Source organism: Procambarus clarkii, chromosome 84 (assembly GCF_040958095.1).
Source record: "Procambarus clarkii isolate CNS0578487 chromosome 84, FALCON_Pclarkii_2.0, whole genome shotgun sequence".
Lineage (NCBI taxonomy): Eukaryota > Metazoa > Arthropoda > Malacostraca > Decapoda > Cambaridae > Procambarus > Procambarus clarkii.
The window spans coordinates 11,930,789-12,002,877 of record NC_091233.1 but is presented as its reverse complement, the minus strand read 5'-3'; the positions used below and the strand labels follow the sequence as shown (position 1 = coordinate 12,002,877).

At 43.4% G+C, this 72,089-nt stretch overlaps 3 protein-coding genes across 3 annotated transcripts; all 3 read right to left on the bottom strand.

Moving 5' to 3' along the window:
- Window positions 1-37,327: 37,327 nt before the first annotated feature.
- LOC138358573 (elastin-like) lies at window positions 37,328-38,629 on the bottom strand. The gene is made up of 2 exons (XM_069316637.1): window positions 38,119-38,629; window positions 37,328-37,524 (listed from the first exon to the last, which is right to left on the bottom strand). The coding sequence occupies exons 1-2, from the start codon at window positions 38,627-38,629 to the stop codon at window positions 37,328-37,330; spliced, it is 708 nt and encodes a 235-aa protein (XP_069172738.1).
- A 127-nt stretch (window positions 38,630-38,756) lies between these two features.
- LOC138358572 (elastin-like) lies at window positions 38,757-39,599 on the bottom strand. The gene has a single exon (XM_069316636.1). The coding sequence runs from the start codon at window positions 39,597-39,599 to the stop codon at window positions 38,757-38,759; it is 843 nt and encodes a 280-aa protein (XP_069172737.1).
- A 317-nt stretch (window positions 39,600-39,916) lies between these two features.
- LOC138358571 (collagen alpha-2(I) chain-like) lies at window positions 39,917-50,913 on the bottom strand. The gene is made up of 4 exons (XM_069316635.1): window positions 50,866-50,913; window positions 43,757-43,852; window positions 43,081-43,229; window positions 39,917-40,796 (listed from the first exon to the last, which is right to left on the bottom strand). The coding sequence occupies exons 1-4, from the start codon at window positions 50,911-50,913 to the stop codon at window positions 39,917-39,919; spliced, it is 1,173 nt and encodes a 390-aa protein (XP_069172736.1).
- Window positions 50,914-72,089: the final 21,176 nt, after the last annotated feature.

The window sequence follows — 72,089 nt, the reverse complement described above, 5'->3', positions numbered from 1 at the left end:
TTGTTTATAATATCACCAATGCCAGCTCCGGGATAGCAAACCCTTAACCTGTTCCCCCTATCTCTAGCACAAAACGCTCTATCCAAATACCCAACAATGTATTTGCAATGTACAACTCTATCATCATTACCTAACCTCAGAACTTTACATTTATCAGCATTAAACTGCATCTGCCAATCCTTTGACCATTTCAAAACCCTATCTAGATCAACTTGAAGTGATAGTGAGTCCTCCTCCGAATTAATTTCCCTACCGATTTTCGTATCATCGGCAAATTTGCAAATGTTGCTACTCAAACCTGAATCTAAATCATTTATATATATTATAAACAACAGAGGTCCCAGGACAGAGCCTTGAGGCACTCCACTTACAACATTTTCCCACTCTGACTTGATTCCATTTATACTAACTCTCTGTTTCCTTTGGTATAGCCATGCCCTAATCCAGCTTAATATAGCACCCCCAATACCATGAGACTCTATTTTTTTAATCAGTCTTTCATGTGGCACTGTATCAAAAGCTTTGCTAAAGTCAAGGTATACAACATCGCAATCCTTACCACTATCAACTGCCTCAACAATGCTAGAATAAAAAGATAACAAATTTGTTAAACATGAACGGCCATTTATAAAACCATGTTGCGACTCAATTATTAATTTATGTTTTTCAAGATGAAGACGAATTTTATTTGCTATTATAGATTCGAGTAACTTTCCCACAATAGACGTTAGGCTAATTGGTCGATAGTTAGACGCAAGTGATCTATCTCCTTTCTTAAAAACTGGTATCACATTAGCAACTTTCCAAAACTCTGGCACTCTGCCTGACTCTATTGATTTATTAAATATGGTTGACAGTGGGTCACAAAGCTCCTCTTTGCATTCTTTAAGCACCCTAGCAAACACTTCATCCGGCCCTGGGGATTTGTTTGGTTTGAGTTTTACTATTTGTTTAAGAACATCCTCCCTGGTAACTGCTAAACTCGTCAACCTGTCCTCGTCCCCACCCACATAGACTTGTTCGGCTGAAGGCATATTGTTAAGTTCCTCTTTAGTAAATACAGATACAAAATATTTATTAAAAATACTACTCATCTCTTCATCACTATCTGTTATTTGACCTGTCTCAGTTTTTAATGGACCTATCCTTTCCCTAGTCTTAGTACGATATAACTGAAAAAACCCTTTAGGATTTGTCTTTGCTTGCCCTGCTATGCGAACTTCATAGTTTCTTTTTGCTTTCCTTATCTCTTTTTTAACATTTCTAACCAGTTGTACGAATTCCTGTTCTAAAGTGACCTCCCCATTTTTAATCCTTTTGTACCAAGCTCTCTTTTTACCTATAAGGTTCTTCAAATTCTTTGTTATCCACTTTGGGTCATTAGTATACGATCTATTCAATTTGTATGGTATACTACGTTCCTGTGCTTTGTTTAGAATATTCTTAAATAAGTTATATATTGAATCCACATCGAAATCCCCATTTAAGTCACCTATCGCTGGGTTCATGTCTCGCTCCAAGACCGGCCCACACCCCATACCCAAGCCATTCCAATCAATTTGACCCAAAAAATTTCTTAGGCTATTAAAATCAGCTTTTCGAAAATCTGGCACTTTAACAGAATTTTCTCCTACTGGTCTATTCCATTCTATGCTAAATCTGATTTCTTTGTGATCACTGCTCCCTAGCTCACTCCCTATTTCGATGTCATTAATTTGCGTTTCCCTGTTAGTTAACACTAAATCTAAAATATTATTTTCCCGTGTTGGTTCCTTAATGTGTTGCGTAAGAAAGCAATCGTCAATTAATTCTAGAAAATCTTCTGCTTCACTATTCCCTGTTTTGTTCAACCAGTTTATTCCGCTAAAATTAAAGTCACCCATGACATAAATACTGTTAGATCTAGATGCTCTAGATATTTCATCCCATAGATGCTTTGCTTCCATTCTGTCTAAATTTGGTGGCCTATATATTACTCCTATTATAATATTATTAGCTTTTTCGTTTAATTCAATCCAAATAGTTTCTGTGTGTGGCTCTGTTTTGATTCCCTCTTTGAGACTACATTTCAAATTGTCCCTAACATATATGGCTACTCCACCTCCTCGTCTAATATATCTATCTGTGTGAAATAGTTTAAATCCATATATTTGATATTTAGCTAATAGTTCTCTATTTTCTACATTCATCCACGTTTCGGTAAGTGCAATAATATCTATTTTTTCTGTGCAGACAAGAGCATTTAATTCGTTAATTTTATTTCTTAGACTTCTACTGTTAGTGTAATATACCCTAAGTGAATTGTTATTTTGCGGACCTTCTCTTTCCCTGATCGTTTTGCCAATTCCTTTCTCCCACAAACACATACTTTTATTACCTCCTTCCTCCAAATCAATTCCCATACCTCTAACTACTAACAGTTTAAACCCAAACAAACACCTCTAACCACTTCTTCTAGCGAGTTCGCAACAGCAACAACCCCAGCTCTCGATAGATGCACCCCATCACGAGCATACATTTCATTTCTTCCATAGAAGTGTTCCCAGTTGTCTATGAAAGATATTGCATTTGATTTGCAATATCTTTCCAGCCGGCAATTGACACCAAGTGCCCTCGATATCCATTCATTTCCCACTCCCTTTCTTGGAAGAATGCCACATATGATCGGGATTCCTCCCTTGCTCCTAACTAACTCTATGGCTGTTTTATACCTCTGAATCAGTTCCTCACTCCTGACTCGACCAACATCATTTCCTCCCACGCTAATGCAAATAATGGGATTGTTCCCATTACCAGCCATAATATCATTCATGTTGTTTATAATATCACCAATGCCAGCTCCGGGATAGCAAACCCTTAACCTGTTCCCCCTATCTCTAGCACAAAACGTTCTATCCAAATACCTTATCTGGGAATCTCCCACAACTAATGTTTGCTTAGGTACTTCCTTTACTTTCTGAGGGGCCTGCGCTTCCTTTCTCTTCGTTGCTTTCCCTTTTGCGCGATCCACAGTCTCTCCACAGCACTCGTCCTCCAAAACGTCAAATGAATTTGAAGTTGCTATGGCGTTTGAAGGCGGCTTTATCAAAGTCTTCTTAAGGCCCCTGTCTTTCGCAACTCTCCAAGACGAGGTCCCTTTACTGCTGGTCTCCTCCTTCGTTACTTCTCGTAGTTTTTTAAGCTGACGCACCTCCTCCCGCAGAGAGTCCAACTCTGTCCTCAGGGCTCCCACTAGAGTCACCAGGTCCTTCACTACAACTTCCATATTGCTATAACAACACTCAGGAGCTCCGGTTAACACAACCTCTCACTGTGACTTCACCTGACCGACTGTCTGAAATAAAGAGGCTGAGCATCAGATTATCATCCAAAGGGAAGGTGGGAATGTTGCATTGGAAGGAAATGCCTCTGTACCTGAAACATTTGCGGAAAGACTGAGAAAGAGCTCAGAAGCAATGGGCACAGTGAGAGAGGTAGCCATGCAAGCTGCTACCTCACAGGAAGCAGCAAGGTGCACCAGGCAGCTGCTGGAGAGAAAACGATCAGTGGTAGTTGTAGGCATCAAAGAACAGGAAGGATCCAATAGGCAGGAATGGAATAGCAAGGATAGAAAGGCAGTACATGGACTACTGAAGGGGTTACAGATAGAAGGGGCTGAACAAAACATTGAGAAGGTTTTCAGGTTGGGCTGGTACAACAAGGAGAGAAACCGACTGGTAAAGGTGGTGTTTACAAACGAGGCCACCAAAGAGGTTATTTTAGAAAGGAACAGTCGTCTACAGTATGAGAAGGAATACAAGAAACTATTCCTGCAGAGGGACAGAAGGAAGGAGGAGAGAGCCAGGGCAGCAGAGGTGAGGAAGAAGCTAAGGGAGAGAGGAGTAAACCAGGAAATTGCAACCCTCAACACAACAGTTCCAGAGACGAGCGGAACCCACAACCAACAACCCAGCAACACCAGAGGGGAGGGCAACACCACCACCCCCCTATGCATAGAAACCCTCCCTTCCCCTCACCCTTCCTGCCCTCACCCAAATGCTCACCCAACCATCCCTCCCCCCCACCCAATTCTGAACCTATCACCCCTCCCCCATTCCCACCATGTCCCCCCTCCCACCTTTCCCCCCCTGTCCCCCCTCCCCCCTTCATACCATACCCTCCCTATCCCTCCTCCCCCTCATCCCATATACTCCATGTCCCCCCTATCTCCTTAACCCACACCCTACCTGTTCTCCCTTCCCATGCACACCCACCAGCCACCCCAAAATCCTCTGGGACCCTGCAAACCACTTCACAGATCTTCTCACCCAGGGAACAGCTTTCCCCACCAGCAGAATGCTCACCAAGAAGGGGGCTAGAAAATAAACAGAAGAAAGTGAGCTTCAAGGCAATGTACACTAACATAGATGGGATTACAAATAAAGCAAATGAGCTTGGAGAATGGGTAATAGAGGAAAACCCAGACATAATAGCCCTCACAGAAACAAAGTCAACGAAAACGATAACAAATGCAGTATTCTCACAGGACTATTATGTTATGAGGAAAGAGAGGGAAGGAGGAGGTGGTGGTGGTGTAGCTCTGCTGGTAAGAAATGGCTGGGATTTTGAGGAGATGGTTATTCAGGGCTGTGAAGGTTTCAGTGACTACATATCAGGCACCATAGCAACTGGAGGACAGAAAATTATAGTAGTAGTCATATACAACCCCCCACCGAACGACAGAAGACCCAGACAGGAATATGACAGAAACAACATGGCCACCATCAATATAATAGAGAGCAGCTTCTGTGGCTAACAGGAACGGATCCAGACTACTAATCATGGGAGACTTCAACCATGGGAAGATAGATTGGGTAAACAGAGACCCACATGGAGGACCAGACACATGGAGAGCTAAGCTATTGGACGTGGCAACAAGTAACTTTCTAAGTGAACACGTCAGGGGACCGACAAGAATGAGAGGAGAAGACGAACCAGCCTTGCTTGATCTGATATTTACCCTAAATGAGTCGGATATAAGGGAAGTTAGGTTGGAAGCCCCTCTAGGAATGAGTGATCATAGTGAATTGTGCTTTGAGTACCTGGTTGAGCTAGAAATTATCTCCCCCAAAAAAGAACTGTGAAACAAAGGGCTGGCGTACTGAAAAGGAAACTATGAGATGAATAAATTCCTTAGGGATATACAATGGGACACAGAACTCAGAACCAAGTCCGTACAAGACATGATGGACTATGTCAACCAAAAGTGTCAGGAGGCTGTAAGTAGGTTTGTCCCAGCCCGACAGAAAAAAACAGAGAAGCAAAAGAAGAATCCATGGTTTATTAGGGAATGTATGAAAGGAAAGGAGCTGAACAAAAAAGCATGGAGGAACTTCCGTAATAACAGAACACCTGAAAGTAGAGAGAGATACCAGAGAACCAGGAACGAGTATGTTAGTGTGAGAAGACCAGCTGAGAAAAGGTATGAAAATGATATAGCTAATAAAGCCAAGACCAAACCAAAGCTACTACACAGTCACATCAGGAGGAAGACAACAGTGAAGGAACAGGTGATGAAACTTAGGATGGGTGAGGACAGGTACACAGAGAATGACAAAGAGTTGTATGAGGAACTAAACAAAAGGTTCCAGAAGGTCTTTACAATAGAACAAGGAGAAGTCACGGCGCTAGGAGAGGTGGCAGCAAACCAGGCGACCTTGGAAAAGTTCGAAATTACAAGAGATGAGGTCAAGAAGCACCTATTGGAGCTGGACGTGAGAAAAGCTGTTGGGCCGGACGGAATCTCACCATGGGTATTGAAAGAGTGTGCAGGAGCACTTTGTTTGCCACTCTCCATAGTGAACAGTAGGTCACTGGAAACGGGAAACCTACCAGAAATATGGAAGACAGCTAATGTAGTCCCAATATACAAAAAGGGTGACAGACAAGAGGCGCTGAACTACAGGCCAGTGTCCTTGACTTGTATACCATGCATGGTTATGGAGAAGATTGTGAGAAAAAACCTAGTAACACATCTGGAGAGACGAGACTTCGTGACAACCCATCAACATTGGTTCAGGGAGGGTAAATCTTGCCTTACAGGCTTAATAGAATTTTACGAGGATCAGATGACAAAGATTAAGCAAGAAAGAGAAGGATGGGCAGACTGCATTTTTTTGGACTGCCGGAAAGCCTTTGACACAATACCCGATAAAAGATTGATGCATAAGCTGGAGAAACAAGCATGAGTAACTGGTAGGAACCAACGCGGGAAAATAATATTTTAGATTTAGTGTTAACTAACAGGGAAACACAAATTAATGACATCGAAATAGGGAGTGACCTAGGGAACAGTAATCACAAGATAATCAGATTTAGCATAGAATGGAATAGACCTGTAGGAGAAAATTCTGTTAAAGTGCCAGATTTTCGAAAAGCTGATTTTAATAGCCTAAGAAATTTTTTGGATCAAATAGATTGGAAAGACTTGGGTATGGGGTGTGGGCCGGTCTTGGAGCGAGACATGAACCCAGCGATAGGTGACATAAAAGGGGATTTCGACGTGGATTTAATATATAACTTAATTAAGAATATTCTAAACAAAGCACAGGAACGTAGAATACCATACAAATTGAATAAATCGAATACTAATGACCCAAAGTGGATAACAAATAATTTAAAGAACCTTATAGGTAAAAAGAGTGCTTGGTACAAAAGGATTAAGAATGGGGAAGTCAGTTTAGAACAGGAATTCATACAACTTGTTAGAAATGTTAAAAAAGAGATTAGGAAAGCAAAAAGAAACTATGAAGTTCGCATAGCAGAGCAAGCAAAGTCAAATCCTAAAGGGTTTTTTCAGTTATATCGAACTAAGGCTAGGGAAAGGATAGGTCCATTAAAATCTGAGACAGGTCAAATAACGGATAATGACAAGGAGATGAGTAGTATTTTTAACAAATATTTTATATCTGTATTTACTAAAGAAGAACTTAACAATATGCCTTCAGCCGAACAAGTCTATGTGGGTGGGGATGATGACAAGTTGACTAGTTTAGCAGTTACCAGGGAGGATGTAATTAAACAATTAGAAAAACTAAAACCAAACAAATCCCCAGGGCCGGATGAAGTGTTTGCCAGGGTGCTTTTAAAGAATGCAAAGAGGAGCTTTCCGAGCCACTGTCTACCATATTTAATAAATCAATAGAGTCAGGCAGAGTGCCAGAGTCATGGAAGGTAGCTAATGTGGTACCAATTTTTAAGAAAGGAGATAGATCACTTGCGTCAAACTATCGGCCAATTAGCCTAACGTCTATTGTGGGAAAGTTACTTGAATCAATAACTGCAAATACAATTCGTCTCCATCTTGAAAAACATAAATTAATAAATGAGTCGCAACATGGTTTTACAAATGGCCGTTCATGTTTAACAAATTTGCTAACTTTTTATTCCAGCATAGTTGAGGCAGTAGATAGTGGTAAGGATTGTGATGTTGTGTATCTTGACTTAGGCAAAGCTTTTGATACAGTGCCACATGAAAGACTAATTAAAAAAATAGAAGCTCATGGTATTGGGGGTGCTATATTAAGTTGGATTAGGGCATGGCTATTCCAAAGGAAACAGAGAGTTAGTATAAATGGGGTTAAGTCAGAGTGGGATAATGTTGTTAGTGGAGTACCTCAGGGCTCTGTCCTGGGCCCTCTGTTGTTTATAATATATATAAATGATTTAGATTCAGGTTTGAGTAGCATCATTTGCAAATTTGCCGATGATACGAAAATCGATAGGGAAATTAATTCGGAGGAGGACTCACTATCACTTCAAGTTGATCTTGATAGGGTTTTGAAATGGTCAAAGGATTGGCAAATGCAGTTTACTGCTGATAAATGTAAAGTTCTGAGGTTAGGTAATGATGATAGAGTTACAAGATACGAGCTAGATGGTGTTGAGATTGCGAAGTCGGATTGCGAAAGGGATCTGGGAGTTATGATTAGTAAGAATTTAAAACAAAAGGATCAATGCATAAATGTTCATAATAAGGCGAATAGGACACTGGGATTTATTAATCGAAGCGTTAGTAACAAGACTCCTGGTGTGGTTCTCAAGCTATATCTTGCTCTGGTTAGGCCCCATTTAGATTATTCAGTTCAGTTTTGGTCGCCGTATTATAGAATGGATATAAATTCCCTTGAACGTGTCCAACGTAGGATGACTAAGGTAATTCCCCAAATTAGAAATCTTTCATATGAAGAAAGATTAACAAAGCTTAAGTTGCATTCACTGGAAAGGCGAAGAGTTAGGGGTGACATGATAGAGGTTTACAAGTGGGTGAATGGACATAACAAAGGGGATATTAATAGGGTATTAAAAGTATCAAAGGATTGGCAAATGCAGTTTACTGCTGATAAATGTAAAGTTCTGAGGTTAGGTAATGATGATAGAGTTACAAGATACGAGCTAGATGGTGTTGAGATTGCGAAGTCGGATTGCGAAAGGGATCTGGGAGTTATGATTAGTAAGAATTTAAAACAAAAGGATCAATGCATAAATGTTCATAATAAGGCGAATAGGACACTGGGATTTATTAATCGAAGCGTTAGTAACAAGACTCCTGGTGTGGTTCTCAAGCTATATCTTGCTCTGGTTAGGCCCCATTTAGATTATTCAGTTCAGTTTTGGTCGCCGTATTATAGAATGGATATAAATTCCCTTGAACGTGTCCAACGTAGGATGACTAAGGTAATTCCCCAAATTAGAAATCTTTCATATGAAGAAAGATTAACAAAGCTTAAGTTGCATTCACTGGAAAGGCGAAGAGTTAGGGGTGACATGATAGAGGTTTACAAGTGGGTGAATGGACATAACAAAGGGGATATTAATAGGGTATTAAAAGTATCAACACAAGACAGAACACGAAACAATGAGTATAAATTGGATAAGTTTAGATTTAGGAAAGACTTGGGTAAATACTGGTTCAGTAACAGGGTTGTTGATTTGTGGAACCAATTACCGCGTAACGTGCTGGAGGTGGGGTCCCTCGATTCTTTCAAGCGCGGGTTGGACAAGTATATGAGTGGGATTGGGTGGTTATAGATAGGAGCTGCCTCGTATGGGCCAATAGGCCTTCTGCAGTTGCCTTTGTTCTTATGTTCTTATATGATAAAGCCCAATTGGCTCAGGAATCTCCACACCAGTTCATGGAAAATTATGAGGTTGAATCCGTTATTTGAATTATGAGGTTGTTAAAGCCGAAGCTCAATCCTCCTCAAGCACAACTAGGTGAGCACACACACTTCATTATATGAAAATAAAATTTCAACCAATATATATGTAACTATACTCTCTATTTCTTTTTATTTGTAAGTATTAAATAATAATAATATTATAATATTTACTTAATAAAAAAATAAGAACGAATAAGAGTTTAGTTTATATATACTGTATACAGTTACGCAGGCCGCAAAGCTAGATTAGACACGTGAGGCCAATTTTAGGCATCCTAGAAAATATTAAGTTTTGAGTTGTTGTCATTATTATATTTTTTCTTGACTCAGTTGTAGGAAAGAGAGAGATACCCCAGATAAGATATTTCATGAAATCTGAAATTTGAACGGAATCGTTTTGTTGCTCAGTGATTGGCGAGGATTTGGAAAACTTGTGGGTAGAAAGAGAAGTGCCAAAGTACCTAACAGGCGGAATACTTTACGCAGTGATGAGATTCAGGCAGACTCCATACACAGTTTCAAATGTAGATGTGATAAAGCCCAATTGAATCAGGAATCTGCACACCAGTTCATTGAAAATTAAGAGGTTGAATCTAAGATTAAAAAAAAAGCAAAGCATCTAAGGGATGAAATATCTAGAGCATCTAGATCTAACAGTATTTATGTCATGGGTGACTTAAATTTTAGTGGAATAAACAGGTTGAACAAAACAGGGAATAGTGAAGCAGAAGATTTTCTAGAATTAATTGACGATTGCTTTCTGACGCAACACATTAAGGAACCAACACGTAAAAATAATATTTTAGATTTAGTGTTAACTAACAGGGAAACACAAATTAATGACATCGAAATAGGGAGTGAGCTAGGGAACAGTGATCACAAAGAAATCAGATTTAGCATAGAATGGAATAGACCTGAATATATTTATATATATATAACTGAAAACTCAAACCCCAGAAGTGACTCGAACCCATACTCCCAGGAGCAACGCAACTGGTATGTACAAGATGCCTTAATCCACTTGACCATCACGACCGGACAAAATGAGGTGATAGCCGAGGCTATTTGAACCACCCCACCGCCGGCACTCGGATAGTAATCTTGGGCATAGCATTTTACCAAATCACCTCATTCTTTGGGGCACACGTGAGGAACACAAATGCGAACAAGCCTGAATGGTCCCCAGGACAATATGCAACTGAAAACTCACACCCCAGAATTGACTCGAACCCATACTCCCAGGAGCAACGCAACTGGTATGTACAAGATGCCTTAATCCACTTGACCATCACGACCGGACAAAATGAGGTGATAGCCGAGGCTATTTGAACCACCCCACCGCCGGCACTCGGATAGTAATCTAGGGCATAGCATTTTACCAAATCACCTCATTCTTTGGGGCACACGTGAGGAACACAAATGCGAACAAGCCTGAATATCTCACGGCTAGAGATAGGGGGAACAGGTTAAGGGTTTGCTATCCCGGAGCTGGCATTGGTGATATTATAAACAACATGAATGATATTATGGCTGGAAATGGGAACAATCCCATTATTTGCATTAGCGTGGGAGGAAATGATGTTGGTCGAGTTAGGAGTGAGGAACTGATTCAGAGGTATAAAACAGCCATAGAGTTAGTTAGGAGCAAGGGAGGAATCCCGATCATATGTGGCATTCTTCCAAGAAAGGGAGTGGGAAATGAATGGATATCGAGGGCACTTGGTGTCAATTGCCGGCTGGAAAGATATTGCAAATCAAATGCAATATCTTTCATAGACAACTGGGAACACTTCTATGGAAGAAATGAAATGTATGCTCGTGATGGGGTGCATCTATCGAGAGCTGGGGTTGTTGCTGTTGCGAACTCGTTAGAAGAAGTGGTTAGAGGTGTTTGTTTGGGTTTAAACTGTTAGTAGATAGAGGTATGGGAATTGATTTGGAGGAAGGAGGTAATAAAAGTATGTGTTTGTGGGAGAAAGGAATTGGCAAAACGATCAGGGAAAGAGAAGGTCCGCAAAATAACAATTCACTTAGGGTATATTACACTAACAGTAGAAGTCTAAGAAATAAAATTAACGAATTAAATGCTCTTGTCTGCACAGAAAAAATAGATATTATTGCACTTACCGAAACGTGGATGAATGTAGAAAATAGAGAACTATTAGCTGAATATCAAATATATGGATTTAAACTATTTCACACAGATAGATATATTAGACGAGGAGGTGGAGTAGCCATATATGTTAGGGACAATTTGAAATGTAGTCTCAAAGAGGGAATCAAAACAGAGCCACACACAGAAACTATTTGGATTGAATTAAACGAAAAAGCTAATAATATTATAATAGGAGTAATATATAGGCCACCAAATTTAGACAGAATGGAAGCAAAGCATCTATGGGATGAAATATCTAGAGCATCTAGATCTAACAGTATTTATGTCATGGGTGACTTTAATTTTAGCGGAATAAACTGGTTGAACAAAACAGGGAATAGTGAAGCAGAAGATTTTCTAGAATTAATTGACGATTGCTTTCTTACGCAACACATTAAGGAACCAACACGGGAAAATAATATTTTAGATTTAGTTTATTTATTTGTTTATAATATTTAGTTTAGAGTCGGTCAGGTGAAGTCACAGTGAGAGGTTGTGTTAACCGGAGCTCCTGAGTGTTGTTATAGCAATATGGAAGTTGTAGTGAAGGACCTGGTGACTCTAGTGGGAGCCCTGAGGACAGAGTTGGACTCTGCGGGAGGAGGTGCGTCAGCTTAAAAAACTACGAGAAGTAACGAAGGAGGAGACCAGCCGTAAAGGGACCTCGTCTTGGAGAGTTGCGAAAGACAGGGGCCTTAAGAAGACTTTGATAAAGCCGCCTTCAAACGCCATAGCAACTTCAAATTCATTTGACGTTTTGGAGGACGAGTGCTGTGGAGAGACTGTGGATCGCGCAAAAGGGAAAGCAACGAAGAGAAAGGAAGCGCAGGCCCCTCAGAAAGTAAAGGAAGTACCTAAGCAAACATTAGTTGTGGGAGATTCCCAGATAAGGTATTTGGATAGAACGTTTTGTGCTAGAGATAGGGGGAACAGGTTAAGGGTTTGCTATCCCGGAGCTGGCATTGGTGATATTATAAACAACATGAATGATATTATGGCTGGTAATGGGAACAATCCCATTATTTGCATTAGCGTGGGAGGAAATGATGTTGGTCGAGTCAGGAGTGAGGAACTGATTCAGAGGTATAAAACAGCCATAGAGTTAGTTAGGAGCAAGGGAGGAATCCCGATCATATGTGGCATTCTTCCAAGAAAGGGAGTGGGAAATGAATGGATATCGAGGGCACTTGGTGTCAATTGCCGGCTGGAAAGATATTGCAAATCAAATGCAATATCTTTCATAGACAACTGGGAACACTTCTATGGAAGAAATGAAATGTATGCTCGTGATGGGGTGCATCTATCAAGAGCTGGGGTTGTTGCTGTTGCGAACTCGCTAGAAGAAGTGGTTAGAGGTGTTTGTTTGGGTTTAAACTGTTAGTAGATAGAGGTATGGGAATTGATTTGGAGGAAGGAGGTAATAAAAGTATGTGTTTGTGGGAGAAAGGAATTGGCAAAACGATCAGGGAAAGAGAAGGTCCGCAAAATAACAATTCACTTAGGGTATATTACACTAACAGTAGAAGTCTAAGAAATAAAATTAACGAATTAAATGCTCTTGTCTGCACAGAAAAAATAGATATTATTGCACTTACCGAAACGTGGATGAATGTAGAAAATAGAGAACTATTAGCTGAATATCAAATATATGGATTTAAACTATTTCACACAGATAGATATATTAGACGAGGAGGTGGAGTAGCCATATATGTTAGGGACAATTTGAAATGTAGTCTCAAAGAGGGAATCAAAACAGAGCCACACACAGAAACTATTTGGATTGAATTAAACGAAAAAGCTAATAATATTATAATAGGAGTAATATATAGGCCACCAAATTTAGACAGAATGGAAGCAAAGCATCTATGGGATGAAATATCTAGAGCATCTAGATCTAACAGTATTTATGTCATGGGTGACTTTAATTTTAGCGGAATAAACTGGTTGAACAAAACAGGGAATAGTGAAGCAGAAGATTTTCTAGAATTAATTGACGATTGCTTTCTTACGCAACACATTAAGGAACCAACACGGGAAAATAATATTTTAGATTTAGTTTATTTATTTGTTTATAATATTTAGTTTAGAGTCGGTCAGGTGAAGTCACAGTGAGAGGTTGTGTTAACCGGAGCTCCTGAGTGTTGTTATAGCAATATGGAAGTTGTAGTGAAGGACCTGGTGACTCTAGTGGGAGCCCTGAGGACAGAGTTGGACTCTGCGGGAGGAGGTGCGTCAGCTTAAAAAACTACGAGAAGTAACGAAGGAGGAGACCAGCCGTAAAGGGACCTCGTCTTGGAGAGTTGCGAAAGACAGGGGCCTTAAGAAGACTTTGATAAAGCCGCCTTCAAACGCCATAGCAACTTCAAATTCATTTGACGTTTTGGAGGACGAGTGCTGTGGAGAGACTGTGGATCGCGCAAAAGGGAAAGCAACGAAGAGAAAGGAAGCGCAGGCCCCTCAGAAAGTAAAGGAAGTACCTAAGCAAACATTAGTTGTGGGAGATTCCCAGATAAGGTATTTGGATAGAACGTTTTGTGCTAGAGATAGGGGGAACAGGTTAAGGGTTTGCTATCCCGGAGCTGGCATTGGTGATATTATAAACAACATGAATGATATTATGGCTGGTAATGGGAACAATCCCATTATTTGCATTAGCGTGGGAGGAAATGATGTTGGTCGAGTCAGGAGTGAGGAACTGATTCAGAGGTATAAAACAGCCATAGAGTTAGTTAGGAGCAAGGGAGGAATCCCGATCATATGTGGCATTCTTCCAAGAAAGGGAGTGGGAAATGAATGGATATCGAGGGCACTTGGTGTCAATTGCCGGCTGGAAAGATATTGCAAATCAAATGCAATATCTTTCATAGACAACTGGGAACACTTCTATGGAAGAAATGAAATGTATGCTCGTGATGGGGTGCATCTATCAAGAGCTGGGGTTGTTGCTGTTGCGAACTCGCTAGAAGAAGTGGTTAGAGGTGTTTGTTTGGGTTTAAACTGTTAGTAGATAGAGGTATGGGAATTGATTTGGAGGAAGGAGGTAATAAAAGTATGTGTTTGTGGGAGAAAGGAATTGGCAAAACGATCAGGGAAAGAGAAGGTCCGCAAAATAACAATTCACTTAGGGTATATTACACTAACAGTAGAAGTCTAAGAAATAAAATTAACGAATTAAATGCTCTTGTCTGCACAGAAAAAATAGATATTATTGCACTTACCGAAACGTGGATGAATGTAGAAAATAGAGAACTATTAGCTGAATATCAAATATATGGATTTAAACTATTTCACACAGATAGATATATTAGACGAGGAGGTGGAGTAGCCATATATGTTAGGGACAATTTGAAATGTAGTCTCAAAGAGGGAATCAAAACAGAGCCACACACAGAAACTATTTGGATTGAATTAAACGAAAAAGCTAATAATATTATAATAGGAGTAATATATAGGCCACCAAATTTAGACAGAATGGAAGCAAAGCATCTATGGGATGAAATATCTAGAGCATCTAGATCTAACAGTATTTATGTCATGGGTGACTTTAATTTTAGCGGAATAAACTGGTTGAACAAAACAGGGAATAGTGAAGCAGAAGATTTTCTAGAATTAATTGACGATTGCTTTCTTACGCAACACATTAAGGAACCAACACGGGAAAATAATATTTTAGATTTAGTTTATTTATTTGTTTATAATATTTAGTTTAGAGTCGGTCAGGTGAAGTCACAGTGAGAGGTTGTGTTAACCGGAGCTCCTGAGTGTTGTTATAGCAATATGGAAGTTGTAGTGAAGGACCTGGTGACTCTAGTGGGAGCCCTGAGGACAGAGTTGGACTCTGCGGGAGGAGGTGCGTCAGCTTAAAAAACTACGAGAAGTAACGAAGGAGGAGACCAGCCGTAAAGGGACCTCGTCTTGGAGAGTTGCGAAAGACAGGGGCCTTAAGAAGACTTTGATAAAGCCGCCTTCAAACGCCATAGCAACTTCAAATTCATTTGACGTTTTGGAGGACGAGTGCTGTGGAGAGACTGTGGATCGCGCAAAAGGGAAAGCAACGAAGAGAAAGGAAGCGCAGGCCCCTCAGAAAGTAAAGGAAGTACCTAAGCAAACATTAGTTGTGGGAGATTCCCAGATAAGGTATTTGGATAGAACGTTTTGTGCTAGAGATAGGGGGAACAGGTTAAGGGTTTGCTATCCCGGAGCTGGCATTGGTGATATTATAAACAACATGAATGATATTATGGCTGGTAATGGGAACAATCCCATTATTTGCATTAGCGTGGGAGGAAATGATGTTGGTCGAGTCAGGAGTGAGGAACTGATTCAGAGGTATAAAACAGCCATAGAGTTAGTTAGGAGCAAGGGAGGAATCCCGATCATATGTGGCATTCTTCCAAGAAAGGGAGTGGGAAATGAATGGATATCGAGGGCACTTGGTGTCAATTGCCGGCTGGAAAGATATTGCAAATCAAATGCAATATCTTTCATAGACAACTGGGAACACTTCTATGGAAGAAATGAAATGTATGCTCGTGATGGGGTGCATCTATCAAGAGCTGGGGTTGTTGCTGTTGCGAACTCGCTAGAAGAAGTGGTTAGAGGTGTTTGTTTGGGTTTAAACTGTTAGTAGATAGAGGTATGGGAATTGATTTGGAGGAAGGAGGTAATAAAAGTATGTGTTTGTGGGAGAAAGGAATTGGCAAAACGATCAGGGAAAGAGAAGGTCCGCAAAATAACAATTCACTTAGGGTATATTACACTAACAGTAGAAGTCTAAGAAATAAAATTAACGAATTAAATGCTCTTGTCTGCACAGAAAAAATAGATATTATTGCACTTACCGAAACGTGGATGAATGTAGAAAATAGAGAACTATTAGCTGAATATCAAATATATGGATTTAAACTATTTCACACAGATAGATATATTAGACGAGGAGGTGGAGTAGCCATATATGTTAGGGACAATTTGAAATGTAGTCTCAAAGAGGGAATCAAAACAGAGCCACACACAGAAACTATTTGGATTGAATTAAACGAAAAAGCTAATAATATTATAATAGGAGTAATATATAGGCCACCAAATTTAGACAGAATGGAAGCAAAGCATCTATGGGATGAAATATCTAGAGCATCTAGATCTAACAGTATTTATGTCATGGGTGACTTTAATTTTAGCGGAATAAACTGGTTGAACAAAACAGGGAATAGTGAAGCAGAAGATTTTCTAGAATTAATTGACGATTGCTTTCTTACGCAACACATTAAGGAACCAACACGGGAAAATAATATTTTAGATTTAGTGTTAACTAACAGGGAAACGCAAATTAATGACATCGAAATAGGGAGTGAGCTAGGGAGCAGTGATCACAAAGAAATCAGATTTAGCATAGAATGGAATAGACCAGTAGGAGAAAATTCTGTTAAAGTGCCAGATTTTCGAAAAGCTGATTTTAATAGCCTAAGAAATTTTTTGGGTCAAATTGATTGGAATGGCTTGGGTATGGGGTGTGGGCCGGTCTTGGAGCGAGACATGAACCCAGCGATAGGTGACTTAAATGGGGATTTCGATGTGGATTCAATATATAACTTATTTAAGAATATTCTAAACAAAGCACAGGAACGTAGTATACCATACAAATTGAATAGATCGTATACTAATGACCCAAAGTGGATAACAAAGAATTTGAAGAACCTTATAGGTAAAAAGAGAGCTTGGTACAAAAGGATTAAAAATGGGGAGGTCACTTTAGAACAGGAATTCGTACAACTGGTTAGAAATGTTAAAAAAGAGATAAGGAAAGCAAAAAGAAACTATGAAGTTCGCATAGCAGGGCAAGCAAAGACAAATCCTAAAGGGTTTTTTCAGTTATATCGTACTAAGACTAGGGAAAGGATAGGTCCATTAAAAACTGAGACAGGTCAAATAACAGATAGTGATGAAGAGATGAGTAGTATTTTTAATAAATATTTTGTATCTGTATTTACTAAAGAGGAACTTAACAATATGCCTTCAGCCGAACAAGTCTATGTGGGTGGGGACGAGGACAGGTTGACGAGTTTAGCAGTTACCAGGGAGGATGTTCTTAAACAAATAGTAAAACTCAAACCAAACAAATCCCCAGGGCCGGATGAAGTGTTTGCTAGGGTGCTTAAAGAATGCAAAGAGGAGCTTTGTGACCCACTGTCAACCATATTTAATAAATCAATAGAGTCAGGCAGAGTGCCAGAGTTTTGGAAAGTTGCTAATGTGATACCAGTTTTTAAGAAAGGAGATAGATCACTTGCGTCTAACTATCGACCAATTAGCCTAACGTCTATTGTGGGAAAGTTACTCGAATCTATAATAGCAAATAAAATTCGTCTTCATCTTGAAAAACATAAATTAATAATTGAGTCGCAACATGGTTTTATAAATGGCCGTTCATGTTTAACAAATTTGTTATCTTTTTATTCTAGCATTGTTGAGGCAGTTGATAGTGGTAAGGATTGCGATGTTGTATACCTTGACTTTAGCAAAGCTTTTGATACAGTGCCACATGAAAGACTGATTAAAAAAATAGAGTCTCATGGTATTGGGGGTGCTATATTAAGCTGGATTAGGGCATGGCTATACCAAAGGAAACAGAGAGTTAGTATAAATGGAATCAAGTCAGAGTGGGAAAATGTTGTAAGTGGAGTGCCTCAAGGCTCTGTCCTGGGACCTCTGTTGTTTATAATATATATAAATGATTTAGATTCAGGTTTGAGTAGCAACATTTGCAAATTTGCCGATGATACGAAAATCGGTAGGGAAATTAATTCGGAGGAGGACTCACTATCACTTCAAGTTGATTTAGATAGGGTTTTGAAATGGTCAAAGGATTGGCAGATGCAGTTTAATGCTGATAAATGTAAAGTTCTGAGGTTAGGTAATGATGATAGAGTTACAAGATACGAGCTAGATGGTGTTGTGATTGTGAAGTCGGATTGCGAAAGGGATCTGGGAGTTATGATTAGTAAGAATTTAAAACAAAAGGATCAATGCATAAATGTTCGTAATAAGGCAAATCGGACACTTGGATTTATTAATCGCAGCGTTAGTAACAAGACACCTGGTGTGGTTCTCAAGCTATATCTTGCTCTAGTTAGGCCCCATTTAGATTATGCAGTTCAGTTTTGGTCGCCATATTATAGAATGGATATAAATTCACTTGAACGTGTCCAGCGTAGGATGACTAAGTTAATTCCCCAAATTAGAAATCTTTCATATGAAGAAAGATTAACAAAGCTTAAGTTGCATTCACTGGAAAGGCGAAGAGTTAGGGGTGACATGATAGAGGTTTACAAGTGGATGAATGGACATAACCGGGGGGATATTAATAGGGTATTAAAAGTATCAACACAGGACAGAACACGAAACAATGGATATAAATTGGATAAGTTTAGATTTAGGAAAGACTTGGGTAAATACTGGTTCAGTAACAGGGTTGTTGATTTGTGGAACCAATTGCCGCGTAACATTGTGGAGGTGGGGTCCCTCGATTGTTTCAAGCAGGGGTTGGACAAGTATATGAGTGGGATTGGGTGGTTATAGAATAGGAGCTGCCTCGTATGGGCCAATAGGCCTTCTGCAGTTACCTTTGTTCTTATGTTCTTATGAATTCAGGCTTGTTCCGATTTGCCTAATAAGCCAAGTTTTCCTGAAATATTATATTTTCTCTATTTTTTTTCTTATGAAATGATAAAGCTACCCATTTCATTATGTATGAGGTCAATTTTTTTTTAATGGAGTTAAAATTAACGTAGATATATGACCGAACCTAACCAACCCTACCTAACCTAACCTAACCTATCTTTATAGGTTAGTTTAGGTTAGGTAGCAGAAAACGTTAGGTTAGGTTAGGTAGGTTAGGTAAACGAAAAACCATTATTTCATGAAAACTTGGCTTATTAGGCAAATCGGGCCTTGCATAGTAGGCTGAGAAGTGCGTTCTGGCTACTAGGTACGACATATATATATATATATATATATATATATATATATATATATATATATATATATATATATATATATATATATATATATATATATATATATATATTGTGACGTTAATCTCCTTCAAGAGATTGAGCCTGCTCTTCCTCCACAATTACGTCGTTGAAATTATATAAAACTACTATGGAAGGAATGTCCAACAACGACAACAACACCAGCAAGGTTTGCCAGAGCGCAAAACGTTGCAGCCAGAGACACCTGTTCAGACTCAAACCGCCAAACTACCTGTTGATCGTTACCGGCTCCGCTGATTGGTCGCCGGTCTGGCTGCACCTGCACTCGCCCCCCCATACTACTTGATGTCTGGGGTCGCCACGACCTCAGACCTCAGAATGTTCAGTGCTTTCGTGGTTACCACTCCTCCCGGCTAGACGTTAGCGTGTACTGAGAGAGGTGGTAGCTTAAAGCCAATATTCCAGCACCTTCCCTTTATTTTGTGTTGCACTTCTTGTTATTTTGCCTTAACGTAACTTTTCATTGTGTCATTTAATTATTCTTATTATTTTGATTGATTGATTTTATTATAAGAATTTGTTTGTCCATTTTTTCATGTTTTGATTTATTTAACGTAATTAAAATTTCATTGTTAAAATTTACTTGTGTTTTGTGTGTCTTCTCCTTACCTTACCACAGACGAAGTTCCAGTTTTTCTATTTTTTTTTATAACTATGTGACAAGGCCATACCCCTAGCCTTAAACAGCCGAACACCAACGCGTTACCGTCACAATATATATATATATATATATATATATATATATATATATATATATATATATATATATATATATATATATATATAAATATATATATATATATATATATATATATATATATATATATATATATATATATACAACTTTAGAACACTTTCCCACCAGGAGACTCGAACCCTAGCCAGCACAGAAGCCTTCCAGCAACTGGCATAACAGGTACGCCTTAACCCTCTGCACCACCGCTCAGACCCTTAAAAGAGATGGTAATTTCGGAGTATTTAAATCCCCCAAAGATCAACACCTCCCAAGAGCACCAGAGCAAGTGAGGGGTCATTTAGACGTTAATTTCATCAAGTCCCTGTTAATATGGGAAGACACAGTGTCTCTGCTTAAGGCACAACTCTCCTAAACACGAGAGTTAAGTATACAACTTTAGAACACTTTCCCACCAGGAGACTCGAACCCTAGCCAGCACAGAAGCCTTCCAGCAACTGGCATAACAGGTACGCCTTAACCCTCTGCACCACCGCTCAGACCCTTAAAAGAGATGGTAATTTCGGAGTATTTAAATCCCCCAAAGATCAACACCTCCCAAGAGCACCAGAGCAAGTGAGGGGTCATTTAGACGTTAATTTCATCAAGTCCCTGTTAATATGGGAAGACACAGTGTCTCTGCTTAAGGCACAACTCTCCTAAACACGAGAGTTAAGTATACAACTTTAGAACACTTTCCCACCAGGAGACTCGAACCCTAGCCAGCACAGAAGCCTTCCAGCAACTGGCATAACAGGTACGCCTTAACCCTCTGCACCACCGCTCAGACCCTTAAAAGAGATGGTAATTTCGGAGTATTTAAATCCCCCAAAGATCAACACCTCCCAAGAGCACCAGAGCAAGTGAGGGGTCATTTAGACGTTAATTTCATCAAGTCCCTGTTAATATGGGAAGACACAGTGTCTCTGCTTAAGGCACAACTCTCCTAAACACGAGAGTTAAGTATACAACTTTAGAACACTTTCCCACCAGGAGACTCGAACCCTAGCCAGCACAGAAGCCTTCCAGCAACTGGCATAACAGGTACGCCTTAACCCTCTGCACCACCGCTCAGACCCTTAAAAGAGATGGTAATTTCGGAGTATTTAAATCCCCCAAAGATCAACACCTCCCAAGAGCACCAGAGCAAGTGAGGGGTCATTTAGACGTTAATTTCATCAAGTCCCTGTTAATATGGGAAGACACAGTGTCTCTGCTTAAGGCACAACTCTCCTAAACACGAGAGTTAAGTATACAACTTTAGAACACTTTCCCACCAGGAGACTCGAACCCTAGCCAGCACAGAAGCCTTCCAGCAACTGGCATAACAGGTACGCCTTAACCCTCTGCACCACCGCTCAGACCCTTAAAAGAGATGGTAATTTCGGAGTATTTAAATCCCCCAAAGATCAACACCTCCCAAGAGCACCAGAGCAAGTGAGGGGTCATTTAGACGTTAATTTCATCAAGTCACTGTTAATATGGGAAGACACAGTGTCTCTGCTTAAGGCACAACTCTCCTAAACACGAGAGTTAAGTATACAACTTTAGAACACTTTCCCACCAGGAGACTCGAACCCTAGCCAGCACAGAAGCCTTCCAGCAACTGGCATAACAGGTACGCCTTAACCCTCTGCACCACCGCTCAGACCCTTAAAAGAGATGGTAATTTCGGAGTATTTAAATCCCCCAAAGATCAACACCTCCCAAGAGCACCAGAGCAAGTGAGGGGTCATTTAGACGTTAATTTCATCAAGTCCCTGTTAATATGGGAAGACACAGTGTCTCTGCTTAAGGCACAACTCTCCTAAACACGGGAGTTAAGTATACAACTTTAGAACACTTTCCCACCAGGAGACTCGAACCCTAGCCAGCACAGAAGCCTTCCAGCAACTGGCATAACAGGTATGCCTTAACCCTCTGCACCACCGCTCAGACCCTTAAAAGAGATGGTAATTTCGGAGTATTTAAATCCCCCAAAGATCAACACCTCCCAAGAGCACCAGAGCAAGTGAGGGGTCATTTAGACGTAATTTCATCAAGTCCCTGTTAATTAACAGGGACTTGATGAAATTAACGACCTCCAACGGCTCATAACCCGCTTTAGCGAGGCCTCTCAGGCTTTCGGACTCACCATCAGTCTGAAGAAAACACAAGTCATGGGACAAGGAGTGGACTCCCCACCTGACATCGGCATCTCTGATTCCAAACTGGAAGTTGTTCACGACTTCGTGTACCTGGGCTCCACAATCTCTGACTCCCTCTCTCTTGATACGGAGCTAAACAAACGCATCGGTAAGGCATCTACTACCATGTCCAAACTGACAAAGAGAGTGTGGGCCAACAATAGGCTAACTGAGTATACTAAGATTCAGGTTTACAGATCCTGTGTCCTGAGCACTCTCCTTTATGGCAGTGAGTCTTGGACACTCCGCGCCCGTCAGGAAAGACGGCTGAGTGCCTACCACATGCGCTGCCTTAGACACATCTTGGACATCACCTGGCAGGACAAGGTGACAAACAACAACGTCTTGGGGAGAGCAAGAATCACCAGCATGTACACAATGCTGAAACAGAGACGAATGCGCTGGCTCGGGCACGTTGTGCGAATGGGCGACGGCAGGATCCCCAAGGATCTCCTGTATGGAGAGCTGAGGCAGGGAAAGCGTCCAGTAGGCAAGCCCCAGCTACGGTACAAAGACGTATGCAAAAGGGACCTGAAAGCCATGGACGTCGATCTCGCTATATGGGAGACACTGGCTGCAGACCGTTCAGCCTGGAGGCAGTCTGTTCAACGAGGTCTCTCCAAGTTCGAGGAGTCACTTGCCAAGGAATCGGAGGCAAAGAGACAGAGAAGGAAAGCCGGTAACCAGGAAGACAGACCAGAATCGGACTTCGTTTGTGCTCGGTGTGGGATGGACTGCCACTCTCGGATTGGCCTCATCAGTCACACCAGACGCTGCACCAGGATTGACAACTAGGGCGCAACTCCATAGTCTCCCGAGACTGAAGGATGCCTACTACTATATATATATATATATATATATATATATATATATATATATATATATATATATATATATATATATATATATATATATATATATATATATATATATATATATATATATATATATATATATATATATATATATATATATATATATATATATATATATATATATATATATATATATATATATATATATATATATATATATATATATATATATATATATATATATATATATATATATATATATATATATATATATATATATATATATATATATATATATATATATATATATATATATATATATATATATATATATATATATATATATATATATATATATATATATATATATATATATATATATATATATATATATATATATATATATATATATATATATATATATATATATATATATATATATATATATATATATATATATATATATATATATATATATATATATATATATATATATATATATATATATATATATATATATATATATATATATATATATATATATATATATATATATATATATATATATATATATATATATATATATATATATATATATATATATATATATATATATATATATATATATATATATATATATATATATATATATATATATATATATATATATATATATATATATATATATATATATATATATATATATATATATATATATATATATATATATATATATATATATATATATATATATATATATATATATATATATATATATATATATATATATATATATATATATATATATATATATATATATATATATATATATATATATATATAGGGGGGTACCACCACTGGTGTAATTATAGGGACCCACAGCCTCAGAGAAGGGAACACAGAGCACTCAGGGAAAAACTTGACATTTAACTCTGAATGCGAAAGAGTGTTCACTTCTCCTACCACCCCCTTTTTTTTTTATTATGATGTACACTTTATTATGCAAGGTTATACAGTTACATATCTGATTTCATACAAAAAATGAACATTAAGAGGACACAAGAAAAAGTTCGCTTCCTAGAGGCTGTAGATTTCCTCGAACTCCTCCGACGCCGGGCAGGAACCGAGGATGCAGCGGGCATTTCCCCTCTGGATCGCGACACTGAGGCGCTGAAAGAGAAAACTTGCTGCTCTAGGGTCTCTTGTGGTGTCAATGAGCTTGGAACCAAGATCCTTAAGAAACCTTCTTGCACTCTCACCCCATGGGCCTAGGGTCTCAGACCCTATTGGAACGAAATTGTACCTTTGATCTAATTGCCTGTACTTGACTGACTTTTGTTTTTCTCTGTGTGTCGCTGCGGCTCCTGCCGTGCCGGCAGAGAGGGTGATGTATGTCGTTGCCAGGGTGGATACGCAAGTATAGTCCCATGCTAACTGCCTGCCACCCTTCCACGGACGCAGTGTGATTCCGTCTGGTCGGCCGGCAAAGCTAACAGAGTCACGGTTCAGTAGGTTGCGGGGCTCTCTCTCCGCTGGACACTGAGCAGAGGCAAGGCTTCTTTTAATGATGTCGTTGACTTCGTCGTGTCTAGTGTGCCAACCACCCGATTTTCCACAGTGCAGGCCATGCAATCCATATTCGTCAGCATCTGCCTCGCCGCAAATACACCTGTGAACAGTGTGGATAGGGGCAGCAAGGCGGAGAGCGACTGCAATACGGAGCTCCTGCGGATCAAGACGTGTGCCTGTCGCAGACATAGGGACTGCCAGAAGGAAGTCCCCTGCATGGGGAGCCTGCACAGCTGTGAGGCGTGCACGATCACTGGGGGTTGTTGCTGCCTCCAGCAAAGCTGTGGCTTCTTTGTCTACAATGGGGCTGTCCCAACTAGATTGTTTCTTGGCTTTCGGCATGGCTGGTCTGAGTGCTGGGTCTGTCATGGCACCCCATTTCGTGTCACATTCCGTGTAGTGGGGGTCCTGTATCCCCGCTACATCACTCAGGGTGTCAGGTAGAATTTCCTTAACCAGGTCATCTGATGCTGAGGAGGAAGACAGGAAGGCTGGGACTGCAATTTGGGTGGCGGTGCGGACACCCAAGCCACCGAGCCTGACAGGAAGAGTGGCTTGTTTCCACTGGCATTCGTTGAGAGAGAGGTTAACAACTTTTTCCAGCATGGTCTTCAGTAGGAGGTCATACTCGTCAAGCTTTGGGTTGTTGTAAGATGGGGCGCACCTCAGAAAGTAGGTTAGCCTCGGAAGGGATAGGCATTTGGTGAGGAGATAAAAAGCATCGTGGGCATCGATGTCACCTATTCTGTCTTCCATCCTCCTAAGGTCTGCGATTTTCTTGTCGAGGATCTCCTCAATGGCGTTAGACCCGAGGGGAGCTCCAAGGAGGGTGCTGTTCTCGGCCCTAATGACATGGGCTCCAGGCAAGGCAGACCTTATTCTAGCTACGATGTCTGGGTTGGAGGAGACTACTTCACACTTGGAAGGGTTCAGGACGAGACCCAGGCTTACTTCTTGCTCCCTTATTTTCCTGATATCTGACAAGAGGTGGTCTACGGTGCCAGCTATAGTGCCATCATCCAAAAACCAGATGTTGAACTCGCTGGACAAGCTTTCGGTGATTTCTTTTAAGACTAAGCAGAAAAGAAGGGGAGCAAGAGGATCACCTTGCTGAACACCTTCACATGATCTGATTTCATGTTCACCAAAGAGCAGTTTTGACTCGCCACTGTAGCACGATAGTATGAACGGGTAGAGGGGCCGGAAATGGCGATGTACGGCACAAAGTACTGCATCTCTTCTTACCATGTTGAAGGCATTCTTAAAGTCCAGTTTGAGCAGGGCCTTTTCATCAGAAATGTTTGTGATGTATGCTCGTGCTGCATGGGCAGCCGCTTCACAGCCTTGGGGGATTCCAAATCCTAGCTGGATTGGTTTCAGCAATTCAGCCGCTTGCTGGCTGACAACCCTCGTAGCAGCCTTGGCAATCAGGCGTCGGAGAGTGTTGCCAACAGCGATTGGCCTGATTCCTTCGTCCTTCTTTTTGAGAGCACAGAGGGAGGCACCAAAAAAGAGAGGCCTGATGACCTCAGGTATCTCACCAGCCAGACACATGTTGACGAACCTTGTGAGTTCCATAAGAAGATCTTGTGCAGCATCACCAACCGCAGGATTTAACATTTGCTTGATATGTTGAGGTTTTAACCCTGTAAAGCCGCCTGCTGACCCAGGTGGAAAAGAAAGGGCTGCTTTGTAGACCTCAGATTCACCAACTGTTAATGGGTCTGAAATGGTGTCGGCTGATGGCGGAACGATGTTGTCGCCTTGAGGGGCTCTGGGTGGGTGCTTGCTTTGCAGGGCCCGTGCTGTGGCTGAGTTTCGAGGAGCAATTTTCTCGTCACTGGTGAGGACTCTAATAGCACTTGCGGTATTTCCCTCTTCAATTTTCTTGGTGATTTGTGCTCTGATTTTGTACGTTTCCGGTATGTTGTTGTTACCATTTCTGCGGTGGGTGTGTTTTGCTCGGAGAGGCAGGCGAACTAGGTTGTCCCCCCTTGGGTATTCATTTATCGCCCTCAGGACCGAGGAAGCAAGTGATTTGTCCCTCCTTGGAGGGACGGTGAGGCATACATTGCCAAACAGAAGGACATTATGCCACGCTTGAATGTTTTCCGGTGCATCATTGACCCTTTTCAGAAGATTACAAAGTTTGGCTGCTGCATTTGGGCGGGCTGCTTTTGGGATGTGTGGTAATGTTCTAGCAGACGTCGCTATGATCGCTTGGGTGAGGTTCTCAGATGAGATTAGGTTAATGGGAGTCTCTTCCCTAACTGTTAATGGCAGCTGGCCATTGCTTCCCTTCGGAAGCTGGTGGGAACCACTGCATCTTTCCTCGTTGAAGGTGTGAAAGCGGATAACACCACCGATGGAGTTTATGGCGGTGTTTTTGTTGCATACTCGGCAAAAACCTCTTTTAGGAGCAGTTGTTGGCACCTCAAGGCTTGTGGAGTCCTGCCCGACCGCTGAGACCCCTTCCATTTCAACTCGGTTGGCCGAGTTAAACTGTGCATTATTCTATAGATTATGCATTATTCTATTCTATATATATATATATATATATATATATATATATATATATATATATATATATATATATATATATATATATATATATATATATATATATATATATATATATATATATATATATATATATATATATATATATATGCCACACTGGCCAGTACCTACCTCCACTACAGCACACGTGAAAGCGGTGGTGCTGCTTCTTTCAGGGAATCGCAGAAAATTATTAAATACAGAGGTCTAGCACACTGCTACAGCTTTGTTCCGATCGGCTCGGAGACCCTCGGTTCGTGGGGAAAATGTGCATTGAAGTTCCTGAAGGAATTGGGGGACAAATTGATCAGCGCTACAAAAGACCAGAGAGCAAAAAGTTTCTTGTTCCAGCGCCTCAGTGTTGCGATTCAGAGGGGAAATGCCTGTTGCGTCTCGGGCACTAGTCCAACTTCAGAGGAATTCGAAGAAGTGTTTGACTTGCAACAATGATCGAACCCGTCTGTGACATTCATCAATGTTTCCCATTGTTGTGTTCTTCAAGAGATCCATAACCTTTAAGCACCTTTTTGCATTATTATTTTTGTATCAACCCATGTATATCTTGTAACCATCAAATGCATAATAAAGCACAAAAAATATTCAAGGAAGGGGGTGGTAGGAGAAAAGCACACAGAAACTGTATTGGAGGGGATCTAAACATTCCCTCTAATGCGTTATGCGTGGTTTCCTCCGAGGCTATGGGTCCCCCTTCTTCCAGCTAGAGGTGGTACTCCCTTCCTATATATTTATATATATATATATATATATATATATATATATATATATATATATATATATATATATATATATATATATATATATATTAAATATGACTGAAAAAGTAAGATTAATAATTCTAACACGAATTTTCTCGATCTTTCGTACATTCTTTTTCACTGTTGGTGGTAATTCAAAAATCAATTCTCCAAAATTCATTTTTATTTCTAGTGTGACGAGACACTTGAGCGCGTTACGTAAAACTTATTACATTTTCAAAGACTTTAGTTTACACATACACAACTGAATAGAACTTACACATCTCCGATTTGTTTATATCTACATTTGAGTGAGGTGGATGGGGTGAGGTGGTATTTAATAGGGTATTAATTTCATCAACACAAGACAGAACACGAAACAATGGGTATTGAATAGTAGTGATTGTAGAAAGCCTATTGGTCCATATTTCTTGATGCTTCTATATTGGAGCGGAGTCTTGAGGTGGGTTGAATATAGTTGTGCATTAATTGGCTGTTGATTGCTGGTGTTGACTTCTTAATGTGTAGTGCCTCGCAAACGTCAAGCCGCCTGCTATCGCTGTATCTATCGATGATTTCTGTGTTGTTTACTAGGATTTCTCTGGCAATGGTTTGGTTGTGGGAAGAGATTATATGTTCCTTAATGGAGCCCTGTTGCTTATGCATCGTTAAACGCCTAGAAAGAGATGTTGTTGTTTTGACTATATACTGGGTTTTTTGGAGCTTACAGTCCCCAAGAGGGCATTTGCAGGCATAGACGACGTTGGTCTCTTTTAAAGCGTTCTGCTTTGTGTCTGGAGAGTTTCTCATGAGTAGGCTGGCCGTTTTTCTGGTTTTATAGTAAATCGTCAGTTGTATCCTCTGATTTTTGTCTGTAGGGATAACGTTTCTATTAACAATATCTTTCAGGACCCTTTCCTCCGTTTTATGAGCTGTGGAAAAGAAGTTCCTGTAAAATAGTCTAATAGGGGGTATAGGTATTGTGTTAGTTGTCTCTTCAGAGGTTGCATGGCGTTTCACTTTCCTTCTTATGATGTCTTCGACGAAACCATTGGAGAAGCTGCTGTTGACTAGGACCTGCCTTACCCTACAGAGTTTTTCGTCGACTTGCTTCCATTCTGAGCTGTGGCTGAGAGCACGGTCGACATATGCGTTAACAACACTCCTCTTGTACCTGTCTGGGCAGTCGCTGTTGGCATTTAGGCACATTCCTATGTTCGGTTCCTTAGTGTAGACTGCAGTGTGGAAACCTCCGCTCTTTTCCATGACTGTTACATCTAGAAAGGGCAGCTTCCCATCCTTTTCCATCTCGTAAGTGAAACGCAGCACGGAACTCTGCTCAAATGCCTCCTTCAGCTCCTGCAGATGTCTGACATCAGGTACCTGTGTAAAAATGTCGTCAACATACCTGCAGTATATGGCCGGTTTCAAGTTCATGTCGACTAAGACTTTTTGCTCGATGGTACTCATGTAGAAGTTTGCAAACAGGACACCTAGGGGAGAACCCATGGCGACCCCATCTACTTGCTTATACATGTGCCCATCCGGGCTCAAGAAGGGTGCCTCTTTAGTACAAGCTTGGAGTAGTTTCCTTAGGATATTTTCTGGTATGTCAAGAGGAGTACAGGCTGGATCGCGATACACTCTGTCGGCTATCATCCCGATTGTCTCGTCCACAGGTACGTTGGTGAACAGTGATTCTACGTCCAACGAGGCTCTTATCCCTGTGGCCCGTGTGCCCCGCAGTAAGTCACGATATTTTATCGTGAAGGCTTGATTCCTTGCTGCTGGGAATCAAGCCTTCACGATAAAATATCGCCAGGATCTGATTCGTGATCAGATATACAAGTCAGAAAATGAAATCAAAGACAACAAAGCGCAACTACTTCATGCTACAAACGAATGGAGAAATAACAACATCGACGAAAGTCTCCGTACCCGCATTGAACAACACCTCGACATCCTCACAGACCGACATCACCTCAGCACTGAAACAAGGATAATCAAGAAACTAACAACGTTATATGGAGGACCTATGGCAATTCCACGACCAAGAGATGGCTTCCTGAACCTTGCAGGAATTAACCTCACTGAGGACCAAGTCACTCTCCTAAATCTGGGCATAAACTGTCACGTTATGTCCAGACCGAGTGAGATGGCCCGGAAAGTGGAGTTGGAAATTCTGTTGGACGACATATTCGACCTCGAGACACAAAAGAAGGTCACTACCAAAGATACCTTACAAGCAGAACTTATTGCGGAAGGAGGAAAGAATCGAGGCAATTACAGAAGCACCATACTGTCCCCCGAGCTCAAAAAAGCTAAAAGCCTTCGTGAGAACAAGGAGAACTCTCCTGGCGAACAGTGGCGCCGCGAGGATTGAGTCAAGACCCGCAGGGCTACGGTGGGTAACATTTATCGCTAATAATACTGAGTGGTGTCTATGTAGAGAGAGAGACACCCCGAAGTTGGAGACCGTTGACCGGATATCAAGAACGGTTATTTATACTTATATTTACAAGTAAGGTAAACCCCGACATTGGCGATCTTGCCAGGTGTCCGGGATAAAGAACTTGTGTACACTGTTACCCACCCTTATCAGACATATATAGCTGTTCCCCGAAAGCTGTGATCCCAAGGCGGTGCAACGAGCACGGAGTGAGTGGATCTGATGAGGCTGAAGAAGAGACGTCTGACAGCCTGGAGGTCGATGACCTCTTCGTGGAACTCGGAGAACAGGTGGAGGGCGAAGGCAACCCGGATGGTGGGATACAGGTGACCCTCGCCAGTTCTCTTGGGGTGGACTGCACTCATCTGGGGGAGTTACAGCAGGTGGAGTTCCCAGAGTTGATTTGGGAGGCCAAAGGAGGACGTGCTGGTCCTGAGAGTGCCACACATTTTTATCTGCAAGATGGGATGCTGATGAGACAATGGAGGCCTGTGAGAATGGAGGCCAGAGAGGAATCACTAGGTATGAGGCACCACTCCCAACACCACCACCACTCCCAACACCACCACCACTCCCAACACCACCACCACTCCCAACACCACCACCACTCCCAACACCACCACCACTCCCAACACCACCACCACTCCCAACACCACCACCACTCCCAACACCACCACCACTCCCAACACCACCACCACTCTCAACACCACCACCACTCCCAACACCACCACCACTCCCAACACCACCACCACTCTCAACACCACCACCACTCCCAACACCACCACCACTCCAAACACCACTCCCAACACCACCACCACTCCCAACACCACCACCACTCCCAACACCACCACCACTCCCAACACCACTCCCAACACCACTACCACTCCCAACACCACCACCACTCCCCACACCACCACCACCACCACTCCCAACACCACCACCACTCCCAACACCACTACCACTCCCAACACCACCACCACTCCCAACACCACTCCCAACACCACCACCACTCCCAACACCACCACCACTCTCAACACCACCACCACTCCCAACACCACCACCACTCCCAGCACCAACACCACTCCCAACACCACCACCACTCCCAACACCACCACCACTCCCAACACCACCACCACTCCCAACACCACCACCACTCCCAACACCACCACCACTCCCAGCACCAACACCACTCCCAACACCACCAACACTCTCAACACCACCACCACTCCCAACACCACCACCACTCCCAGCACCAACACCACTCCCAACACCACCACCACTCCCAACACCACCACCACTCCCAACACCACCACCACTCCCAACACCACCACCACTCCCATCACCACCACCACTCCCAACACCACTCCCAACACCACTACCACTCCCAACACCACCACCACTCCCAACACCACCACCACTCCCAACACCACCACCACTCCCAACACCACCACCACTCCCAACACCACCACCACTCCCAACACCACCACCACTCCCAACACCACCACCACTCCCAACACCACCACCACTCCCAACACCACCACCACTCCCAACACCACTACCACTCCCAACACCACCACCACTCCCAACACCACCACCACTCCCAACACCACTCCCAACACCACAACCACTCCCAACACCACCACCACTCCCAACACCACCACCACTCCCAACACCACCACCACTCCCAACACCACCACCACTCCCAACACCACTACCACTCTCAACACCACCACCACTCCCAACACCACCACCACTCCCAACACCACCACCACTCCCAACACCACCACCACTCCCAACACCACCACCACTCCCAACACCACCACCACTCCCAACACCACTACCACTCTCAACACCACTACCACTCCCAATACCACCACCACTCCCAACACCACCACCACTCCCAACACCACCACCACTCCCAACACCACCACCACTCCCAACACCACCACCACTCCCAACACCACCACCACTCCCAACACCACCACCACTCCCAACACCACCACCACTCCCAACACCACTCCCAACACCACTACCACTCCCAACACCACCACCACTCCCAACACCACCACCACTCCCAACACCACTCCCAACACCACCACCACTCCCAACACCACCACCACTCCCAACACCACCACCACTCCCAACACCACCACCACTCCCAACACCACCACCACTCCCAACACCACTACCACTCTCAACACCACCACCACTCCCAACACCACCACCACTCCCAACACCACCACCACTCCCAACACCACCACCACTCCCAACACCACCACCACTCCCAACACCACCACCACTCCCAACACCACTACCACTCTCAACACCACTACCACTCCCAATACCACCACCACTCCCAACACCACCACCACTCCCAACACCACCACCACTCCCAACACCACCACCACTCCCAACACCACCACCACTCCCAACACCACCACCACTCCCAACACCACTCCCAACACCACCACCACTCTCAACACCACAACCACTCCCAACACCACCACCACTCCCAACACCACCACCACTCCCAACACCACCACCACTCTCAACACCACCACCACTCTCAACACCACCTCCCCGTGGGAACAAGTGGAATTTATATCTATCCTTGGGCTGTAGTTGACCCCATACCCCAGCCAGTGAGCGATAGTGGACCCCCATACCCATCCTGTGGGAGGTAATGTACCCCATACCTATCCTATGGTCGGTACATGATCCAATACCCACCCTGTGGGCGGTAGTGGATCCCATACGCGTCCTATGGATGGTAGTTGAGCGGTAGTTGAGCTCACCTATGGGTGAGCGCTTTGTCATGGGTTCGTATCCTGGCCGGGGAGGATTTACTGGGCGCAAATCCTTAACGGTAGCCTCTGTTTAACTCAACAGTAAAATGTGTACTTGGTTGTAAAAACGATTCTTCGCGGCGGGGATCGTATTCCAGGGACCTGCCCGAAACGCTACGTGTACTAGTGGCTGTACAAGAATGTAATAACTCTTGAATATAAATATATATATATAAAAAAGGGGATCCCATACCCATCCTGTGGGCGGTAGTAGACGATATACCCATCCTGTCGGTGGTAGTTAGCCATATACCCATTCCGTGGACGGAACTGGACCATATACTCACGCTGTGGGCGGCAATGGAGGCCATACAGATCCTGTGGGCGGTAGTAGACACAATTTTCATCTTGTGGGTAATTGTGGACCACACACCCATCCTGTGGACGGTATAGTGGACTCCTAACACATCCTTTGGGCGAAAGTGGAACATATACCCATCCAGTGGGAAGTAGTGGCCACCAAACCCATCCTGTGGGCAGTAGTTTTTTTTTTTTTTTTTGAGATATATACAAGAGTTGTTACATTCTTGTACAGCCACTAGTACGCGTAGCGTTTCGGGCAAGTCCTTAATCCTATGGTCCCTGGAATACGATCCCCTGCCGCGAAGAATCGTTTTTTCATCCAAGTACACATTTTACTGTTGCGTTAAACAGAGGCTACAGTTAAGGAATTGCGCCCAGTAAATCCTCCCCGGCCAGGATACGAACCCATGACATAGCGCTCTAGTAGTGAGCCCCATACCCATCCTGCAGGCGGTAGTAGACCCCATGCCTATACTGTGGGTAGTTATTGGGCCCAGACCCATCCTACAAGTGGTATGGACCCCTTACCCACCTAACAGGTGGTAGTGGACCCTATATCCATCCTACAGTAGGTAGTGGACGCTATACCATCCTGTTTGCAGTAGTTTACCCCATAGACATTCCAACGTAATATCGTTTTCTGTGGTGTGGTTTCTCACCAAGCCTACCAGGTACTCTCACACTACCCAGACTACCAGGTACTCCTACACCTCCCAGACTACCAGGTACTCCTACACCTCCCAGACTACCAGGTACTCCCACCCCTCCCAAACTACCAGGTACTCCCACACCTCACAGACTTCCAGGTACTCCCACACCTCCCAGACTACCAGGTACTCCCAAACCCTACAGAATACCAGGTACTCCCACACCAACCAGACTACCAGGTACTCCCACACCACCAAGACTACCAGGTACTCCCACACCACCCAGACTACCAGGTACTCCCACACTATCAGGTACTCCAACGCCTCCAAGACTACCAGGTATTCCCACACCACCCAGACTACCAGGTACTCCCACACCACCCAGACTACCCGGTACTCCCACACTATCAGATACTCCAACGACTCCCAGACTACCAGGTACTCTCACACCTCCGAGACTTCAGGTACTCTCGCACCACCCAGACTACCAGGTACTCCCACACCACGCAGACTACCAGGTACTCCCACACCACCCAGACTATCAGGTACTCCCACACCTCCCACCTTCCCGACCAACCATACCTGAATGTGTTTATCACCGATCCCCCAGGAAGGCAAGGAATCAGTAATCATGGAACTCCCGGGTAATAGGAACTTCAGTAATAAATTTTGGGAATTAGTTTGTTTAATTTACTTTGCTTATTTAAATCCAAGGGCAATTTTAATATCTATTAAATGGAGGAGAACATGGGGGTTTCCAAATACCACACATATATATACCACAATAGAAACTGCAAACTTTAATAACAGAAGGGACCGAGATTAATAACCAATCAAAACCGATTTAATACTTTATTTAAATTAAATAAATTTAACACATATATTGAAATCAAATTAACATATACCCTACTCTATGACCTACAGAGACACAGGGGATATCTACCGGTGACATGAATATTCAAGTGCACAATACATTAAAACCGCACTGAGGCCAAGATGTCGATGGCTGCCCTCAGCCCCTTGGATGCGGGCCCGAGTCCCTATTCCCACACACTACCGAAATTTTGTTTTACCAGCTTACCAGTGGAAAGGATTGCTCCTCCCACCATCTAATGCAGCCCCAGGGTTCCACCCCTTATTTTGGCAATGGCCAACCATTTACACTAGGCCTGAGGTCTGGCTCTCTAGGGCCAACAAGGACTTGGCACTTATCTACCGCCAATCACCTTCCATGATCTGCCGTGGAAGGATACATGAAATTCTTGAAGATTGAGTCAGCTCTCTCCAGCTATTCGAAGGGAGCAAGGCACTTCTATAGTGGGCCACCGGAACCTAGTGCACCTCCGAGCAATATTTACCAAACTGATAAATTATGTTCCAGCCTGTCTCCTCCAAGATAAAGAGTAGGGACATTTGACTCGCCTGGTATGGGGAAGGAACCGGTGAGAGGGGGAAGACAGGGAATTGAGAGGTGGATGGAGAGGGAAATCTGAGTGGGGAAGAAAAGGTACCACGAGGGCCAGCTAGCAAGACCACCTTCAGGTCAACCTCTTGGCACTTGACAAATGGCCGAATGAAGGGGTGTGAAGAGGGGGAGACGAATGACGGGCCAGAGAAGGGGAGAAAGGGAGAAGGAAGGAGGGGAGAGGGGAGAAACCATGATCTGAGCACCAGATCATTACACTCCCACACCTCCCCGACTACCAGGTACAACCACACCTCCCCGACTACCAGGTTCTCCCACACCTCCCAGACTTCAAGGTACTCCCACACCTATCAGACTACCAGGTACTCCCACACATTCCAGACTATCAGGTACTAACACACCTCCCAGACTTCAAGGTACTCCCACACCTTCCAGACAACCAGGTACTCCCACACCTACCAGACTACCAGGTACTATCACACCTTCCAGACAACCAGGTAATCCCACACCTACCAGACTACCAGGTACTCCCACACCTTCCAGACAACCAGGTACTCCCACACCTACCAGACTACCAGGTACTCCCACACCTTCCAGACTACCAGGTACTAACACACCTCCCAGACTACCAGGCACTCCCACACCCCCCAGACTACCAGGTACTTCCACACCACCCAGACTACCAGGTACTCCCACACCACCTAGACTACCAGGTACTCCCACACCACCTAGACTACCAGGTACTCCCACACCACCTAGACTACCAGGTACTCCCACACCAACTAGACTACCAGGTACTCCCACACCACCCAGACCATCAGGAACTCCCACACCTACCAGACTACCAGGTACTCCCACACCTTCCAGACAACCAGGTACTCCCACACCTATCAGACTACCAGGTACTCCCACACCTACCAGACTACCAGGTACTCCCACACCTTCCAGACAACCAGGTACTCCCACACCTACCAGACTACCAGGTACTCCCACACCTTCCAGACAACCAGGTACTCCCACACCTACCAGACTACCAGGTACTCCCACACCTTCCAGACTACCAGGTACTAACACACCTCCCAGACTACCAGGTACTCCCACACCTTCCAGATTACCAGGTACTACCACACCTTCCAGACTACCAGGTACTCCCACACCTTCCAGACTACCAGGTACTAACACACCTCCCAGACTACCAGGTACTCCCACACCACCTAGACTACCAGGTACTCCCACACCACCTAGACTACCAGGTACTCCCACACCACCTAGACTACCAGGTACTCCCACAACACCCAGACCATCAGGAACTCCTACACCTACCAGACTACCAGGTACTCCCACACCACCCAGACTACTAGGTACTCCCAAACCTCGCAGACTACCAAGTACTCCCACACCTCCCAGACTACCAGGTACTCCCACACCCCTCAGACTACCAGGTACTCCCACACATCCCAGATTACCAGGTATTCCAACACCTCCCAGTCTACCAGGTACTATCATACCTCCCAGACTACCAGGTACTCCACACCTCCAAGACTACCAGGTACTCCCACACCTTCCAGACAACCAGGTACTCCCACACCTACCAGACTACCAGGTACTCCCACACCTTCCAGACTACCAGGTACTAACACACCTCCCAGACTACCAGGTACTCCCACACCCCCAGACTACCAGGTACTTCCACACCTCCCAGACTACCAGGTACTCCCACACCACCTAGACTACCAGGTACTCCCACACCACCTAGACTACCTGGTACTCCCACACCACCTAGACTACCAGGTACTCCCACACCTACCAGACTACCAGGTACTCCCACACCTTCCAGACAACCAGGTACTCCCACACCTATCAGACTACCAGGTACTCCCACACCTTCCAGACTACCAGGTACTCCCACACCTTCCAGACAACCAGGTACTCCCACACCTACCAGACTACCAGGTACTTCCACACCTTCCAGAAAACCAGGTACTCCCACACCTACCAGACTACCAGGTACTCCCACACCTTCCAGACTACCAGGTACTAACACACCTCCCAGACTACCAGGCACTCCCACACCCCCCAGACTACCAGGTACTTCCACACCACCCAGACTACCAGGTAATCCCACACCACCTAGACTACCAGGTACTCCCACACCACCTAGACTACCAGGTACTCCCACACCACCTAGACTACCAGGTACTCCCACACCAACTAGACTACCAGGTACTCCCACACCACCCAGACCATCAGGAACTCCCACACCTACCAGACTACCAGGTACTCCCACACCTTCCAGACAACCAGGTACTCCCACACCTATCAGACTACCAGGTACTCCCACACCTACCAGACTACCAGGTACTCCCACACCTTCCAGACAACCAGGTACTCCCACACCTACCAAACTACCAGGTACTCCCACACCTTCCAGACAACCAGGTACTCCCACACCTACCAGACTACCAGGTACTCCCACACCTTCCAGACTACCAGGTACTAACACACCTCCCAGACTACCAGGTACTCCCACACCTTCCAGATTACCAGGTACTACCACACCTTCCAGACTACCAGGTACTCCCACACCTTCCAGGCTACCAGGTACTAACACACCTCCCAGACTACCAGGTACTCCCACACCACCTAGACTACCAGGTACTCCCACACCACCTAGACTACCAGGTACTCCCACACCACCTAGACTACCAGGTACTCCCACACCACCCAGACCATCAGGAACTCCTACACCTACCAGACTACCAGGTACTCCCACACCACCCAGACTACTAGGTACTCCCAAACCTCGCAGACTACCAAGTACTCCCACACCTCCCAGACTACCAGGTACTCCCACACCCCTCAGACTACCAGGTACTCCCACACATCCCAGATTACCAGGTATTCCAACACCTCCCAGTCTACCAGGTACTATCATACCTCCCAGACTACCAGGTACTCCACACCTCCAAGACTACCAGGTACTCCCACACCTTCCAGACAACCAGGTACTCCCACACCTACCAGACTACCAGGTACTCCCACACCTTCCAGACTACCAGGTACTAACACACCTCCCAGACTACCAGGTACTCCCACACCCCCAGACTACCCGGTACTTCCACACCTCCCAGACTACCAGGTACTCCCACACCACCTAGACTACCAGGTACTCCCACACCACCTAGACTACCTGGTACTCCCACACCACCTAGACTACCAGGTACTCCCACACCACCTAGACTACCAGGTACTCCCACACCTACCAGACTACCAGGTACTCCCACACCTTCCAGACAACCAGGTACTCCCACACCTACCAGACTACCAGGTACTTCCACACCTTCCAGAAAACCAGGTACTCCTACACCTACCAGACTACCAGGTACTCCCACACCTTCCAGACAACCAGGTACTCCCACACCTACCAGACTACCAGGTACTCCCACACCTTCTAGACTACCAGGTACTAACACACCTCCCAGACTACCAGGTACTCCCACACCTTCCAGATTACCAGGTACTCCCACACCTTCCAGACTACCAGGTACTCCCACACCTTCCAGACTACCAGGTACTAACACACCTCCCAGACTACCAGGTACTCCCACACCACCTAGACTACCAGGTACTCCCACACCACCTAGACTACCAGGTACTCCCACACCACCTAGACTACCAGGTACTCCCACACCACCTAGACTACCAGGTACTCCCACACCCCCCAGACCATCAGGAACTCCTACACCTACCAGACTACCAGGTACTCCCAAACCTCGCAGACTACCAGGTACTCCCACACCTCCCAGACTACCAGGTACTCCCACACCTCCCAGACTACCAGGTACTCCCAAACATCCCAGATTACCAGGTATTCCAACACCTCCCAGTCTACCAGGTACTATCATACCTCCCAGACTACCAGGTACTCCACACCTCCAAGACTACCAGGTACTCCCACACCTGCCATACTACCAGGTACCCCCACACCTCCCAGACTATGAGGTACTCCCACACCTGCTAGACTACCAGGTACTCTTACACTTCCTAGACTTCCAGGTACTCCCACACCACCCAGACTACCAGGTACTCTCACACCTCCCAGACTACCAGGTACTCCCACACCTCCCAGACTACCAGGTACTCCCACACCTCCCAGACTAGCAGGTACTCTCACACATCCCAGACTACCAGATACTCCCACACCACCCAGACTACCAGGTACTCACACACCACCCAGGCTACCAGGTACTCCCACACCTCCCAGACTACCAGGTACTCCCACACCACCCAGGCTACCAGGTACTCCCACACCACCCAGGCTACCAGGTACTCCCACACCTCCTAGACTACAAGGTACACCCGCACCAACTAGACTACCAGGTACTCCCACACCACCCAGGCTACCAGGTACTCCCACACCTCCCAGACTACCAGGTACTCTCACACCTCCCAGACTACCCGGTACTCCCACACCTCCCAGACTACCAGGTACTCCCACACCACCCAGACTACCAGGTACTCCCACACCACCCAGGCTACCAGGTACTCCCATACCACCCAGACTACCAGGTACTCCCACACCTGCCAGACTACCAGGTACTCTCACACCTCCCAGACTACCAGGTACTCTCACACCTCCCAGACTGCCAGGTACTCCCACACCACCCAGAATACCAGGTACTTCCACACCACCCAGACTACCAGGTACTCTCACACCTCCCAGACTGCCCGGTACTCCCACACCACCCAGACTACCAGGTACTCCCACACCACCCAGACTACCAGGTACTCCCACACCTGCCAGACTACCAGGTACTCTCACACCTCCCAGACTGCCAGGTACTCCCACACCACCCAGACTACCAGGTACTCTCACACCACCCAGACTGCCAGGTACTCCCACACCTCCCAGACTACCAGGTACTCCCTCAGCTCCCAGACTACCAGGTACTCCCACACCACGCAGACTACCAGGTACTCCCACACCTCCCAGACTACCAGGTACTGCTACACCACCCAGACTACCAGGTACTCCCTCAGCTCCCAGACTGCCAGGTACTCCCACACCACCCAGAATACCAGGTACTCCCACACCACCCAGACTACCAGGTACACCCACACCACCCAGACTACCAGGAACACCCACACCACCCAGACTACCAGGTACTCCCACACCACCCAGACTACCAGGTACACCCACACCACCCAGACTACCAGGTACTCCCACACCACCCAGACTACCAGGTACTCCCACACCACCCAGACTACCAGGTACTCCCACACCACCCAGACTACCAGGTACTCCCACACCACCCAGACTACCAGGTACACCCACACCACCCAGACTACCAGGTACACCCACACCACCCAGACTACCAGGTACACCCACACCACCCAGACTACCAGGTACACCCACACCACCCAGACTACCAGGTACTCCCACACCACCCAGACTACCAGGTACACCCACACCACCCAGACTGCCAGGTACTCCTACACCACCCAGACTACCAGGTACTCCCACACCACCCAGACTGCCAGGTACTCCCACACCACCCAGACTACCAGGTACACCCACACCACCCAGACTACCAGGTACTCCTACACCACCCAGACTACCAGGTACTCCTACACCACCTAGACTACCAGGTACTGCACATCTGCACATAGATAATCATAGCATAAAATAGTAAATATTTACAATGAATTAGTGAGACAAATGTGTTCCAATGATCCTACTTAAATCGTCCTTTAATTGATCTATTAAAAATGGATCTAAGTTATATAGACATCATAAGAAGGAAGGTGAAACGCCATGCAACCTCTGAAGAGACAACTAACACTACACCTGTACCCCCTATTAGACAATTTTACAGTAACTTCTTTCCACAGCTCATAAAACGGAGGAAAGGGTCCTGAAAGATATTGTTAATAGGATCGTTATCCCTACAGACAAAAATCAGAAGATACAATTGACGATTTACTATAAAACCAAAAAAACGGCTAACCTACTCATGAGAAACTCTCCAGATACAAAGCAGAACGCTTTAAAAGAGACCAACGTCGTCTATTCCTTCAAATGCCCACTTGGGGACCGTAAGCCTCAAAGAACTCAGTATATAGGCAAGACAACAACATCTCTTTCCAGGCGATTAACGATGCATAAGCAACAGGGCTCCATTAAGGAACATATAATCTCTTCCCACAACCAGACTATCACCAGAGATAGTCTTCACAAACAACACAGAAATCATCGATAGATACAGCGATAGCAGGCGGCTTGACATCTGCGAGGCACTACACATCAAGAAGTCAATACCAGCAATCAACAGCCAATTAATGCACAACTATATTCCACCCACTTCAAGACTCCGCACCAATATAGAAGCATCAAGAAATATGGGCCAATAGGCCCTTTGCAGTTACTTCCATTCTTCCCCTTTAACTTTACCCAATACTACCCAATATTTCGTGTTCTATCTTGTGTTGAAAATTTGCTCTGTCTTGTGTTGAAAGTTTTGTTCATGTCATCCAAAACTGTTATAACATATCACTTCACCCAAATGCGAGTATATAAGATAAAAGCTGTTTAAATGATAGCATAGTAAAACTCTGTTTAGTGTTTGCAGGTTATAGTTGTGTGTGTGTGTGTAAACTAAAGTCTTTGAAAATGTAATAAGTTATTACGAAACGCGTTCAAGTGTCGCGTCGAACTAGAAATAAAAATGATTATATATATATATATATATATATATATATATATATATATATATATATATATATATATATATATATATATATATATATATATATATATATATATATAATATGAGTTTTTACAAAGCAACTAGCATGCATAGCGTTCCGGGCAAGTCCTTAATCGTAATTTACCCTGGAATACAATCCGCCAAATCGTTTAACAACCAAGTACCCATTCTCTGTTGGGTGACCAATGGCTACAGTTAAGGATTGGCGCCAAGACAATCCTCACCAGCCAGGATACGAACCCTGGGAGGGGAGGATCGCCAAACTGCTCCCGTAGCGCTGGGCGAGTGTCTTACCACTGCGCCATCGGGGAATATATTATATGAATTAGTATGGCCTGAATGTTGTGACGTCATCGATGACGGTTTACAGCAACACACTAAGTGTCCAGGTTCGAAACCTCTTTAGTCATAGTACCTGGTAGTACCTATGAACTATGTACATAGCACATAGTTTAGTACCTGGTAGGGATAATATCCAAGATCAGAGCCAATTTAACCCTAACTCTGGACTATAAATGAGGATTAAAAGTTAAAATAGCGTTGATAACGTAGATTCAATGAAGAACCAACGTTATTCTTGGATATTGTCCTACTAGGAGGCTTCCAGTTGCCTCCACACCATCCAGACCTAGTGCTAAAAGTTGCCGCCACACCATCCAGACCAAGGGTTAAAGTTGCCGCCACACCATCCAGACCAAGGGTTAAAGTTGCCGCCACACCATCCAGACCAAGGGTTAAAGTTGCCGCCACACCATCCACACCAAGAGTCTAAAGTTGCCGCCACACCATCCAGACCAAGAGTCTAAAGTTGCCGCCACACCATCCAGACCAAGAGTCTAAAGTTGCCTCCACACCATCCAGACCAAGAGTCTAAAGTTGCCTCCACACCATCCAGACCAAGAGTCTAAAGTTGCCTCCACACCATCCAGACTAAGAGTCTAAAGTTGCCTCCACACCATCCAGACCAAGAGTCTAAAGTTGCCTCCACACCATCCAGACCAAGAGTCTAAAGTTGCCTCCACACCATCCAGACCAAGAGTCTAAAGTTGCCTCCACACCATCCAGACCAAGGGTTAAAGTTGCTTCCACACCATCCAGACCAAGAGTCTAAAGTTGCCTCCACACCATCCAGACCAAGAGTCTAAAGTTGCCTCCACACCATCCAGACCAAGAGTCTAAAGTTGCCTCCACACCATCCAGACCAAGAGTCTAAAGTTGCCTCCACACCATCCAGACCAAGAGTCTAAAGTTGCCTCCACACCATCCAGACCAAGAGTCTAAAGTTGCCTCCACACCATCCAGACCAAAAGTCTAAAGTTGCCTCCACACCATCCAGACCAAGAGTCTAAAGTTGCCTCCACACCATCCAGACCAAGGGTGTGGGAACCGACCTGTGAGATTTATATTTATTTAATTTATATGAATTTATATAGAATTTATATTTACATTAATTTATATACTTTGATAGCAAATGGTATGATGTTACAACCCGTTCTCACACAAGACAGCACATATATGACTTAATGCTTAAAGTCAATATGTTGAATATGAATTAGTAAATATGTGATATATTCCCAGTTACTTTTTTTACCAGGGCCCAAACTCTTCCTCACGTACCAATTTACGTGTCACAGTACCCGTCCGTCAACATAGATAGCAGAATATTCGTGATTGGTTCAATTATAAGGAAAATTGTAGTTTTCAGGTCCCACATGGGTTGTGAAATTTACCTACTGTTGTCCATGCTCTTATAATATTACAGATCAGGTATATCCTATTGAAGGCTCGTAGTTTTGTTTTGAGAAATATTAGTTGTTCTTAGTAAATTATAATAAGCACTATAAATTATTACATAGAATAACAGTGCTTCACCAATCAATATTATATACCATAGTTTGGCTTTAAAAATCTTTAAAGAATGTTTTGTAGGAACGCTAACAGAAAACGATGTTACATTTGAATGTCTATGGGGTAAACTACTGCAAACAGGACGGTATTGTGTCTACTATACCAACTATAGCTAGGATGGGTATATTGTCACCTACCGCCTGTTAGGTGGGAAAGGGGTCCAATACCACCCACAGGATGGGTATGAGGGTCACATCCACCCACAGGATGAGTATGGGGATCACATCCACCCACAGGAAGGGTATGGGGTCCAATACCACCCACAGGATGAGTATGGCGTCCACTACAACCCACAGGATGGGTATGGGGCTCCAACCACCCATAGAATGGGTATGGGGCTCCAACCACAAATAAAATGGGTATAGGGTCCAATAACACCCACTGGATGTTTAAGGCGTCCATTGCCGCGCGTCGAGCTCGAAAACCGCAGCATTCATCTCAGAACCATGCCTATTTCACACAGATTCCTTAATAAACGTAAGAGTTTTATATGTCACAAGAAAGATAGAAATATAAGCTTCATTCTAAATACCTTACCATGGGCATATTTAAATTTAAAGCGAAGATACGTGTACTTTTATAATAGCCGAGCTTTAACCCCGGACAGATTGATCGACCGAGCAACTCTCTCTCAGAACAATGTTTATTTCACGTGAATTCGTTAATAAACATATATGTTTTATATGTCTCAAGAAAGGCAGACATATAAGCTTCACTTTAAACACTTTACCATAGACATATTTAAAGTTCTAATGAAGATACATGTATTTTAAAAATTACGGAGCTCCCACCCCGTACAGACTGAACGACAGAGCAACTCTCTCTCAGATCAATGTTTATTTCACGTAAATTCGTTAATAAACACAAGTGTTTTATATGTCTTAAGCAAGATAGAAATAAGAGCTTCATTTTCAATACATTACAATAGACATATTTATAGCTCAAGTGAAGATACATATGTTTTTATAGTAGCGCTCAGTAGCTTGTCGGGCATGGAGTGCAGACGCCTACGCACTTGCCGATATATTGTATAATTATCAAAGATACGCTAATAAAGCCTAAAATCTTATATGCCTCCAGAAAGACCGAGATATGAACATTATTATGATTTCACCAAATGAAATATATCATGTTCGAGAACAAAGATATATCAATTTTAAATTAAGTTTCGACAATGCTCGGGCGAGAGAGAGGGAGCGACTCTCGCCCCATCTATTGGAGATTCTGTCCACTAAAGACCCAAAGCTACTCAAACCCTCCTAGCATTATTTAAGTAATGAAGTAATATGGTATATTTACTATAATGTGGGTGCTGAATGCAGAACATGAGAAAACATATATTTACTCCAAACTAATATAATTTCATTATGAAATAAGTAAATAAGTAGCATCAAAGGAAGTCAACGGTCCAAGCGTCAATGTTGTGGAACGACTTATCCAAGATATATCGTTGTTTGGAAAGTGTTTGTTGGCATATCCAGTTGTCGCACTTCTCTGCACAAATTATCACAATTTTTATTTATTTTTATTTATGCATATACAAGAATGTACATAAGGAATGTGAGGATACAATTATGGTAATTACAGTCTTGTAAAGCCACTAGCACGCGCAGCGTTTCGGGCAGGTCCTTAATCTAAGAAAATTTTAAGGAGGTAAATACTTGCAAAATTTATAGACAAAAAAATGATAACAGATTACATGGAATGAAAAAAAAAAAAGATGAGAGAAAATTATAGGTACAGTATATTAAAGCACATAGGTAGCTATGATTGATTGCAATGACAGCTTAAAATGGTAGTTGACAACAAATTGGTAGGCACAATACAGCAGAAACAATATAAGATTGATTGCAATGACAGCTTGAATGGTAGTTGACAAAAATTGGTAGTCACAATACAGCATATGGCTAGCACATAAAAGAAGACAGCAATGAACACAATGATAAGGTTGTTTGATATTACATAAAAATTAGGAGATTGGGTACCATTAGGTACAGAGCAAATTAAAGCTCAGTGTAGGAAACTAAATAGATGAAGTTAGGTACTTTTTGGTTTTGCTTTTAAATAAGGCAAAAGTTTTACAGTTTTTCAATTCACTAGGGAGTGAGTTCCATAGACTAGGTCCCTTAATTTGCATAGAGTGTTTACACAGATTAAGTTTGACCCTGGGGATATCAAAGAGATATTTATTTCTGGTGTGGTGATAATGGGTCCTATTACATCTGTCCAGGGAGAGTTTCAGAGCATGGTTTGCATTTAAGAACAGGGTTTTGTAAATGTAGTTGACACAAGAGAATGTGTGGAGGGAGTTAATATTTAGCAAGTTTAGAGATTTAAACAAGGGAGCTGAGTGTTGTCTGAAAGCAGAGTTAGTTATTATTCTGATAGCAGATTTTTGCTGTGTGATGATGGGCTTAAGGTGGTTTGCAGTGGTAGACCCCCATGCACAGATACCATAATTAAGATAGGGGTAGATTAGTGCATAATATAGTGAGAGGAGAGCAGAGTTAGGAACATAATATCTGATTTTGGAGAGTATACCAACTGTCTTAGAGACTTTCTTAGTTATGTGTTGAATGTGGGTGCTGAAGTTGAGTCTCTTGTCTAGGAATAGGCCAAGAAACTTGCCATCATTTTTATTACTGATGTTAATGTTTTCTATCTGTAGCTGAATTGCATTTGATGATTTGTTTCCAAATAAGATGTAGTAAGTCTTTTCGATGTTTAATGTTAGTTTGTTCGTTGACATCCATAAGTGGACTTTTTTTAATTCATTATTCACAACATTATTTAGTGTATGTGGGTTGAGGTTTGAGTAGATAAGGGTAGTATCGTCAGCAAACATTATAGGTTTGAGAATATTAGAGACATTAGGCAGATCGTTTATATATATAAGAAATAGAAGAGGTCCTAAGATGCTGCCCTGTGGCACTCCAACGGTAATTGGTAGAGTGGAAGAAGTTGTATCATTGATGGTTACATATTGGTGTCTGTCACTAAGATAGGATCGGATGTAGTCAAGGGCAAGGCCTCGGATTCCATAATGCTGGAGTTTAAATAAGAGGTAGTTGTGATTAACAGTATCAAAGGCTTTTCTTAGGTCAATGAAGAGTCCAATCGGAAACTCATTTTTGTCAAGGGCTGAGTAGATAATGTCAAGGAGACTAATGATTGCATCATTGGTACTCTTTTGGGACCGGAAGCCAAACTGGCAGGGGCTGAGTATGTCGAATTTTACGAGGTAGGAATAGAGCTGTTTGTAAATAATTTTTTCAAATATTTTTGATAGAATGGGTAGATTTGATATTGGTCTATAATTGTTTATGTCCGCCGGATTGCCTCCTTTATGGACTGGCGTTACTCTTGCTTTTTTGAGGATATCAGGGAAGGTGTGACACTATAGATTTGTTGAACAGTAGTGCTATGGGTGGGGCAAGGGCATGGGAGGCTCTCTTGTACACAATGGACGGAATTTCACTGGTGTTCCCTGCCTTGGTTTTTAGAGAGTGTATGATGGACACAACATCTGCCGGGCTGATTGGTGAAAGGAGAAGAGAGTTTGGATAGCTGCCTGAGAGATATGTGTTAATATGTGTCTGAGTCTGTGGGATTTTACTGGCAAGATTAGCACCAACCGATGAAAAGAAACTATTAAATTCATTTGCCATTTCTAAATCAGTTGACGGTATATCCCCATCCTTGTAGAGTTTTATTTGGTTATGTGAGTGTTGTTTAGTTCCTAGGATACTAGAGATAGTTTTCCAAGTGTTTTTCATGTTACCTTTTGCTTCATTGAATCTATTCACATAATATGCAAGTTTTGCCTTTCTTATGATACTGGTAAGCATTGATGAGTACCTTTTAGCTACTTCCCTTGAAACTAGGCCAATCCTAACTTTCTTTTCATATTCATGTTTCTTAAATTTATTTAAATTTAAATTATAATGTTAACAAGTAGAATACGTATTTTTAATAAAATCTAACATAGCTAGCCAGAAAACATTTAACATTTATTAAAAAAATATATGTTTGGAAGTTAAATCGACTTCATAGGACAATAGTGTTGTTATATATACTCGTTATTCGTTGACATGCGTTCGCTACTTAAACTACCATGTACTGTACTTATGTGAAATCTCCCATGTCTCTTCGCTCATCTCACCGAACCCTACAGGCTCTGTGATATATTGCTTAATTAATTGAGATTCACAAATAAAGCTTATAATTGTATATGTTATCAAAAAGGCAGAGCTTATTTTAGTTCATTTATTATGCACCCCATACCCATCCTATGGGCGATAGTGGAGTGTTACAGAGGCGCATAATGGGCTCAGGGACTGAGCCCCACAATTCATATAGCCAAGGAAGTTATAATCTTGATAAGCTAGTTACAAAAGTCAATGCACATTGTCAAATCAACAATGGGCTCGAGACCGACCACAAGTACAGTTTATAATTTAAGCAACTGACATATATGGAGGGCTAGTGTCACAATTGATTTGTTTATCCTACACATAACCCCCTCTCCCCCATCCAATGGGCAGCGGTGGATAGGTTACAATCAAGTCGTTTTTTGCGTTTTATTCAGAGATTAGATCTTATTGGGTGAGGAAAGATATTCATATTTTAAAGAAGGCTTCTTGGCTGATGCTCTCCATTGATGGAAAATCTACAACCTTTTGAAAATCAATGTTAGTTTGATCTAATATTGTAATTAACGCAGTTACCTGATGTTATTCTTCACCTATATCTTTTTCTGGTTAATCCCTATTTACATTATGCAGTTCAGGCTTCGTCGCCAGACTATAGTTTTTAGTTTAGTAAATTTATCACATAATGGGTTCAGGGACTGAACACACAATTTATTTATCTAAGCAAGTTACAATCTTGAGGAGCTAGCCACAAAATTCATAACACATCGTCACATCAACAACATAGGTTCGAGATCGACCACAAGTACAGTTTCTAAATTAAGCAAATGCAATAAGTGAAGAGCTAGTGTCACAATTGATATGTTTGTCCTGCACATTTCCACAGTGGTTTGCTTGGGTTCTTTTAATTATCTTAGATATCATTGAAGAGAACCTCCTAGGTACTATACTGTATATATGCTGGTAAGAAGTATAATTATCCTGAGAAATCGTGTAAATTATGTTGTACGAGTGCTTCCAGTTAAGTAACATAGTTCATTTGTGTGCGCGTGCTTGAAGAGGAAATGTTATCCCCCCCCCCACCCCCCATTGTAAATATTTGTGGGTTTCAGACCATACGGCCACGGCTTACCCTCGCCGCGGTCGAGGGTAAGAACACCGGATGTATACCCAGTATTACAAGTAAACATTAGCAATAACAATTATGGAAAGTTCCTTCACCTATACATAGACAAGAGACTGAACTTCAGCACCCACATACAACACATAAGGGGATGCTCTGAGAGAGAGAGAGAGAGAGAGAGAGAGAGAGAGAGAGAGAGAGAGAGAGAGAGAGAGAGAGAGAGAGAGAGAGAGAGAGAGAGAGAGAGAGAGAGAGAGAGACAGAGAGAGAGAGAGAGAGAGAGAGAGAGAGAGAGAGGGAGAGAGAGAGAGAGAGAGAGAGAGGGAGAGTAAAATTATCCACTGAGGTCTGATTAAGTCCTTTTGGGGACCTTAATCATTAGGACGTCCAATGATTAACGCAAAGTGAAGCGTATTCAGATGGTATATTGACAACATTCAGCATATCTCATAATGACCTAGTAGTACTTGGTGCACAAATACCTTTTCCATAGGAATCGCAAAACATAATTAAACACAACTGTACCGTAGAGTGTTATATATTTATTTCAGTTTGAACAATTTTTAACATTAACATTCCAACATTCATTTTAGCAAGTTCTCTCATAATGACGTGTGGGTTAGCAATGTCAAAGGCTGACTTAAGATCTAGGAAAGTGGTATATGACCTATCAGTATGCAGGGTGAGGAATGTGGTAATACAGTGATGTACACTCTTTCCATGCATAAAGCCATATATCTGGGGAGACAACATATTATTAATTTTGTAAAGGAGACGGTTGAGAACCATCTTCTCAAGACACTTATAGAGACAACTAGTGAGGGAGACTGGGCATAAAGCACTCGGCTGGTGAGGTTTAGGAATGGGAATAATAACACTGTTGGTCCATGACTTAGGAAGCTCCCCAGTTACATAGCTCATATTATACAATTGAAGAAAGGTATTCCTTGGAACTAGCAGAAGCATAAGCAGTATGCCGTAAGTAACTCCATCCTCCCCGGGTGATGTAGCTTTGCCTTTATGTAGAGCAGAATCTAGTTTGTATTCAGTAAAAAGCATGTCACAGTCATCCTCTTGATGAAGCATGAAGTCAAGGAACCTTGCTCTATCAGTATATCTATCATTTAATTCATTCTGTGAGGGTAGAGGAAGACTGTCAAAGCTGGAAGTCGTGGCCCAAGCATCAACAAGATCATTTGCTCTGTGCAGAGGATTAGGGTACGAGATCTCTGCAGGATTTTTCCATTTGATCTTGTTGATATCCTTCCATGCCCGACTTAGTGGCGTGTGAGAATTGAGACCACGGACAAAAGTTTCCCAGTCTGTCTGCCTCAGCTCCACCATACGTTCCCTGGCCTTAGCCAGAGCCGCTTGAAAGAGCCGAAGCATTTCAGCAGTGCGGGTCCTTCTACAAGCTAGTCCAATTATTCTGGCAGTGCGTTTTAGTGCATGCAATTTAGAATCATTATAATAAGCATAAGTGCTATGACCAGTGTAATTTGGGTTACGTGGCCTGGACGATGAATCAAGTGATTCTATAAACTGCTCGATAGTACCTGTGAGCTCATTGTTAAAATCTTCAACTGATGAAGGCTCAGATGAACTGCACCAATCTGACACATGAGCAACAAGATTGTCTCGTTGATCGATGGGCACAGCCAGCCTCTTCCGCTTGAACACTCCACCAGGGAGGATAGAGCTGCCAATGCTTACAGTGGCTAATATGGCCAGATGATCAGACGCCATATCTGGCACTATTGACGAGGCACACACGGTGTGGGAGACGTTGACACCGAGACATAGATCAAGAATACCTCCGTAGATATGCGTTGGTTCAAGGTCACCCACAATCTGTGCATCATCGTGACTACCTAATAGTGACACCAGTTGGTTGCCGTTACGATTACTGAACTGCGAATTACCAATGTTCCTATGGCTAGCGTTATAATCACCTTTAATGATGGTAGGCTCAGTCTGAATACAGACAGGAAGGTCAGCATAATTAAAGTTACAAGGAGTTGATTATTTAGTATAGTTGTTTTTCTCTTTAACTGGATGATAGAGGGGGAGTCTTTAACGTGATTGGGAATACATACATACACACATGCATACATACATACATACATACATACATACACACATGCATACATACATACATACATACATACATACATACATACATACATACACACATACATACATACATACATACATTCATGCGTACATACATACATACATACATACATACATACATACATACATACATACATACATACATACATACATACATACATACATGCATGCATACATGCATGCATACATACATACATGCATGCATGCGTACATACATACATCTATCCATTCATACATGCATACATACATACATACATACATGCATGCATACATACATACATACATACATACATACATACATACATACATACATACATACATACATACATACATACACGTCCAGTCAGCATATAGCTATTTCGGGACAAAATCCAATACAGTTTATATTGGTGAGACGCCACTGTGATGAGGAGTTTAAATATCACAGGAACTGTAGGTTAATGTGTGACATAAGTGAGGTTAGATGAAGCATCTACAAGCATCAGCTGGAGGCTGATGGAGTGTTGTGGAGGCTGCTGGTACTATGTCCAGATGTTGGAGGGTGGATTTGACTCTCCCACCCTCCCTCCCCCTCCCCCCCCCCCCACATTGACCGCAGTACGTCTAAGGTTACTTTCCACTCTCGCTTACCAAGGGTATAACCCCCGCCCCCCCCAACACACACACATGCATCAGATTCTTAACTTACAATATTTATTATTTACCAATTTATGTTACTACACTGACTCTCAATTTCACAATATTGTATAAACTTTGATGAATCGCTCGTCTATGGGTCATCCAATAATGCTAGCAGACTTCTAGATGTTACCACTGCTAGGTTTAGGCTCGGCTACAAGTACCTCTGGAAGTTTGTAACATCTGATGATCTAGATTTGACTAAATGTAAACTCTGTCAGCAGAACTATTCGCATACTTTGAGTCATTATATAATGGAATGTGAAAAATAGCGGAATTTAAAGATAACAACATCAATAGTGTCCATGAAATGTGTAAGTACTTCATTCATAATGATGTGCTGCCCGAAATCTTAGCGAAGTATCCAAAATTTGCTTACTGTAGGTAATGCATACACATGACTGTAAAGCTGCCGCCCAGTTGGGTGGGTGTGGAGCACATGACTGTAAAGCTGCCGCCCAGTTGGGTGGGTGTCGAGCACATGACTGTAAAGCAGCCGCCCAGTTGGGTGGGTGTGGAGCACATGACTGTAAAGCAGCCGCCCAGTTGGGTGGGTGTGGAGCACATGACTGTAAAGCTGCCGCCCAGTTGGCTGGGTGTGGAGCACATGACTGTAAAGCTGCCGCCCAGTTGGGTGGGTGTGGAGCACATGACTGTAAAGCTGCCGCCCAGTTGGGTGGGTGTGGAGTACATGACTGTAAAGCTGCCGCCCAGTTGGGTGGGTGTGGAGCACATGACTGTAAAGCTGCCGCCCAGTTGGGTGGGTGTGGAGCACATGACTGTAAAGCTGCCGCCCAGTTGGGTGGGTGTGGAACACATAACTGTAAAGCTGCCGCCCAGTTGGGTGGGTGTGGAGCACATGACTGTAAAGCTGCCGCCCAGTTGGGTGGGTGTGGAGCAAGACTAGTAACTGTGCGACTCACTATAGATGTAAAGTGCCTTGTATAGTGACTGTTGTGAGCCTCTTGTTGAATCACTTGTGACACAAAAGATTACTGATGTGTGTATTTGTGTGGGTGATTAAATATGTATGTGTATGTATATATGTATACGTATGAATATGTACATGTATGCATAAGTATGTGTACATTAATAATTTTGTAACTAGCGTCAAAAGATTGTTATTTGCTTAGCTAAACGAACTAGAGGGTTCAGTTCCTGAACCGATTATGTGCCTCTGTAATCCTTTACACCACCGCCCACGGGATGTGTATTATGGGGTGCATAATAAAGAAAGAAAATGAATGGACCGAACCCCACAAATCATTTAGCTAAGCAAGTTACAATCTTGATGAGCTAGTTACAAAATTCACTATAAGTCGTCACATCATAAATGGGTTCGAGATGGACCACAAGTAGTGCATTACATAATTTATCAGTATTGTGCAGCCTGTGATCCCCGCCTGGCTGGATACTGATACCTAGATAATTTTTATGTGTCCGGACACCGGCGATAAGGTGATATTATTTATTTAACTTAAGATATATATATTTTTAAATGTTGTCATATTAACGGCTACATCTTCCTTTCTTCTGACATATAGATTTTTAAGATTAATTAAAATATATGGAAACTAATTATACAATTTATTGGCTGGTGTGCAGGGCTTCACACTCTCAGAGCTAGCCATCAAGTAACTATCAAAACGCATATATCTTCGTTTTCACTTCAGTTATATTTATGACAAAGGATTTTAGATGTAGCCTATATTTCTACCTTTCAGATGACATAAATACTTTCGTTAATTACAATATCTAGATCAAACTAACATTGATTTTCAAAAGGTTGTAGATTTTCCATCAATGGAGAGCACCAGCCAAGAAGCCTTCTTTAAAATATGAATATCTTTCCTCACCCAATAAGATCTAATCTCTGAATAAAACGCAAAAAACGACTTGATTGTAACCTATCCACCGCTGCCCATTGGATGGGGGAGAGGGGGTTATGTGTAGGATAAACAAATCAATTGTGACACTAGCCCTCCATATATGTCAGTTGCTTAAATTATAAACTGTACTTGTGGTCGGTCTCGAGCCCATTGTTGATTTGACAATGTGCATTGACTTTTGTAACTAGCTTATCAAGATTATAACTTCCTTGGCTATATGAATTGTGGGGCTCAGTCCCTGAGCCCATTATGCGCCTCTGTAACACTCCACTATCGCCCATAGGATGGGTATGGGGTGCATAATAAATGAACTAAAATAAGCTCTGCCTTTTTGATAACATATACAATTATAAGCTTTATTTGTGAATCTCAATTAATTAAGCAATATATCACAGAGCCTGTAGGGTTCGGTGAGATGTGCGAAGAGACATGGGAGATTTCACATAAGTACAGTACATGGTAGTTTAAGTAGCGAACGCATGTCAACGAATAACGAGTATATATAACAACACTATTGTCCTATGAAGTCGATTTAACTTCCAAACATATATTTTTTTAATAAATGTTAAATGTTTTCTGGCTAGCTATGTTAGATTTTATTAAAAATACGTATTCTACTTGTTAACATTATAATTTAAATTTGTGATAATTTGTGCAGAGAAGTGCGACAACTGGATATGCCAACAAACACTTTCCAAACAACGATATATCTTGGATAAGTCGTTCCACAACATTGACGCTTGGACCGTCGACTTCCTTTGATGCTACTTATTTACTTATTTCATAATGAAATTATATTAGTTTGGAGTAAATATATGTTTTCTCATGTTCTGCATTCAGCACCCACATTATAGTAAATATACCATATTACTTCATTACTTAAATAATGCTAGGAGGGTTTGAGTAGCTTTGGGTCTTTAGTGGACAGAATCTCCAATAGATGGGGCGAGAGTCGCTCCCTCTCTCTCGCCCGAGCATTGTCGAAACTTAATTTAAAATTGATATATCTTTGTTCTCGAACATGATATATTTCATTTGGTGAAATCATAATAATGTTCATATCTCGGTCTTTCTGGAGGCATATAAGATTTTAGGCTTTATTAGCGTATCTTTGATAATTATACAATATATCGGCAAGTGCGTAGGCGTCTGCACTCCATGCCCGACAAGCTACTGAGCGCTACTATAAAAACATATGTATCTTCACTTGAGCTATAAATATGTCTATTGTAATGTATTGAAAATGAAGCTCTTATTTCTATCTTGCTTAAGACATATAAAACACTTGTGTTTATTAACGAATTTACGTGAAATAAACATTGATCTGAGAGAGAGTTGCTCTGTCGTTCAGTCTGTACGGGGTGGGAGCTCCGTAATTTTTAAAATACATGTATCTTCATTAGAACTTTAAATATGTCTATGGTAAAGTGTTTAAAGTGAAGCTTATATGTCTGCCTTTCTTGAGACATATAAAACATATATGTTTATTAACGAATTCACGTGAAATAAACATTGTTCTGAGAGAGTTGCTCGGTCGATCAATCTGTCCGGGGTTAAAGCTCGGCTATTATAAAAGTACACGTATCTTCGCTTTAAATTTAAATATGCCCATGGTAAGGTATTTAGAATGAAGCTTATATTTCTATCTTTCTTGTGACATATAAAACTCTTACGTTTATTAAGGAATCTGTGTGAAATAGGCATGGTTCTGAGATGAATGCTGCGGTTTTCGAGCTCGACGCGCGGCAATGGACGCCTTAAACATCCAGTGGGTGTTATTGGACCCTATACCCATTTTATTTGTGGTTGGAGTCCCATACCCATTCTATGGGTGGTTGGAGCCCCATACCCATCCTGTGGGTTGTAGTGGACGCCATACTCATCCTGTGGGTGGTATTGGACCCCATACCCTTCCTGTGGGTGGATGTGATCCCCATACTCATCCTGTGGGTGGATGTGACCCTCATACCCATCCTGTGGGTGGTATTGGACCCCTTTCCCACCTAAAATGCGGTAGGTGACAATATACCCATCCTAGCTATAGTTGGTATAGTAGACACAATACCGTCCTGTTTGCAGTAGTTTACCCAATAGACATTCAAATGTAACATCGTTTTCTGTTAGCGTTCCTACAAAACATTCTTTAAAGATTTTTAAAGCCAAACTATGGTATATAATATTGATTGGTGAAGCACTGTTATTCTATGTAATAATTTATAGTGCTTATTATAATTTACTAAGAACAACTAATATTTCTCAAAACAAAACTACGAGCCTTCAATAGGATATAGCTGATCTGTAATATTATAAGAGCATGGACAACAGTAGGTAAATTTCACAACCCATGTGGGACCTGAAAACTACAATTTTCCTTATAATTGAACCAATCACGAATATTCTGCTATCTATGTTGACGGACGGGTACTGTGACACGTAAATTGGTACGTGAGGAAGAGTTTGGGCCTTGGTAAAAAAAGTAACTGGGAATATATCACATATTTACTAATTCATATTCAACATATTGACTTTAAGCATTAAGTCATATATGTGCTGTCTTGTGTGAGAACGGGTTGCATGTTAAGTGGACTGTATTTCTGCAATAATCTCACAAATCGATCCTTACACATTAGGGGGTTTCATATTAAATTTATATATATGCAGCCAATCAAACTACAGTATTAACTACATATATTAGTATACATTAGAGGTGCCTTATCTTATTGTACAGCAGCCTTAATCCACCAGATATAACTAGGATGTAGACACCAAATTATCCTCGTTTGAGGCTAGTTTCCATCACCCTGGTCACTGATATACCAAGTCTTCTTGCTTCCTCTTCTTGTTCCTGTCAAAGGGCACTAGCTGTCAAGCTGGAATCCTAATATATGACAGCTATATCAGAGAAAACACTGTTTAATAGATAATATAAGGACCAAGGCTTAATTACCTTTATTAAGTCGATTATTTGTGTTCTAACCGGTTCGCCCTATATCTACTAACATTAACTGGCCAGAAATTATTAGAAAAATTGGTTTCGGAAGGACACTTCCCTTGTGGTTGCTGACAGCGTGTTGATGATGGCAGAACACTACTCCGATCTCCATAACACCTCGTCCAAGAGAAATTATAGGAGCTGAACTCGCTCCAACGACTCGGTCTTAACAAACAATGGCTGACCACTCATCACTACTGACGCCGTGGCTCTCCTTGTCCAATGTCAATAAGGGATAGAAGGGTCACATTTAATTTATTTTGATACTGATAATTAAGTTAATTCAAATGAGATGTTTTTATGATGGTAAAAGTCCAAAGACTAATGTATTTAAGAATAATTCCCAACAGAATAGCTGGTGAATTTATAGTACTATGTGGCAATGATATCCCGTTTTCTATTGACGGAAAATTCCACTACAAGCTATATTTTCTATGGGTTAACTTATGTATACAACAGCAGCAATATTATCTGCCTGTTGAATGTAATATTATTAAATGGTGTCGGGTTTTCCGACAAAGGGTTAAAGTTGCCTCTACACCAATCAGACCAAGAGATAAAGTTTCCTCCACACCATCCAGTCCAAGTGTTAAAGTTGCCTCCACACCATCCAGACTAAGGGTTAAAGTTGCCTCCACACCATCTAGACCAAGAGTCTAATGTTGCCTCCACACCATCCAGACCAAGAGTTAATGTTGCCTCCACACCATCTAGACCAAGAGTCTAATGTTGCCGCCACACCATCCAGACCAAGAGTTAAAGTTGCCTCCATACCATCCAGTCCAAGTGTTAAAGTTGCCTCCACACCACCCACACCAAGGGTTAAAGTTGCCTCCACACCATCCAGACCAAGAGTTAAAGTTTCCTCCATACCATCCAGTCCAAGTGTTAAAGTTGCCTCCACACCATCCAGACCAAGGGTTAAAGTTGCCTCCACACCATCCAGACCAAGGGTTAAAGTTGCCTCCATACCATCCAGACCAAGAGTTAAAGTTGCCTCCACACCATCCAGACCAAAGTTTATACTAAATGATAGCTGAGTTATTGTTGTTTATTGTCTCGATAAATTTACCAGAATTTACCTGCATGTACTGTGTGGACAGGTTACCTTGAGGTTACCTTGAGGTGCTTCCGGGGCTTAGCGTCCCCGCGGCCCGGTCGTCGACCAGGCCTCCTGGTTGCTGGACTGATCAACCAGGCTGTTAGACGCGTCTGCTCGCAGCCTGACATATGAGTCACAGCCTGGTTGATCAGGTATCCTATGGAGGTGCTTATCCAGTTCTCTCTTGAACACTGTGAGGGGTCGGCCAGTTATGCCCCTTATGTGTAGTGGAAGCGTGTTGAACAGGCTTGGGCCTCTGATGTTGATAGAGTTCTCTCTCAGAGTACCTGTTGCACCTCTGCTTTTCAACGGGGGTATTCTGCACATCCTGCCATGTCGTCTGGTCTCATGTGATGTTATTTCTGTGTGCAGGTTTGGGACCAGCCCCGCAATTATTTTCCACGTGTAAATTATTATGTATCTCTCCCGCCTGCGCTCAAGGGAGTACAGATTTAGGCTTTTTAGTCAGTCCCAGTAATTTAGATGTTTTACTGAGTGGATTCTAACAGAAAAGGATCTCTGCACGCTCTCCAGGTCAGCAATTTCTCTAGCTTTGAAAGGGGCTGTCATTGTGCAGCAGTACTCCACTCTAGAGAGCACAAGCGTTTTGAAAAGTATCATCATCGGTATAGCATCTCTAGTGTGAAAAGTTCTTGTTATCCAACCTGTCATTTGTCTTGCAGTTGTAACGGCTACTTTATTGTGTTCTTTAAAGGTAAGGTCTTCCGACATGAGTACACCCAGATCCTTTACATTGCCTTTTCGTTCTATGTTATGATTTGCCTGAGTTTTGTACGTGGTTTCTGTTTTTGTATTTTCAATTTTTCCGTAGCGCATGAGCTGGAACTTATCCTCGTTAAACACCATATTATTTTCTGTAGCCCATAGAGAGACCTCATCTACATCTGATTGGAGGTTTGCCGTGTCCTCTATGTTGCCAACTCTCATGAAAATCCTAGTGTCATCTGCAAAGGATGATACAGTGCTATAGGTTGTGTTCTTGTCTATGTCCGATATGAAGATGAGAAAAAGTACTGGAGCAAGCACAGTACCTTGGGAGACTGAGCTCTTCACGGTTGATGGGCTGGATTTTCTTTTGTTGACTATTACACATTGGGTTCTGATAGTCAGGAAATTGTAGATCCATCTGCCTATTTTCCCGGTAATTCCTTTTGAACGCATTTTATGTGCAATAACACCATGGTCACATTTAGCAAAAGCTTTTGCGAAATCTGTGTAAATTACATCAGCGTTTTATTTGTCTTCCATAGCATCTAATGCCATATCATAGTGGTCCAGCAACTGTGACAGGCAAGAGCGCCCTGTTCTGAAACCATGTTGTCCGGGGTTATGGAGATGCTGTGATTCCATGTATTTTGTGATCTTACTTCCTAGCACCCTCATCAAAATTTTTTATGATGTGCGATGTTAGTGCTATCGGTCTGTAATTTTTTGCCTCTGCCTTATTTCCTCCTTTATGGAGTGGTGCTATCTCTGCTGTTTTTAGTATGTCAGGGATAACGCCAGTATCTAGGCTTTGTCTCCACAGAATGTGAAGGGCCTGCGATAGTGGTTTTTTACAGTTCTTGATGAATATGGAGTTCCAAGAATCCGGGCCTGGTGCAGAGTGCAGAGGCATACTGTTTATGGCTTCTTCAAAATCTAGTGGGGATAGGGCGACGTCTGATATATGATTTGATGTTGGTATCATATCCATGAAAAATTCATTTGGGTTATCAATCTTTAGTGCGTTTAATGGCTCGCTGAAAACAGAGCCGTACTGCTTCCTCAGTAACTCGCTCATTTCTTTGTTGTCATCGGTGAAAGTTCCATCTCCCTTTCGCAGGGGCCCGATACTAGATGTGGTTTTTGATCTTGATTTTGCATAGGAGAAAAAATATTTCGGATTTCTCTCTATTTCACTGATGGCCTTTTGCTCTCTTTACCTCTCCTGGGTTTTGTATGATTCTTGTAGCTTGAGTTCAATTGTTTCTATTTCTCTACCTAACCTTATTCGCCGTTCTTGAGATAGGGTGCGACTCTCAAGTTGTTCCACGATTCGTTTTCTTCGCCTATATAGGGAACGACGTTCCCGTTCCAATCTGCATCTCTTTCTCTTTTTTCTTAAGGGTATGCGGGTTGAACATATTTCTAGTGCTACTGAGCTTATTTTTACCAGGCACTGGTTCAGGTTTGCATTTTCTAGCTGTTCTTCCCAGTTTATTTCTGTGAAGTCCTGGTTTATTTACTCCCAGTTTATCTGTTTATTATCGAAGTTGAATTTGCTGAAATCTCCTCCACCGGGAATCTGGACTGGTTTTGAAGGTCCATTCCCCATGGTTGTCAGAACTTCAATTAAGTTGTGATCTGAGTAACAGGTTTTTGTAATCATTATGTTCCCGATCAATTCATCATTATTAGTGAAAATGAGGTCCAGCGTGTTCTTCCTAGTTGGTTCTACTATTTGCTGGTTTAAGGCAAGCCTATCGCACATCCGTAGCAGGTCATTTGCATGTGCCTGTTCATTTAGGCTACTTCCTGGTATTCTTTCTGATATTACTGTATTAGCCAGGTGCTTCCATTTCAGGTGCCGTAGGTTGAAGTCCCCAAGCAGGATGATGTTCGGAGCTGGATTTGTGAGGTTTTCCAAGCAGTGTTCTATTTTCATTAGTGGGTCTTTAAACTGCTGAGGGTTTGCCTCCGGCGACTTATATACAAGGGCAACAACTACATTTAGGATCTCTATTTTGACTATCAGCACTTCCACCATATCATTTGAGGTGTTTAGCAGCTCAGTACAGATGAGTGTGTCTTTGATGTAGAGGCTGACCCCACCCTGCAGCCGGTGTTTCCTACCACATCTGAAAAGATTGTACTCTGAGATCCATATTTCACCATCAAGGTAGTCCTTTGTGTGAGTTTCCGTTGGGGCTGCAAACACTGCATTTGCCTCATGAAGGAGACCATCTATAAAGTGAACTTTGTTGGATTTGCGTGTTTTTATACCCTGGATGTTGGCAAATATAAATGATGTTATCGTGTTAGTGGAAGTGCTGGATGCTTTATTTGGTATTAATATCTGAGGCTCTGGTAAGGAGGCCACTGTGTTTGCGTCCTCTCTAGCATTTGACCGAGTTGGTGGTAGAGTCTGGTCATTTTTAGCCATTCTTCTCCTCTTCCTCTTGCTAAAAAATTATCCCGGTCGATGGAGTAGTGGCTGTTTTCATAGTGGCGAACTGTCGGTTTTATTCGCCTGGTACCTCTTATATGAAAAGCTGGACATTCAACACTGAAGCACTCTTTCCTGTCCAAAGAGTTCTTGCAAATTTCTGGGTGAAAGAACTCACAGCTTTTGGTACATTTACCTGTATTGAGGAGGTTTCTGCACTTTCTAGGGTGATCGTATTTGCATGTTCCATTTGTTCTTCCCGATTCCCCATGCTTACAGGTTGATTCCCCATGCTATTACATTTGTAATACCAACAGATTTTGGGGCCTTGTTTTGTTTGTTTCCCTTTGCCAGGGACCGCACTCTGCTGCGGCGTCCCCGACACTGTGCTCTGCTCCTGGGTCTGTGACAGCGTCCTCTGCTCCGGCGCCGTTGACACCGCGCTCTGCTCAGGGGTCCCCGACTCCGCGCTCCGCTCAGAGGTCCTCGACTCCACGCCCTGCTCAGGCGTCCCCGACTCCGCGCCCTCTTCAGGCTTCCTCGACTCCGCGCCCTGCTCAGGCGTCCCTGACTCCGCGCCCTGCTCAGGCATCCCCGACTCCGCGCCCTGCTCAGGCATCCCCGACTCCGCGCCCTGCTCAGGCGTCCCCGACTCCCCGCTCTGCTCAGTCATCCCCGACTCTAAGCTCTGCTCAGGTGACCCCGACTCCGCGCCCTGCTCAGGCGCCGCTGCCACCGAGCTCTGTGCCGCATCTGGTTGTACCTTGGTGTCATGTACAGTTTGTTTGAAGACATTAGAAATTGCTATGCAGGCATTAATTAGTAATTCTCTGTTTTCGGCAGGAGTTTTATCCAGGATTTCCATCATCTTCAAAAAAGTTACATCATCCTTTTTGCAGAGCCAGTACACAGAGTGGTCACTGGGACCATTTCTCCTTGAATTGTTAGTCATGTTGGCACATTTTTTGTGTATGGCTGCTGAACAGAGTTGGCATTGAAAGCTCTGTTGGTAATCTACCTTCATGTTGCATTCTATGCACGTTTTTATCAAAGCCATTTTTTTGAACACTTCTGTTCAGTGGTGATGGTCTTACCAGGTCTTACAAGGTGGGGTGTTGACCGGTGGGGGGGGGGTTGACCGTGGGTGCTGGCCGTGGGTGTTGACCGTGGGTGTTTACCAACTTGAGATAGGCCTGGAGGAGGCTGTATGGACGGCCAGTGTTGCTACCACGTGTCGCACTCTTAGTTTGTTTTGTTCACTTGTTAGATTACATTACTTGCATTTTCCCACTAGTTATCTTACAGCGGAGGCGTCTAGTTTCTGTGTCTGGGCACTAGTTTCCTGAGTACGTTACACTATTTGGAAGAATACACACACAGAGGGTACTGGGGTGGGCCTACCTCCAAATGGCCCTTGTTTACATACACACGACGGACTTATTTTGTGTATAATTTGTTCACTTGATATTAAAATATGTTATCTTAATTTTTGTTATAATAGACAGGTTTTGCATAGTGAGCTTAGCACTATGGGCACTGATTACTCGATGTTTCACAAGCGAGAGATGTGATTTAATGAGGACTTGGCAACTATCGCCTAAGGCCTCCTGGCACCACGAGGGCAGGCCTTGACTACACACGAATTTCACTTATTTTTCCTTGAACACAAACGGTCGGATGGTAATCACTATGATATATTGGTTAATATGTTGAGACACACTTTAAAAGTTATCTGACTGTGTTTAGTTCCTGTATCACTGAAATATCCCTACATATATATTGTTTTCCGTGGAGCTCACATAGCGTGGCCCTTCCCCTCTCACGCCCAGAACAAGACCCAGTGATGGCACGGAGTGATGGCACGGAGGCAAGGTAGTGATGGCACGATGGCAAGGTAGTGATGGCAGGGAGACACCACTGAAGAGCCTGGTCCGTGACAGCGGGGAAGAGTCCTCGTCCACCCGCGGCCCTCGCCAGCACCAGGGTGACGGGGGGCAGCCTTCCCTACACCCCCACAACCTGTGAGTCAATCCTCCATGTCTTATTTGGTTTTACACAGACGCCCTCTGTCTTGTCTTATTAATTCGCACGCTGAATGTGTTTTGTCTTGGGACACCCTGGGTGTGAGCTGTTGTCTTGGGACACACTGGACGTGAGCTGTTGTCTTGGGACACACTGGACGTGAGCTGTTGTCTTGGGACACACTGGACGTGAGCTGTTGTCTTGGGACACACTGGACGTGACCTGTTGTCTTGGGACACACTGGGTGTGAGCTGTTGTCTTGGGACACACTGGACGTGAGTGTTGTCTTGGGACACCCTGGGTGTGAGCTGTTGTCTTGGGACACACTGGACGTGACCTGTTGTCTTGGGACACACTGGACGTGACCTGTTGTCTTGGGACACACTGGGTGTGAGCTGTTGTCTTGGGACACACAGGGTGTGAGCTGTTGTCTTGGGACACACTGGACGTGACCTGTTGTCTTGGGACACACTGGACGTGAGCTGTTGTCTTGGGACACACTGGACGTGACTTGTTGTCTTGGGACACACTGGACGTGAGCTGTTGTCTTGGGACACACTGGACGTGACCTGTTGTCTTGGGACACACTGGACGTGACCTGTTGTCTTGGGACACACTGGACGTGAGCTGTTGTCTTGGGACACACTGGACGTGAGCTGTTGTCTTGGGACACACTGGGCGTGAGCTGTTGTCTTGAGACACACTGGACGTGAGCTGTTGTCTTGGGACACACTGGACGTGAGCTGTTGTCTTGGGACACACTGGGTGTGAGCTGTTGTCTTGGGACACACTGGGTGTGAGCTGTTGTCTTGGGACACACTGGACGTGACCTGTTGTCTTGGGACACACTGGGTGTGAGCTGTTGTCTTGGGACACACTGGACGTGAGCTGTTGTCTTGGGACACACTGGGTGTGAGCTGTTGTCTTGGGACACACTGGACGTGATCTGTTGTCTTGGGACACACTGGGTGTGAGCTGTTGTCTTGGGACACACTGGACGTGACCTGTTGTCTTGGGACACACTGGGTGTGAGCTGTTGTCTTGGGACACACTGGACGTGAGCTGTTGTCTTGGGACACACTGGGTGTGAGCTGTTGTCTTGGGACACACTGGACGTGACCTGTTGTCTTGGGACACACTGGGTGTGAGCTGTTGTCTTGGGACACACTGGGTGTGAGCTGTTGTCTTGGGACACACTGGACGTGACCTGTTGTCTTGGGACACACTGGACGTGACCTGTTGTCTTGGGACACACTGGACGTGACCTGTTGTCTTGGGACACACTGGACGTGAGCTGTTGTCTTGGGACACACTGGACGTGACCTGTTGTCTTGAGACACACTGGACGTGACCTGTTGTCTTGGGACACACTGGACGTGAGCTGTTGTCTTGGGACACACTGGACGTGACCTGTTGTCTTGGGACACACTGGACGTGAGCTGTTGTCTTGGGACACACTGGACGTGACCTGTTGTCTTGGGACACACTGGGTGTGAGCTGTTGTCTTGGGACACACTGGACGTGACCTGTTGTCTTGGGACACACTGGGTGTGAGCTGTTGTCTTGGGACACACTGGACGTGACCTGTTGTCTTGGGACACACTGGGTGTGAGCTGTTGTCTTGGGACACACTGGACGTGAGCTGTTGTCTTGGGACACACTGGACGTGACCTGTTGTCTTGGGACACACTGGACGTGACCTGTTGTCTTGGGACACACTGGACGTGAGCTGTTGTCTTGGGACACACTGGACGTGAGCTGTTGTCTTGGGACACACTGGACGTGAGCTGTTGTCTTGGGACACACTGAACGTGAGCAGTTGTCTTGGGACACACTGGACGTGAGCAGTTGTCTTGGGACACACTGGACGTGACCTGTTGTCTTGGGACACACTGGACGTGAGCTGTGTAGTCTTGGGACACATTGTCTTAGGGTAGTGGCTGTCTTGGGACACATTGTCTTAGGGTAGTGGCTGTCTTGATTCACTCGTCATTAGGGTACTGGTTACTGTGGGTAACACTATCATAGGTCACCAGCAGATGTTTTAGAACACATTTTCTATGAAGGCCCACAGGACTCGCTCCAGCTACAGGGGGGACTAAACTCAACGTGAACACGACTAATCTTCACTATTGTCAAGAAACGGTCGTCCTAAAGTGCCTTTATCCTAACGTACCAGAGAACCACAAGCAGAAAACGGGACAATATGTCAATTTCGCGAGTCGCTTCCATTTTCTAGTACGACAATTTTTGCTCTTAGGCAGAGTATACGTCAAAATGTTTATTAGGAGGACTATTATTAGTGTGGAGGCGGTCGCCTAGGGGTTTTGGCCGACCAACCATGTGGTAATCAACATACACAGAAATGGGTAGAAAACGGGGAAACAGTTGCTCACCTTGAGCTGGAGTCTTCTCACAGGAGGGCTGAAGCAATACGACTTCTAGGGGCGAGGATGGGCGAGGTCCAATGGGAGCTGGCCAATACGAGGTGTTGGATAACCAATGTCCAGGAGGCGTCACTTACAGGTGTGTCTTCGGTGCGGTGCGGTTCTTCTCTCTGCCCTCAGGCGTGCTCGGGGGAGATGCGCACAGTCACTGCGCAGGGCCACCGTCCACCAATCAGGAGCACCTAGCATAAGATATATTCCCTCTGGCGGGCACTTTGAATGTGGTTCCCTCCACACTCCCCCCGTCCCTATAAAACAAGGGGTGTATTAGATACTTAATTTAAACTTAGTATGTCCTTTTGGAAAGGTTCCCCCACCGGCTTCACATTGAGGGGTGGAATGGTATATTTAGCAACAGAAGAGAATGTCTGGTTTAACTAAAAGAAAACATCTAACAATTTAAATACAGTATATACTTCTTTGTGAAATTGTTCAAGATTATTGTAATGACATGGTGTTGGTTGATCTAATTCTTGTGATTGAACGAAGTAGTACTATTTTTGTGCACTGAACTGATCATGATTTATTTACTCTACACAGCAGCTTTTTTTTTCTTTCTTTCAAGATTCACTCCTAGTGATTCACCCTAGTAATGATCCTCACACCTAAGCGCTGCTCCTTGGTTATGGTTCCTTCCTTGACAGAGCAACACGTTCCACATTTCACCCCCAGGATCCCAAGGGAAAGCAATTAGATCTATTCCTTCCAGAAACTAACCTACTGCAAGTTTTTCTTTTATTTTCTTCTGAGGACGCATTTTCAAATTGTGCTGTAAAAAGCCCTGCTTCTTGTAAGAAATTGGCGCCTTCCTGTGGTTCCTCCTGCTATAATTACATTTCCCATTGAGCAGCTCCTGTAATCTAACTTCTCCCTTAAAATGAGATGATGAGACACCCTCATCTCTTTATTCTACATTCTTAATTAATCTTCCTGAAGGTTGGATGTTCAACAGAGTCACTTCCTGATCCTGGCTTGTTTGTGCAGTAAAGACAAGGTTCTGAAGTGCCACTTCCGTCCCGCACTGGAGCACTGAAGGAACTTCATCCGATGTGTTCCTATCTAGCGCAGCCAAACCCTGCTGATCATCCTTGTCCGTATCTGCTGCTTCTGCCCCCGAGTCCGATATAATACTAATTTCTGAACGAGTACTTTTTTTTAACCCCTCCCCTGAAGGTTGGATATTTGTCTGGGCAGTCTCCTGCCCATGATCAAGTTGTTTTACTAGCGTGTGGTCCTGAAGTACGCTCACTTCCCTGGTCCTGCACTCTAGCATTGAGGGAACTTCAGGTGGTGAGCTTTCAGGCTGCATAGATGAAACCTGCTAACCCTCTGCAAGGTTATTCAAAGATGAAAAGTGAATATCATTGACTTTTAACATTAGATTACTCACAACATACCGGGGACGTACCCTAGGTAGACGTTGTGGGCCTGGTGGTGGCTGGGTCGAATTTAGGCCTGTTGAGCCGACCCGTCCATGTTTAAAGATGAATTCTCCTCGTTGAATGAAACATAAAACTTATTATTGTCGGCATGTTCCCCCTGTTTGCGGCCTTCATCCCAGCCATCCTGGGATCTTTGGCATTCACGAGCAAAGTGACCCCTCTTCCCCACATAGGTAACAATTATTATTCCGCCTTGGTGATGGGATGCGTTGGCCCCGAGGCGATATGTTAGCGTTTGTGAGACGCCTTAAACCCTCACATACCTCGTCCAATTTGTCACGAACTCCTGAGATCCCTGAGACAACTTCGTCTAGTTTTGCTTCATGCCTGTCAATTAATCTAGCTTTGTATCTATTACCGCAAGAGAGGGAGAACCTGATCCAGCATTTGTTTGCCGGAGACCCCCATTACCATGACCTGATAGGATAGCAGCCGGTAATGAATCTAGGGATTTGTGGGTGTCCGTGAGCAGAGGTGGAAAGCCAAACTACTCCAGGCTGGCTATTCATATCGGGAAGGTCTACCCACAGCATTAATCCGCACTACTGGCCCTTGGGACCTCTGCTGCTGGAAGCCATATGAGGATGAACCTGCTGATCCGTGAATAGCAACAGAATTATGATGAAATGTCTGAGCCCTATCAATGGCTTTTTCCATGGAAGAAATATTAGCGTTGGAAATATATTCTGCTACACGCTTATCCAGCAAACCACGGCCAAATCGCATGATTGCCATCTGCTCTTCCTCTCCCCTTTCCAGATGTTTGTAAGCTCGATGAGCCAAATGCTGGACTCTATCAACCCATTCTAGAATTTCCTCACCATTCTCCTGGTGGACCTGAAAAAAATTCATTATTACTGTGAGGAGGTGGTTCACCAGCTCACTTACAATAGTGCTCTTATGCCTGTGGGAGCTAGTACACTTGTTAAGTGCACTTGTTAAGTGGGCGGACTTAAGTTTGGTAACCAGCAACCGAAACCTCTAGTGTTTGGGCTCATGTGAGAGCCCCAGTCATCAGCAGTCCATAAATGTTACCCTGGCCGGGGTGGCATGTCTGTGGACAGTGCTAGAGCTGATAGCATCATCTCATTGTATGGCATGGAGCCAGACAACTTTGCGCGCGAACAGCTAGGCCGCTGGCGTGGGTGACATGTGGGGCCCCACGCTCGCCGGCCACTTGAGTGGTTGTCATGGAGACAGCCGCCATCTTAGAAACAGTCTCCGTGGTGTAGTGGTAAGACACTCGCCTGGCGTTCCGCGAGCGCTATGTCATGGGTTCGTATCCTGGCCGGGGAGGATTTACTGGGCGCAATTCCTTAACTGTAGCCTCTGTTTAACGCAACAGTAAAATGTGTACTTGGATGAAAAAACGATTCTTCGCGGCAGGGGATCGTATTCCAGGGACCATAGGTTTAAGGACTTGCCCGAAACGCTACGCGTACTAGTGGCTGTACAAGAATGTAACAACTCTTGTATATATCTCAAAAAAAAAAAAAAAAAAAAAAAACATCTTGAGACGCCATGTTGGTCGGCCATCTTGGAGCTGCCCTAGGGGCTATGCTACACCGTCGCTGATTGGATGAGAGGGGTAGGCCGCTGTATGCCTTCCTCTCATTGGTTATTTCGAGAAGGACGCGGGGATAGCCGTTGTGTAGCGTCATTCTGAACTCAGCCGCCACCTTGTCAGGACGCTTCCTGTATTCAATTCGGCCAAATTGGAGTATAGGGCGTCGTGGTGGCTGGACTACTCACTTGCTGATGCTTCCTGCTTCACCTACGACATCGGTCGTCACAGAATCCGGCCGAAGTCGTCACTTGGAGGGGTTTAAGACATTGTATGCCAGGGGTAGAGGTACAGTGATCTGGGATCGTGGGGGTATGTGCATACGAGCAGCAACAGACTCGTAGATCCCATACCAGTGATGATTAGACTTACTAGTGCTCTGTAGCAGTCGATGGGAACGGGGAAATTCGTGTCAGTGTTAAGGCAATTTCCCATGTTTGTGTGAGACGCTATCGTTGTGCGCATCACCTGGGTATGAACGCTTCACTTCACCGGGGAGTCGAGGGTGCGAACTCGGCCGTGTTGAGTGGGAGGGGTTCGAGTGTGCACCAATTTTCCGTATAAGTACTACGGTCAGGAACTACCGCCGCCTACGCCACCCGGAGCGAGCCAGCCACCTATAGCGGGGTGCCTGATGTATGGGAATGGTGAGTAAAGCCGGCAGTGTGAATGAGTAAGTACCTATGTGTGTATTTCGGGTGATTAGTAGTCTCTAAAAGCTTGAATTCGAGGTCAAGTGTTCCGTCACATTGTCACGCAGCACCTGTTCAGGTGGAGGGAATTGTGGGCGAGGAGATTAATCACCTGTGTTGTCATCTTGTCAGTCCAGAGGGACTTAAGTCTGGTGTACACAGACGTACAGTGTGTGTGTGTGTGTGGGTACACACGGGAACAGGATACATAGATTAGCCAAGGACTGAGAGGATGTTCATGTAATAAATTTTTTTATTTCATTGTGGTAATCATTTTTGATCGTCCGTGGGACGGAGTGATATCATTTCCATGTGTGGTCTTGCAGGTGTGGAATTCCAACACTGAGCGCTCAGGTATGTGTAACGCCAGCGATTCCTGGCAATGATTATTGTGGAGTGTGCCACAGTGTGGACTTAAATTTCTTGTATTGTTCCCAGGGCCGTGACAAGTGTGATTTATATAAATATATATTGTGGTTGCAGTATTAATTAACGTAATTTTGGTGAGTTTTGGTGAGTGACGAGGCTGACTAGAGAGACCGCCCCCGCTCTGTCGAGTAACGTAACTCTCGAGTGTTTATCGACATGCGTGATCGATAAATCACTCACCCATGTGATTTAAGGAGTGTGAGATTCTCCTTAGTGTTCCCAATAACGTTTGATAGCTGGAGGCTACATGTGTCAGCAGTAATTGTATATATATATATATATATATATATATATATATATATATATATATATATATATATATAATCGTAGTGTCACGGTGCCCAGTGTTATTGTGTTATTTACTGTGAGGTGATTGATATATATTGACCTATGTTCTAGGGGTCATTTGCAGCAGTAAGTAAGTGTGTGCAGTATCCTAATATTTGGGAAATTAGAGTACTTGCCGTGTGTGTTATTGCAAAGGGGGTTGTTATTTGATGGTGATTGTTGCTAGTGTTGAGCAATCACCGTATGTGATTGCAGTTCAGTAAAGCCATTGTGGGCAGGGTTCTAGAGGGTTCATGTCCTGTAGGTTATTTTACTAGATTCTGCAGTATTGTCATTGCAACCGGATTGTAACGTAAATCACTGTGATTTGTTAGTGTGATTTGTCATTATCGTGGGGGGAACTCGGCTGTAGACGAGAACTTGGGTACAAACATATTCTCCTGGTTATCTGGTGGGACATCGAAGTCCAGTATTCAGTGAGGTGATTGCGAGGCAATTAGTATAACGTAACCAAGGGAACGCCCATTGCTTTAAGAGAATTTGTTCTTTGACAATTTGAGTAACGTTTGGGTTAATTTACTTTCCTGCAAGCAGCTACGGTAGTCTCGAGGAGCCTAGCCATCAGCCAGATAAGAATTAGAGTATTGTCTGTCGTAATTAACGGTCAGTGGGCCGGGTAATTGAGGTGTTTCAGGAAGTCAAAGTAATTAACCTCGATCCTAGTTTGATCGACTCACACGAAGGCTACAGTGTTCCATTAACGTAACGTCGTTATCTGCCCGGAAGTACCGGCACTTGATTGACTCGTGAGAGGAGTAGCGTCATTTTAGAATAACGTAAACGTGGAGCTAATTACTGTTATTAGTCGCCTGAATTGGTCTGAGTATGGAAGGCTTAGACGGAATTCATACCTTAATGTAAATTGCTGAGCCAGTGTGAAAGGTTGCGTATCTTAATTGTTTAATTATTGATCTTGAGGATAGTAATTAATTACTCTAAAGGTAATCACGAGTGATTACCGTTCTCTTAGCACTTTGGACATTGCAAATCAGAGTTTACCATCGCTGAGTGATTAGTAACCGATTAACGTAGATTAACGTAAATAGTAAAGAAATTAATCAGCTGTCTGGAAGTACAGGGATTAATGGGATTTTCTCACTGAATGCTCGACGGGTAGAGTGTTGTTTGATTTCCGCGTTACTAGTGACAGTTGTAAGTGTTATTAATTTAACGTAAATGTTATTGTGTTATTAACGTAAATCAATTGTTATTGATTGTTGATCGTCCGTGGGACGGAGTGTTAACGTAAGGATTAATTTGAGGAAGGGTGCTGGAGTTGCCAGTGAACCCATTAGTTATTGTTGTCATTGAAAGACTACTGATTTGATTGCATTGCAACCGCTGTTGCAGAAGTAGACTGCACTGAGGCGTAGAACAGTTAGGAGGTTACTGGAGACGTATTTCAGAACCTACTGTGTCATTTGTTGTAATTGTGATTATAGATCTGTTAGTTCTTGTTGCTTGTTGATTCCTCTGTGGTCACGCTTATGTTCGAGTTAGTTCATTATGCAGTCCGAGGGGCTGGTGTCTAGCTGTCAT

What these genes read in the sequence shown, in the direction of transcription:
- LOC138358572 (XM_069316636.1), bottom strand. Translation starts at nt 39,599, where the DNA reads ATGATAGTACCTGGTAGACTGGGAGGTGTTGGAATACCTGGTAATCTG.
- LOC138358573 (XM_069316637.1), bottom strand. Translation starts at nt 38,629, where the DNA reads ATGATAGTACCTGGTAGACTGGGAGGTGTTGGAATACCTGGTAATCTG. An exon ending in AGTACCTGGTTGTCTGGAAG is followed by an intron (nt 37,525 to 38,118) that starts GTGTGGGAGTAC and finishes GTTGTCTGGAAG; the next exon opens with GTGTGGGAGTACCTGGTAGT.
- LOC138358571 (XM_069316635.1), bottom strand. Translation starts at nt 50,913, where the DNA reads ATGGAAGGATATCAACAAGATCAAATGGAAAAATCCTGCAGAGATCTC. An exon ending in AAAAATCCTGCAGAGATCTC is followed by an intron (nt 43,853 to 50,865) that starts GTACCCTAATCC and finishes TAAATCTCACAG; the next exon opens with GTCGGTTCCCACACCCTTGG. An exon ending in TTAGACTTTTGGTCTGGATG is followed by an intron (nt 43,230 to 43,756) that starts GTGTGGAGGCAA and finishes CGGCAACTTTAG; the next exon opens with ACTCTTGGTGTGGATGGTGT.